This window comes from Cyprinodon tularosa, unplaced genomic scaffold (assembly GCF_016077235.1).
Source record: "Cyprinodon tularosa strain WSP-4 unplaced genomic scaffold, ASM1607723v1 ctg15, whole genome shotgun sequence".
Taxonomy (NCBI): domain Eukaryota; kingdom Metazoa; phylum Chordata; class Actinopteri; order Cyprinodontiformes; family Cyprinodontidae; genus Cyprinodon; species Cyprinodon tularosa.
The window spans coordinates 1,358,668-1,419,554 of NW_024038331.1; the positions used below are offsets into that span (position 1 = coordinate 1,358,668).

Sequence of the window (60,887 nt, forward strand, 5' to 3'; positions counted from 1 at the left end):
TCATTTTGTCTCTCACAGTTGAAGTGTAGCTATGATGAAAATTACAGACCTCTATCGTTGTTTTAAGTAAGAGAACTTCAATCAGTGGCTGACTAAATCGTTTTTTTCCCCAATCATTAATCTGGTTAAGGTGGAACCGACAGGATGATGGGACGGATGGATGGACAAATAATTAACGAGTAATAAGAGAACAGATAAAACTTGTAGATCAGCAGTCAGGAAGTCTTGAAATCCATTTATTTTCCTTCCATCTTATTGATGAGACTGCTAATGAACCCTGGATCTAACGTTCTGCTTGTCTTGCAAAAAAAAACCCAAACTTAATACAATAAACAATAAGCTGGCATGATTAACAGTTTTTTTCAGCACCATAATGATAACCGTTTCATCACAGGTCATGAAAAGCCGGCTAAATTTAGCCGTGTAGTTCTCACCAAATCTGTGGAAACAGAACCGGAGCTAAAAATCACTGTAACACTTTCTACACACACACAAAAAAATAAAACAATTAAACCAAACAGATCCGGTGTCATTTCACTCAGTTTGTCTATTTAATATATAAAATACGGTAAAACATACGCAAAAAGGATAAAGGTTTCAAGGGACTTGGATACTTTGGTACAACAAACACTTTTTTTGTAAAAGCGGTATAGAATTTAATAACATATCAGTGCATACTTTGTATATGAAAATATACACAAACTGTATATCATTCTCAAAAAACAAAACAAAAAAAGAACAAAAACAGAAATATCTTCTTTACAATAAAACCCAAAGCAGACCAGCTCAACACAATATATTAGCTATAAATTTCATCTTTAGTATTTCATATGCTACATTATTCTGAGCTGTTTAAAAACTCATTTGTGATGCATGTCCTTATCCTTACTGTACGTAACATAAGCTTAGCTGTTACCTGTGTCCCATGCATGTTTATTTTTTTTTTATATTCCATGAATGACTAATTTCTGGCGTTCCACATTTTTTTATAAATATATTCTATATCTTGATTAAAACTGCAGCATTTAACTGGTATTTCCTTCATTGCATTTGCTAATACCACAAGAACTGATCGTGCAATTTTCGGCAACATGTTCCGAAATGAAAAGGAAACCAGTACTGTATGTTTATGATAAGGAAGATAAAAGAGTCTGAAAAAAACAAAAAAAAACAGCTGGCTATCCTACACAAAAATATAGCAGTAAAATAAAAGCTCCAGAATATCATCATCATCATAATAAAACAGACGTCTGAACTGTCACCAGCACAAATCAATCCAAAAATAGTGAGTCTCTAAAAAACATTATACACAACAGGATGGGGTGCAGGTTTCCTCATATAGATTGTCTTGTCACTAAACCGCTGGATTGGACAGAGAAATTCTCTTTGCAAAGTAACAATGAGATAGATCGTAGTGGCGTCACATTTCATTCGCCCACCGGGAGAGTCGGTAGAAACTGGTCACGCTTTGTGTTGGTGAATATGAAGCTGAGGCGGGTTATCTTAACACAGAAACAGGAGCACATACTGGCTTTTTTGTGCTACAGAAAATCGATATAAATAAACTTCGGAAGAAGAACTGATTTAAAAAAAAGCTAAATAAAAATCATTTTTTAAGTGCTGGTTGTTAGTGATAATGCACCTCTGCTAAAGATATCAGAAAAAAAAAAATTAAACTGAATTTGCAAAATTGGCAGCAAGGACAGCTTTTCTAAATTTACCTTCAGTTCCAGTTGATCAGAGTGTGTTGAAGTCTTTGATTAATAATCAAAAATGGGGATACACACTTGACAATGCAGGCCCACTTCTCTTATAAACTCTTTAAAATGAGAAACATGACATTTTATTTCAGAAAAATTAATCATTAAGAGAACAAATGCAGGTTAAAACTACTGGAACCTGCAAACAACACAGGAGTTTATTTTACTACCATGAACAGTGAAAATATCTCCCAGCTTCAAATCATTGGGTCTAAAAAAAAAATCCAAATTGACATTACTTGAACTTTTATAGAAGAGATTTGCTTAGTTAACAATATCAATGGGAGAAGGACTGAAATAAAATAAGAATTCAAATAAAACTACTGCAGATTTGGAGCTTCGACAGAGGATCTATGATGCTGTGGGCCTTTTCTCTGCTTCATTCCCAGGGAATCTAGTTCTAGTGCACAGAATAAGTCTTCAAGAAATGAGGTGGACTCTGTAAAGCTAAAAATTAGTCACCACTGGGTGTGTTTATAAGATAATAGTCAACACAAACCTGTTTCACACAAGAAAGAGTCTCTATAAGAGAAGGGCATCTAGAGCAGCAATACATCTCCACAGTAGGAGGTAATTTAGGAGGCTTTTGAATACATCATTACCAGGAGTGCAAATAAGCATGAGGGATGCTGCTTTTTTTCTTATTATTAGTACAAATTATTGAACTGTGATTATTCTGTAATTATTCTGTTCTGGTTGAGCTACATCCTAAGGTTCATATTCACACACAAATACAGAGAAATAAGCTATTTTCTTATTTCAAAAGGAAAGTTTAGCATCACTGATCATCAATTAGGTTTAGAAGTGGATCAATGTGACTCATTACTAGACAGAATTCAGAATTTTCCAAATACCCAGCATCAGATTAATAAGAAACTAAGCATTTCTTGTGCTTTCTAAGAAAGGGGGCCCTTTTCTCATTCAATTTAGAAAATATTGTTTTCGTTTCTGAAAAGAAACCAAAACAAGATAAACGGAGAGTAAATGAAAGAGTAATTTATTAAGTCTTAAGAGTCTTATCTTTTTTATGGGCTATTTTTCAAGAGTAAACTGCATTGATAAAAACATTTGGATGTATCTAAATCACTTAATCAGAATCAACCGTAGGCAACTGCAATTATTTTCTATTGGTATAAACTAGAGATGCACCGACCTGCCAACCAACGCTCCAAATAAGCCCATTTTCATTTTAACTGCAGGCCAGATCCTGAACCCCTCCTCTTAAAATGCAGTAAAACTCGGGACTCATCCTTTTGGGTTTAAAAATACATTAACCAACACATTTAGGCTCAAGATTTGAGATGCCTACTTTGCTGCATAAATGGGGTCATTTCATTTGGATTCAAAGCCAATATTAAGGAACCTGCAGCTTCTCTGCTACTGTCCGAAGACAACAATAATCTGTACAAACGCTGAAAAGCTTGATCTGTGCATCTCTGGTGTTTCTTTTTAAAAAAATTATATTTAGGGGTCAAAAAAGCCACTAAAAAGCCACATCTGTGCGTCTGAAAGAGATATTTACCAGTTTACAGAAATTTCCGTTACCGTTTTCGTTTACCGATTTCTGACCGTCTGAGGTTTGTTCACAGAATCCAGGACTGTTGGTGTGGATAATCAAACTTCTCTACGCCTGGAGCTCCATCAGCAATCAAGAGAAAACTCTTCAATTAACCTGGGTTCACACACTTACAGACTAACTTCAATTGACAGATGAAACTTATCAAGAATATAACAGAAAATTGAAACCAATCTGCAAAGAGGAAAACTGGTATCATCTGTCTAAAACATTTTTACATGGTACACTTAATTTAAAGTGTATTTCATCTCCATTGCTAAGATATAAGTGAATGGCAGTGTCCTAATAATAATAATAATTCTAACAATAATAGTAATAAAGAGTTTACATCACGGTGTACGATTTACCTTCATTTGTGGGGGGTTTAAAGAGGTGTAGCGGGAGAATATGATAACACCACGACCAAGCAGGCCTCTGTGAGTGAGACAAAGTGCGCACGCCATCAACACTAGAATAAAATAGAGGATTACTGAAACTAGTCCGACACCCACCACCCACCCCCCCGCTTGAAACATCTCAAAGTCACACTCATATATGCGAACAGATCCACTGAGAATCAACACATTGCTTGTTTTTAGGGATACCTAGCAAAGTCTATGCAAATATACTCATTATGTACATACACGTGGTTGAAGCCAAAAAGCTATTTCACTTTTTCGCCGACTCAAAGCGGTAGAAATATAGAAAAAGTCTTTTTCCTTTCACTTTTCCAAACACGGCTATGGAGGGATATAGAGAGCTAAAGAGGACATCAAAGCTTTTGTATAAGGAGTGATTTTTTTTTACCTTTCTTTTTTCTTTTTTTTTTCTTTTTTATACAAAGTCGGAATTTCTACCTCTGGACGACTATAACGGACCTGCAAAACATGTTTAAAATACCAACATATAAAGAACACTTGGACTCCGAAGAACCAAATACTAAAGAAACAAAAAGAGGCTCGTTAAAGTTCCTATGCATCGTAAGTGGATGGTGAAAAGAAGAGGGAGTGGCTGGATTTCTGATCAGGAGCTGGAGGAGATGAGGTGAAGAATGGCGGGAGGAGCAACCCTTCGGTGAACACAGAGTCTGCAGTCAGTGTCCCTCCACTGAGTGCGACATTTGGCATTTGTTATCAAGAGGAGCTGATATTGGCACTCTGGCAGGGTGCTCGACTCCGGTCCGTTTGAGGGAGGTTTTTCATCATGGCGGCAATATTCCTACCAACAGGGTTCCTACACATTATTCATGGGAAAATCCCACATTTTTCCACATCAGAGCTGTCAGCCCTTTGTGTTAATTTTGAAACATAAACCTGCAGATGTCCATTAATCATCTAAAAGAGACGTTTCTACAGATGGTATGGTTTAAATATGTAACAGGGAAAAAACAGGAGGAAGGAAAGAAGGAGACATCTGACAGGAAGGAAAGGACAGAAGAGAGGAAGTGGAAAAGAAGAGAGGGAGCAAGGAGTGTAGAATGAACACCTCAAAGTGGGGAAAGACATATGGAAAGAGTGTGCACCAAGAGTGAAGGAACCAGGACACAAAAAAGGACACAAGAAATGCAAGTAAGACAAAAAGAAGGACATAAGGAAATAAAGTAGAGCAATAGGAAACAGAGTTACGGCACTAGAAAGGGAGGCAGCTAGGAAAATAGGACACAAAGAAGGAAGTAGGACACAAGAAAGAAAAGACACTAGGAAAGACAGTTAGGAATTAGGGGAAAGATTTATGGTGGAGAATAACGCCTTGAAATGCACATTAATTATTCAAATCTCTTATCCTGGACCTGGAAAACAAGGAAAGCAAATTTTAGATTTTTCCAGGCTGTGTAGAAACCCTGCACCCAAATGAAAACCCGTCAGAGTCCGAACAGTCGCAAGATTTCTCCAGGGTGAAGTTGCAGGAAAAGATGGACAGCACTCAATGGAAACAATGTGGGATTGTGAGAGCAGGAAGTGGAGCGTCATGCAGCAGGTGTCCCGTAAAGTCGAGGAGCCACCAATCCCCCGCTGGGAGCAAAGTCCTGGCTCCACGTCAATAGAATAGTCACTGAGAAATCACGGGAAAAATGTTCTGTGGTTGCGTCAAATTGCATAACAAAAAGGTCGAACACCTCAGAAATCACAACACAGGAGTCCATTCAAGCAAGAAGGCCTTAAAAATCTACAGTCCCTTAAATCAGGGGCCAAATCCAGCTGAGCTCAGAGCTTGATATCCAAACCAGTTTCTTTTTTTAAATTTTTATTATTTTTTGGCGAAGCCCTCCAAGTTCAGAATGACGGCATATGATGCAGGACAGGTGCAGAGGCGTGATGATAGTGTCACATGGCAGTGGGGCAGGGAGGGGGGCTATAATCAATGAAGGTGGTGCAAGTGTTTAAGAGTCAACCAAACTTCCCTGTATTTTAAAAAGAGGCTGCTCCTATGTGACCCAGGCATCCAATCTCATGCGCTTCACATTCCCTCCATCCTGGTCCGGTTCACTTGACACTCTGAGGAACTCTGTAGCGCCACCTCCTCCACCACCACCTCCACCTCCAGTAGTGCAACCACCACCGCCGCCGCCCGCAGCGCTGGCATCATCCCGATCGCTACCTTCAAAGGAGCTGGCGTTGCTACTTACGCTGTCTGCAGGCGAGCGGCCCGTCGGGGGCTCCAGGCAGAGCAGGGAGCTCGGATACTGAGGTGGAGCAGTCAGGATGCTTCCTCCAGAAACGGAGGATGGGGTGCTTGATGGGGGTGGAGCAGGAGGAGGACAGGGGGTACTCCGATCCCGGCCGGGCGAGACCGGCTCCGACTTGATGCTCACGCTGGAGTTTGTGTTGACAGTCAGCATGGCGCCTTGAGGTATGTGGGTCACCGGCCTGAAACGGGGTCAGAGGGGGAAAGAAAAAAAAAAGATGGAGGATGAGAGGCAGTGCTAAAGAATAATCATGATAAAAATTACTCTCTATCAGCTTTTTCCAGATTACAAACGAAGACTTTAAAGTTTTATTGACATTTTATGAGATGGACCACAACAAAGACGCCAACAATAGTCAATCCAAAGGAAAATATTCCAACAAATGTACTGAAGGTCGACCCCATCTTCCATGCGGAAGGATTTGGCATCTTTGAACATGAATTTTTAGGAGCCTTTGATTCTTAATTGGAATTATGTTTAGACTTTGACATCAACCAACTCCACTGAAGCGCTCTCTGTATGTCTAAGGTTGTTTTCCTTATTAAAGATAAATGTCTACCTTCATTTTCTGCCGTCAGAACTAACCTTCAATATTATACTGCCACTACTGTGTTTTACAACAGGGATGGTGTATTGAAGGTTACTTTTTTACAACAAACATTTTTGCATAAGGTCAAAAACCCTTGCAATGCGTTTTCAGTTTTCTCTAAAAGGTTTGTAGTGAACTGTCAAAGGGATTCTTGTGGCTTTCTTTCAACAAAAATAAATAAAAGAATAAATTTTCTCAATAAATGCCACAGTCAGGTTAATGACTTAAAAGTTGCCTACTAAAATAAAATAAAAAAATCATCATGCATTCTTCCTTCTTTTTCCAGGCATACACTGCATTATGTTGATCCATCACATAACATCCCAATAAAAGGATTCCTACACATTTATTATGCACAAACCCCCTCATTTTCCAGACCCAACTAAACAGATTTACAACATTCAAATGTCCAATGAAGAATTTCCAACACTGCACAAATTGAAATGTGCAACATGGATAAACAAGAAGGTAGTACAGATTAGGATGGAGCAAAGGAAAAGTACAGAGTATACTATCATGTAAAAAAAGAAAGGAGAGGGGTATGAAACAATGCAGTAAGGAAGGTAGGACACTTAGAAAGCAAAGAACGAATGGAAAAACAGGAAATAAAAGAAGGAGACAAGAAAGTATATGAGAAGGAAAGAAAATATGTTATAACAAGGAGGAAAGAGGACAGGAAATTGTATAAGGAGGGAAGGAAGGACATAAAGGACAGCAACAGGTCAAAGTAAGGGAGCACAAATAATTTTTCCCATCTCTCAATTAATTTTTCCATTTTTTCAAGGCCTGGAAAACTTTACCAGAATTTGTAGGAATCATATATTTATATATTTATATATATATATTTATATATATATATATATAAATAAAATAAAGCATTCATGTTTGAGGTTGTACAGTGACAAAATGTGAACAAGTTAAAGGGCTTGACTACTATTGTAAGGCACGGAAACAAGTCATTCAGCACGTTTAAAAAAAAAAGCATATGATCAGAAACCCAGAAGACCACTTGTGTCAGAACAGAACTCAACATTACAGAGCACAGCACCGACAAGGAGAAGCCACACCCAGTTATTAAACAACAGTCGTTTTCTGAGCCCTTTAAAAGCAACGCAACGCTGCTAACAGCTCCCAAAGGGTCAACAGAAGCATGAAATGATTGGTGTGATGTGACAGGGTGGTTTGCAGTGAGTCAGCAATGTGAAAAAACTCCAAATAAGGTGAGGGTAGGGGGTGGGTGGGTTTGATTGGGGGCTATCTGGTTAGAAGACATGGTGGAAACCTGAGCTCCGTCGCTTTCCTGTTTGACAGTAGGCATGCTTAAATGGGGGGGGTGGGGGGGACAGCCAAAAAGCAGTCACGAGACACACAGGAAAAAGGAAGTGTGATACAGTACCGGCCCAACCACTCATCTCTACCCAAGAGCAGGTTGGACGGAGAGCCAACACTGTGGGAAGAAAACAACATGTTGGAGCCCAAACCCAAAGGGAACAGGTGGATTAGAAGGCATGTGAGGAGAAAAGTGTGAAACATTACTGCAGGCAACATTTGAACCACTGCTGATCACGACAGCAGTAATGCTTTTTGTTTGCAACAGATCAAATATCACTATATTTTTAGGGTTGATATACATTTACCACTTATATTTCAGATCAGGGGCTTTTATAAAGATATAGAACAGTCTGTAAACTCCTCTTCTTTAACATAGATAACATTTATCATTTTAAATCCATTACAGCTAAATGTGTTACATCCTTTGCAGACATGAACAACCTTTAGTTTGCTTTTATCTAAAGCCAAATTCAGTTATACGCTTAAACGCTCACTAAAGCCGAGATAAGTACATTTCAAATGTGAAATACGGCACATGTAAGCTTTGTCTTCTTGTTTTTCTAGCTTCCCTTCAATTCCAATCCTGTACCAGCGAGAACATCAGAACATAGGTCCAGAAGATTTAATATCTTCATGAAATCAGCTTTCTCACAGATTTTGGACATTATTTTATACCTTAAATTGCTCTTCAGTAACATTTGTTATCATTTTATTAAGAACCCTCAATATTTGCTTCTGCAAAGGCGGTAATATTTTTAATGCTGATGAAGGTTCTCAGTCATCCAGGTCATAGTCATTCCGTAAAAATTCAAAAAATATCCACTGGACTTGGTTTTCAAGATTTGAAGACGTTTCGCCACCTCTCCAGGAAGCTTTCTCAATTCAAATGTCTGGATCCGCAGTGAGTTTGAGTCTTATATAGACAACGCCTTGTATCGCTTGGAAACATGCAATAGAAACCGATGAATGGGTCGTTAGTTCCATCGTTAGCCTGTAATATCTGAAACTGTCTATGATTCTAGGGGTCGGTCGTTAAAGGGGGGATTGTCATTAAGGGGGGGATTGTCTCCTGTAATACCTGAAACCTGTCTATGATTGTTAAGGGTTGGTCGTTAAGGAGGTATAGTTCACCGGCTGGAGCGGGTGAGTCCCTCGTTCCTCTGTGATGGGGTGGGGGGTTTGGTGATATCTGGAAGGGATCATGTCTATGATTGAATTGTATGTTTTTGGAAGCTGGAATCTCAGTCCACCACCTCTGTTTAAAGTTGGTTTTTCTCTCTTAACATAGATGGCTTCCTTCACGCCCCTCTCAAACCACCTATTTTCTTTATCCAGAATATGGACATTCTGAGAATGTCCATATTCTTAATACACTTAATGACAATCCCCCCTTTAACGACCGACCCCTAGAATCATAGACAATTTCAGATATTACAGGCTAACGATGGAACTAACGACCCATTCATCGGTTTCTATTGCATGTTTCCAAGCGATACAAGGCGTTGTCTATATAAGACTCAAACTCACTGCGGATCCAGACATTTGAATTGAGAAAGCTTCCTGGAGAGGTGGCGAAACGTCTTCAAATCTTGAAAACCAAGTCCAGTGGATATTTTTTGAATTTTTACGGAATAATATTTTTAATAGCATTTATTTGTTTATTATTTATTTGGTTTGTTGGTGAACAAGACTGTAGAAAAACTAATGGATGGATTCCCCTTGAACCATAGGTGTGCCTTAGTCCGACTCAGAACCCACTAAGTTTTGGCGGTGACCCTGATCATGATCGGATTTAGGAAATTTTAAAAGGATTCCTTGACATTGCAAGGAACAAGCACCACATTTTGCTTTAAACTAAAAGAAAGCCTTGGTAAATGTCTGCAAAATATAACAAAGTTTTTAGTGGTTTAACGTGTTTGTACAGTATAGGGCCATTGAGGATTCTCATGTGTAAATCTAATGTCTCAGATGTTTAAAATGAAAATTTGAAACAGTTAAAGGGCGTGCAGCGGAATCTTTTTTTTTTCTTTCCAAAACTCCAAATAAACTCTTAGAAAGCTCTGATGCAAATATGACTAGTGACTCGTTTTCAAATCAAGATCATTTGATACGCTGATAAATTAGCAGAAACCAGTTTCTGTAATCATCGTGTATTAAAGTCCCTTCGCATATTCTCACTTGAATTAAGGTTTGGACTTTAAATTGGACCTTTATAAGACATGAATTGGCTTTGGTCTAAACTATGATTAGATAAGTAATTTTTAAAATAATATGAAATAATTTTTCTCCTTCAAAAAAATGTTAGTCCTTTAAATTCGCTGACTCACGTAGTTCCAATCTCTTACTCTAATGCAATATCTTCTGGACATTAGTGTTGCATTGAGGCAGGAAAAATACAGAGCGAACCCCACCGCATCTCACAGACAAAGTCATGACATTTCACACACACTAGCAGTGGCTGTTCACCTCAGATTTGCAGCCAGACTGGACACTTGGCTAGACAGCTCGCTGCTCTGTTTGTCCACGCCCCACATGCTGTGGACAAGAGGAGAGGACACACTTCAAGGATCTGCTGTTCATGTAACCAAAGCTCAACCCGAACAAATAGTCTAATCCAGATGCTACCTGGTCATAACTCCTGTGGGAAAACAGTATTGTCAAGCGCATAAAAAAACCCCAAAACCCTTAACAATTCGATTTGCTGTTCCAAATTATTCCTGCATAAATCTTTTCCGTATGCCTTCAGTATGAAAAACTAAGTACATTTTTTTAAGCTGCTGAGACAATCATTTAGTCATCAAGTCTCTCTAGTTAAATAAGTAGAATTTTCAAGCTCTTGCAGATGTTTCTTTTATTCAATTATTTTTTCTTTTTGCTTAATTTCGACTCCTGTCCCTCAGTCTTTCTAAGGAGGGTTTTAGAGGCAGCAAAACTGACCTATGGATCATTGAGCTTTAAAGGTATAGTGGAGGATTTTCACAAATTTTTGAAAAGACCCGCCCTCTCCACCTAAAAAAAAGCACATGCACAACCCTGTACCCACTCCTGAGAGGGAACACCTTTTAAACGTGTGTGAGAGCGTGCACAAGCCTATTTCTCCTCGTGCATGCTCTGTTTAAAAGTTGCTGTTTGCATCGCTCATACAAGCTTTCTTTTCAAAAGAAGATTTGCAAATTTTCCACAATGTCAGACTCAACACCGGTAACTGAAAATGGGGACAAGCAAGTAGGACAGCCTTATGTAAAGATATCACCAGAATGATTGACAGTTAGGAGGACCAGTTATTTTGATGATCCACCCAGAAAAAGAACATCCTCTACTATACCTTTAACACTCAGATTAAGAACTTGGCTAAGAACCAATTACAAAACGGAGCATCTAACTCTCTGTTACCTGACAGAAAGACAATTTATTTCCCTTTTTGGAACAAAGTTCCCAAAAATATTTGAGGCCTAGAAAGATCGTCTTGTGGATGTAATCTGATAATTTTCAGCGTGAACTGCCCTAAGCTTGAACATAATGGTCATGTTTCTAATATAATATGATTAAAAGTGTACTTCAGCTTAAAAACAAGACCATTGTAAATAGCAGGTCCCCACACGTCTTGGACAAAACGGTAATGCCACTGTTGAGAAATTACCCCCGGCCAATAATCAAATGTTACGGTCACAAGTAAGACTTCCAGTAGTGGGAACAAAGATGCCATTTAGTTACAAAAACTTTGATCAAGCCCCCGTGTACTGTAGTTGATTTAAAACAAGCCAGGGAGAAGTATTCAGATTGATGTCATGACAATGGTGACATGCAGAACCAGTTCACTAAAGAGGATGCAAATTGCTTGCATTTGAGGTCATGGTATGTATATAATGCAAGCAGCTGGTAGGGTCAGTATGTGAGCTGTAAGGATGTTAACAGAGGGCTTGGAGCTGTTAGATGAGGATGTTTCAACCAACTTCCTAATATTTGAAAAAAAAAAATAATAAAGAAAAAGACAAAAAAAAAAAAAACAGACTTACACCAAGTTGCTGAGAGAAGCAAGGTTAAGCTGTTGTTGCTGTTGTTGTGGCTGTTGCTGGGAAACAGCTTGCTGTTGTTGCCAGGTGGACACACTAGTCGGCAACAAGCCGCCGGGGGACGCAAGAGCGTGTAAAGCAGTGATGTCTGCACTGGTGAGCTGGTACTCTGAGGGAAAATAGAAGTTACATTTAAATTCTTATTCCCACTTCTGTGTAAGCCCAGATAAAACCAACAGCTGAAGCTCATTTAGCAAGAAAACACTTTAATTGTTTCACATTTAAACAAAGGGACTGGTCCAAACAATGAAAAATTATATGCTACATATAATACTATGTATAATATGTATAATACTACAACAGTAAAAATATTTGTGATAAGCCTTTAATTTACGATAAAAAAAGCTCAAAGCAATCTATATATTTATCAATACTTAAATAGAGACAATGGTGCATCAAAAAACACTACAAAAGGTTTTTTAAAAGATACTGCGCATCAAAATTATTTGTTATTGAAATGTATATCAAGGGTTTTTCATTGATTGTTGAGAAACCGAAAAATCCTTTTTTGAAAGTTTTTTTTAATGACAGCTGTTTTTATTTATTTCAAAACTACTGCTTTTTTTAAGGGGATTAAAAACATGTATAAGGGGTTCCACATCTTTCTTTTTTAAATCTAAACGATTACTGGATGACTCTTATCAGCTCACCGCTATCTTTCTATCATTTTTTATCTTTAACAACCACTATCAAAATTAAAATTAAAATAAGTTAGTTCAATGTTTATGTATTTCTTTTTAAGCATACAAAACTCTCTGCTAATGACATGCTGGTTTCTTTGAATGATCTTCAGGATATACTTTAGATATTACTCATTGTGAAAAAACACTTTATCTCTAAGGATTTTAGACCTTTTGAAAATGTAATTGTGTAAAATCATTTACAGCTTCCGCTCTCTTCCATTCCCAACTAATTTTCAGTCTTATGAATTTTCCCCCTTACCTGTGTTGTATGCTGTAGGTATGGCAGAGAAGGGCAAACCCTGTGCCAGGAGGCTCGGTGTGGCTACAGACACCACGGGCGTGGTGAGCGTTTGTGCCACTTGGGCTCCTGCTGCCAGCCGCTGGGCATTCTGACAAGGAATGAAATAACATCAACAAAAACTAAAACAAGGACATCCACTATGTGAGCCAGAGTTAGGATCAATTTCAGTACATTTGATTTGGACATGCTGGGAATGACAGATGCACACATGGCTGGACTCAGAACGATGTTACACACTTAGTAAACCTCTCTGTGCGTTCTTGATGACGTAGATCAAAAAACACACTCCCTTACATTTATAAATTATGGAAGAGAATTACATCAAAGGCAATTTATTCAACCTTTGGTTACAACGGTGGATTAGGATTGAAAAAAGAATGATTCTGATTCAAATAAAGCTTTTGTTAAACTTATAACTGCACCATTAGGAGGAAAATATATGTATTAAACCATTAGTCTGAAGTATATCAGCTTTATACTTCAATAAAAGAAACACATTTGTCAGATTACAATTTACCAAACATTTTAATTGACTATTTCCTGAGGCAATTTTTATTTAGCAATTCAAGAAAATGCTAAAAATTCATTCTGATTGTGATTAAAGCAGCAGATTTAAAACTGTTGCTGTTATTTTTAACAAAACAAGCTCTGTATTATGGTGTCCTACAGGCGTAAAATAAATATCAAATAAAGCGCTGAATGGCTAAAAGAAATGGTGGAAGTTAACCCCAACCACTGCAAAGTTACTCACATTCATTAGGTTCATTTATTTGTTATTAAAGGTTGCCTTTTTGGCTTTGCAGAATCTAATGAAATTTATATATACTGTAAATATAAAGTTTGACATTTCTTAGTTACATTGGGTAAGAAAACAATTACTTAATAAGTAATTATATTCTATCAGTTAAAATGTACTATTATAGTAACTCAACAAAGTTGTGTAAACGTAAGATACTCTTCCAGCCATTTATGGTTGGCCAAGATTGTCCTGTCCAAAGTGGGGTTAGACATGGAAATGTTTTTAGGGTTGAGTATCTTTATCAGAGCAGCAAAGGTGAAAAACCTACAGCATGAAAAGGTAGCATGTTCTCAACAAACGAGTCTACAATCCTGCTGTCCAATCCGATTAAAAACTGGTACCAGCCAGCTGATGAACATTGTACATCACACAGTGACATCTTCTAATGTGCTCACATAGAAATCCATCAGTGTACTTTCAGCTAGCTGCTACTGTATTGCCAAAAGCATGGCTGCAGAATCGTCAACATACGCACGAGACAAAATGAAACACACTTAGAGAATTTTGTAAGTGGACTTAAAGTTGGCAAACCTCAATTTACTACTTACTGTTCCCAAACAAAAGCAAAAACGCTAATCTTCTAAATAAAAATATTTGTTCTGCTGTTATCAGATTACTGGAACTACACCCATCACCACTAACTTGAGCTGCAAAGTGGAGCATGATTTAAATGATAAAATCCTCTCCTCTTTAAAATCTTCATACTTTTTTTAAATTTATTAATTACAAAATGCTGGTAAAAAATAAAGTCAGATCACCAATTTCTTCCGTTTTCATGTATCAAAAGAGTGGTGAACTGAAAACATTTTATTTATATATTTACATTTCTGTTTATCTTAATGTCAATGATGTTTTAAAAAATACAGAATAATCGAAAATGTATCAGTTTTTTAATATCTGACATATCCCTTTAATGTTTAAAGTCTTCCATGCCTCTTTACTACTTTACAATGAATTAACCACAGAAGAGGCAATCTATTTTTAGGTTTATCTCTTGAATTATCAGTGGATATAAAAAGGCTTTGCAGTAAGAAGCCAAAAATGTGGTAATCTTACACTAGAATTACCTTTATATGAGCTAAGAAACGTTCATCAAGTTTGGAATTGCACTAAATCCACAAAGAGAGCCGAGGCAGACCTCAAAGAGTGTAAGATTTCATTATCTGGCTTTGCGAGGAAGAGGAGTGAGGGACCTGGCACTGTGAAGTGATGAAAATTAATTGCCATCTTCTGGAAAATGAGAACCTAGACAGTAGACTTTAAGACAAAATTGTAAAACAGGGAGAAGGACAGCGACCATCTGCTGCAAGCAGCAAAAATTACTCCTAAAAACACATTTAGCTGAATAACTATTATCTTATTATTTTGTTTGCAGCATATAGAAAAGGGATGCATTGTTCCAATTTGAAAACTGATATTTTTATAGTTGTATTGTTTATCTTGCACTGTAAATTTGACCTTCATCTACACTCCTTTTTAAATTTGTATTTCTACCGTTTCTACTCGTTTGCTTTAATTTGCTTGCCACTTTTATGCTAATAAACATAAATATACACCCGCTCAGGAGCAAATAAGGGATAATTCTAGTTTGTTCAATGTTTTTATAGAAGAAAACAAGCATTATTAAATCTGTAATCATGCTAACATTGTCACTGCAGGTGTTGAATTAAATAAGCATGTTTTTGCTTGCTTTGACTACCACAGATGTGTCACAATAGGAGCAATTTAATTTACAGAATTGAAAGAGTGAAAGTAAAACTAGAAGTCGAACACACTTGGACGCTGGTAAAAGTTGGTTGGCCTGTATGCAGAATGCTAAGAAGTTTTTTATTTAAGACAATCACTTAAACAGCTTCCACATAAATACACTTTTTCACCCCATTTATGATGGTGTAACCTCGCACAACATTCATTCCAGATTTTTTTTAAGATATCTTAAATGTTTATCTTTTTTCCAAAGCTTTTCTGAAATATCTTGCTTTATCCCAAACTCTGGAAGCCAGTGGTTATAGGTGAAACAACATTGATGGTTAAATGCCTTTAATGTAATTCAAAGCAGTTATAAAAAAAAATAATCTCAAACATTGTGTTGGAGAGTGAGAATGAGTGTGTGAGACTATCGATGAACAGTGAAACATGCCTTGCGGTGCTTCGCACCACAATGCTAAGTGAGAACAACACCCATGCTTTAGATAGCACCATACAGTAGATGAAGTGAGTCCAATTCAAACCTCCAGGAAATCAGGCGAACATTCCCGCTAAAGTACCATGAACGAGATTATTGTAGAGGGCTGGATTCAAAAATATCTCTAACAACTAAAGACAAATGCTTGAAGAAACATCCACGTATCCTGAACCACATGCAGTCAGTCAAACTACACACCATCTGAGGGAAATGTTGGTGAAACGAGACTGAAACTCCTGCAGAGTCCTGCACTCATGCTAATAATGTGCAGACAACTGACTGGCATCGACCCATGCGAGTGATATATGTGTTTGTGGTGGGAGGTGGGGGTGTGAGGGATCACCTCGTTTACCAATTCCAGTTCATCCTCTGTCTGCAATGAGTTGTAACAGAGAGGGTTATAACTCTGGCGAGGCTGCATAAAACAATAAAATCAAAACCTAAACTGATGCTACTTCATTAAAGTCATCGTCCCCGCTGGTAACACTACAGGTACAACAGCTCACTGGTAAAAATAAAACAGTTGCATTTCTAGAAATGTTTTTCAAAAACTGATGTTTAAGCAAACAATAAACTTCTAGTCTTATTTTGTGAGTCAAAATTGAGAATTTGTCACCAAACCCCTGAGAGATTCACAGACATAATCATTATGACCCTTAACAAACTCGGCACTGTCAGACTTATCCTATGAGAGTTATCCTATGCTCATGTCTGAGTGAAACTGAAGAAAATTTATAAAAACTTGATTATTTTAAACTATAAATGTGTAACCAATGAGTGCATTGATTGATTTTATTCTTCTTTAGTAAGAAGCCAACTTGATCAGCCCTAATGACCTTCCAGTCATCAACAAAAAGATCAGACCCCTGTTTCATATTTAAGCGCCAACAGGTCACGCTAACCACAACATACGTAGATGTGTGGGTTTCTGTAGTTACTGATGGGAAAATACTTTAATTTCTTTATTTTTTTAAATAATAATGCAAAATTGCATAATTTTAATGCAGCAATTTCTGCTGATGCATCTGTTTTAATTTTTTTTTTTGAAAGACAGGAATAAGATTGTAATAGATAACAGGAAGGCTTAAGAAGTAGAAAAAAGTTGCTCTGTTTGATTCGTTTGAGGTTTTACTCTCATAAAACGTACAGGATTAGAAAAGCTGGCAGTGCTTTGACACCAAACACAAAAAATATGGAGCGAGGGATTTACTTGATCTCTTTGTTGGGTGCTGCTGATTGTTCTTAAGACGAACCTCACTAGTATTTGCAAGAGAAATAAAGAATCTATCCAGAGTCCGGTCCAGGATTATTTACACCGACTGTATCATCTCAGTAAAGAGCCTTGAGATGATGTGTTATGAAATGACACAATATAAATAAACTGAATTCAATTCAATATGCAACAAGGTCATGGAACAAACTTGATGCATTGCGGAGCAGAATAACCTATCTCTGCTCGAAAGGCTAGCAAATTCGAGTACATTACGCAATACATTTGTAGCATGACAAAAAAAGACATACTTAGCAATACTTATAGTAAATGGGGCATGAGACTGAAATGCGCGTTGGATGCGCAAATAGAATGAAACAAAATTTTGCTGGAGTCAAATCCAGACTTTTCTGTCAACTTGCATTGCGTTAACTAATCCAGGATCTGGTTGCGATTTAGGATGATGGAGCCCAGCGGAGGTCTATACTGACTCGAACCGACAAGAGACACAGAAAAGTGCAAGGACATGCCTCCTAATAGATGAAGCAGCGAAGCAAGGCCAGGTGGAATTTCACTGCAATGTGCCAATTGTTGGCGAAAGAGACAAATGTCAAGTGACTAACACCTGGCAAAAAACGAAAAACATTTGCACGGTTTATGTTTGGTGTAAAAGCACCTTTAGAGTTAGATTTTAAGATAGATATTTAGTGTGTGCAGTGCCTTCTTTCTAAACCCACTGCACAAGACTTGACTGTTGAAAATAAGCTAATTGAAGCCATTTTAAGCCAATAAAATACTATGACAATAGAGCTTCGTAAAATGACACCAATATTAAATTCTTTGGTTTCATATGAACAAGTTGTCACTGAGATACAAACATCCAAAACAATTGAGAATTGAGATTTGCACAACTAAGAACATGTTGGTGCTACTGAAAATTTAGAACAATACAGACTTAAAAGAGAACGTTAAATCTGAAGAAAGCACTCTGATATTGAGAAAGTAGGGAGAGAAATAAATATTTCGCTACAGAAACATCCTGGGCAAAACTGGGCTAATCTAAGCCCAAAACATGAAACAATCTCACCCCTCGGTTATTTCTTTTACCCAAATAAAGGGGAATGTGGTTTTTAGCTATTTCCTGTGCAGTCAGGTGCATTCTGGAAACTGAAAATAGGATTTGTTTTTTCAGAAAAGAGATGAAAACTAGGAGAGAGAACTCATTATATCTTTGTACCTAATTGATAACACTATTTAAAATCAAATCTGTATGCTTTGTAATAATCAAAAATTGTTATCTGCATAAGCTTCAGACTGAGTGGTTGAAACTAGATGTACCCAGGCGACCATAGTTTAACTTCGCTGATCTCACCATCTGCATGAGACTCTTTCCACCCTGTGAGGTGATGACTTGGAGGTCTGGCTTACGGCTGTTGACCATCTGCGGGCTGGGTGGTGGGGGCGGAGACTTGGCCGGAACTACTTTCCCCAGGCTGTTGCCGTTGGAGACGGTGAGCAGACCTGGGGAGGCCCTGGCGCTGGTGTATCCATTAGCTGCGGGGGAGACAGAGGTTTGAATGCATGGAAATCAATAAAGATCAAACAGGATAGATCAGACAGTATGGGTACGGACAGGGTGCGAGTTGTGATACACGCTTAAATATTCCTCTAAAGGGTTCACATTCAAATACCAGTAAAACTAACAAAATGTTTGACGATGCGCCAATGTCAAAACATCAGAGGGGTTGGGTCAATAGAAGGAGGGATATTGAGCATGATTAGAGATGAGCAGGGAAATATGGTCCTTTTAAGCCCCTCTATGGTGTCTTTATGCTCTCTATCTAATCTTCGATAAATAAGAGTTTAAGAATCTCATTTACTTTTAGAAAAAAATTCATTGAACACCTTTTCATAAAGCAAGAGACAATGTCAAATTGTGGTATGCTGAGGATGTCACGAGGCCTAAAATAGAGAATCCCTTTCGTTACCGTCCAATCACAGATGGTGCAAATGAGAAATAATGACTTGATAACATTCAAAAAAGATGCAAAAGTGAAAAACCATGACTGATAATACTTTTGGTTTTACATAAAAGTAAATAATCTACTCACAGACTGGACTTGGACATCCTCCATTTGAATTATTTAAGTCCCCTCCGAGGAGAGCTCCTGTCAAAAGAATAAATACAAATGTAAGCAAAGGCCATTTAGTTTTGTAACAAACACACTAAATCAAAATTACAGATCAAAAAATTGAATTAAACTTAACAGTCGTGCCAAGTGACAAGTGATATGCAATCTTAATGAGAGTTTTTAAGGTTAAATCCCTTTCAGTTTACACCACAGAGTAATCAGAAAGTTGTATACAGTACTTTAAATGTCAGGTTTTCTTATTATGTGCAGGCAGTGTGTGTTGACAAAAAGAGATAGAGAATATCCTGTTTGTCTTAGGCTCCACTGCTTTTATGGTTTTCAAGAAACAAAAAAAGGGTTTTGGTGTTTTCAGTCAAATATAAACCGAAAAATCAGCTGTTATGAGAAGAAATTTAATGAGAAACTGCATTTTGATGACTTGCAAAAACATGCACTTAATTTAGCCAGAGAGAGAAAAAGATCTTGACAGACTTTGCAAGTCATATCCCTTTTAAGCTTTCAATTTTGTGGAAAAAGCTCGACTAAATGTTGATGGCCTTTTAGAAAATCTCAGTAAACCTTATTATTTACAACTTGGATGATATACAATATATATACTGATATATATACTGCTTATTGACTTTTTCATAATGCTTGCGGCGCTATCCATGCAAATAACCAACATAAGCTGTAAACTCTATAACCATTTCTATCTAGAATATTAGTAAAATCCTGTTAACTGCAACTTTTTTTTTTAAACTTTTGTCCTATTTTATGTAGAACATAATTTACATATAAAAGATGTTTAAAGCTACAGTGTGTAATTTTCAGCGACATCTAACGTTCAGACTGCAGACCGCAGCAACATGAACATCTCCCCCCCACCGCTTCTCCCCCCCAACAGTACGGCGAGCGTTACGGGACAAAATGTCTTCCACGACGTCCGCATCACCTACCTTCTCAAGTGATGAGGTTTGTTTACATAGATAATTTTACAGATAGTATTTCATTAGTCTGTGTAGGGTATAGATTTCATGTAGACTTAAGATAATAAATATACCCATAATGGGCGATCTCGCAATGGCTAGTTTGTTGGCTCTGCGCTGCCGTAGCGCAAAGATGTCTGCCTCCATGGCTGCGAGACCCGCTCCTATGTAATTATAAATAACGAATTCTAAGGCAACGCAAATATTAAGGTTAAGAGGCTGAGCTCGTAGATGATGATAAATAACATAGTTATGTATAACTATGTGTTATATTTCTGACTGTATATCCCTGTAATTATTACACACTGCAGCTTTAAATAAAATCAGGTTGGATATAAGCAAAAAAGGAGGAGCAATTTCATAAAGAACTAACGAACCAAATCAAAATAAACAATCTATTTTTTTTAGATGTAGCAATAAAATACACACTTTAAACTTTAAACACCATTTCACTAAACGTTGTGGAAGATTATAGATGGCAAGACGTTAGTGTATAAAACCCATTTACACTACTTTAGGTCATACTAAATGACAAATCCTGGTTTCTATACTGGTTGCAATTTTTTCTCCATCTAGGAAAAAAATGCTTTGATGTCCTTTGCATTATCAATTGCATTATCCAATTGAGTTTCAAAGTCTACCTCTATATTCTTATCAGCTTTTTCTGAGTATTTGATGAAATATTGTAACAATATTGCTCGGCACATATTAGTGAGTGTAGGATGAATCATTTGCACATTCATGTGTTGTCTTTTTCATAGGACAGTGGTAAAATTTGTAGCACAACATTCAAATATGTACATATAACACTGGTCCTCCTTTGGGGAATGCATTCATATGCAAGGATACTGAGCCAAAAAATGTATGTAGGTCAAAAATCAAGAGGTTCTGTTTTAGTGGATTAAGAGGGAAAAAAGTCACTAAAAAATTAAAAAGTTCGCTGCATCTGAAATAACTTTCCTAAACACTAATTTTGTGCCTGAGAAAAACATAACAGCTTGTTTTGAGGCATATAAATGGGTAGTTTTTGGAAGATGTGACTGTTTCAATAGTTGCATGGGTATTTGTTTTTTTTATTTCACTTGTATCTCCTCTCCTACAGTGATTATTACAACAAAGACTTTGACACAGTGGCAACACAGACTCTCTCACATCGTGCAGAGTCACATTAGCCCATCCCTTCAGGACAAGGATGGTGTTTTAACCTTTACTATGGGTGTAACTGCTTAAAATGCATGACTTTTAGTCTACAAAATGTTTATAATGCATACATGAAAACAGTTCAACAGAGATTAACTTAATAAGCTCTTATTTGACACATGATGCCCTAAAGACATAAAAAACTTAACTGTGACAGAATTAAAGGATATTTTCCCACTTTGAAGGCAGCTTAAGCTGAACAAAAATTTTATTGTTTTCTTATATAATGACCAAAAAAAAATTGTGTTAACTTTTTTTCCAAAGAGGGCTTGACAATCAGTCTTAGGAAAGTAAAAGATAAAAAGTTATTATCCACACAAGACAGTTAAAATATTTGAGAAAAAGAAAGACTATTGAATGTTTAAAGACAGAAGATACCATTTTGTACATTCAATGAACCACTAAAGCTTTCACAGGGTTGAAACCCAAAACTGAAATAAATAATCAAAGAAATTTAAAACCCTAACATGCAACAAACTCCTTCATTTTAAACCAATTTAGAGAAATAAAAAACAAAACATACATGATTACAACATGGTTTTGAATTTCATATAGATCAATCAGAGATTTTTTTTTATTTTTTTTGTATTTTGGACCTAAACTAGAAAAAAATACTTTTGTATGATGCATCCATACAAATGATGCACGGATGTCAACAAAATGACATTAACTGGAGTTTAATTGAGCTAATCCAACAGCAGTGATTTGATGATTAACTTCAACCAGTGGATTCTAACAAAGCATCATAAAATAGAAGAAACTTTTTAGCAAAGCCTGTGCTCTGCAGACCATCGACAGCTGTTTTGTGCTGGTGTTAGGCGGCATGCTCACCTGCACTGGCTGGTCGCTGTGGCAACCCCGGAGACACTGTATTTCTCTGGAGAGTCGGTTGCTGTGGTGACAGGAGGTGGGTATCCGTGAGCGATGTTGAGGTGACATAGGAGGTAGTTACCAGTGCGCTGCCAGGATTACTGAACTGCAGTGTGCTCTGATTGGACGCCTGGACAGTGACTGGCATGGAGAAGGTCTGGGGCAGGGCGGCGGTCTGCTGCAGGATAAGGCTTTGATTTAGTCCACAACTTATAACAAGCTGAGATCTATCATAGTTTGAAGGTAAATGGTATTTATTTTTCTTTGTTCTTAGATATTTAACTTAAGTTAAAATATCAGTTTCACTTTAAACATTTAACTTTAAAAAAGGCTTGCTTAAACAATTATTGGTGTAACGATTTATCTAAATGACTCATACTACTACTTATTGAAAATAAGTATAAAATTAATTACTACAGAGATGTTACCCCAATAACAGGATTTGATGTTTTCTTCTAATACCTTAGAATTATGTTGAATAAAGTTGTGCTTATTTTGTTGGAAATTATGTTTGAAATGTTTGGAATTTCCTGCACTTTTTCATATCTACTGTCTGGGCATTGTGTTTTTGGAAATGCTTCTAAACGGCTGTCTTTCTGCATCTTTCTTGGAAGCCATGGAGAATTAATGGAGTTTTCTTTCAGCTAAGCCAAAAAGCACGGTACTACTCTATGGGCCAACTAGTTACTTTCTCAGACATCTCCATCAAAGCCTTTGAAACACAGTGATAAAAAAAGTTTTAAACTCTCAACTGTTGAATATCTTGGTATATCGCTAACTGCTCATATGTTTTTGCACACTCCACTTACAACATTAATAACCAAGGGACATATAAGAGATGTCACATGTAATCTGACATAACTATTTAATAATAATACAAATTTAGGTATGTAACCTCTACTTAACCAGGTATGCCTCATTGAGATTACGAATCTCTTTTATAAGAGAGACTTGGAAAAATCAAACAAACAAAAATTAAATAAAGGAAATAATAATTAAAAGAATGAAAATGCTAGCCACAATTTCCACAAAATGCTTAGTATTTTTGATGAATAAAAATGTAATGAGATAAACCATACCTCTTACTGATGGCAGCATTTTAAAATAAGTTGCACACCAATCTACACTGTTATTCTGCACATGTTTTTTAATTCTGTTAATTCAATTTAATCCTCTTGCACATTTCCACAGCTCTCCCTTTTCTCCTCCAATATATCACCTTCACATGTGCTAATTTGGTTTCCATATTTGATCATTTCTAAGTCCACATCTATTTTAGTATTACATGTTTATTTTTGAAAATATTTATTAAATACCACTAAAAGGTTATGAAAACATCTTACTTAGAATTGTTATCAGAAAACTGTATTTTTCAGGCTACAACAACACAGATATCTAGGAAGTCAGTTCATAAGATTTGTTCGAATGGGGCAAGATTTGGATTCATATAGTTAAGCTCTTTTTGACTATTCAAGGTTTGTCTTAGAAACTAAAGACAAGTTTGTGAGAGTAGATCGATGGTCATCTCTGGAGAAGTGGCTATTTTGACGTTATTTGTAGCAAAAAGAAAAACATAAGATTTTACTGACAAATCAAAAGGAAGCCATCACAGAGAGGGATAAGAAGTTGGAACTTACTCCGTAGCGTTTGAAGAGGACATCCAGGTCCTCTGTGGTTTTACGAAACTTGTCGTCATTTAGAGGACTCTGGTCAATGGAGTCTTCACCGTCCGGCTCTGGACTGTCGCAGCCATTAAAACCTTTCTTTCTCAAAGTCTAGAAATCAGATGAGGGAGAGAGAACATTCAATGAACTTATGTAATGTACAATTTATCAGTGTTTAGAAAGAAACTTTAGCAAACATGAACATCTCAAATTGGTCAAAGTTGAACCAAATTTCGTAAACAGAGGTACAGATCAAAAATGACACGACCGAACGAGGCTCACTGATTTAAAAAAGTGGACCGGTACAATATCAGCAAAACATAGAGATGTGATTTATGGTTTAATTTTAGATGATATTCTGTTTAACCAGTATTTTCTTCACAAGTCTTCCCTCTCAATCGTCACCATCTCCTCAGCACTAGATTTAGGCTCATTAAGGACAGCTAATTGCCCTCTGGACTCAGCACAGGAGGCGGAAAAAAACCCAACCCTAATTAAAATAACATCTCTGTTGGATATGTCTACCAGCCCATCCATGAAGCTGTTGCTAAATTGTTAAGCTAATTCAGTGACAGACTGTAGCACCCTAAATGCACCAGGAAACGTTATCACAGGTCCTTCCACCCAGCGGCTGTAAGATATACCTATCTATAACCATCACTGTTCCAAACAACCTCAATAAATTGTCAAATTTTTTCAGTTTCTTTTTTAGTCATTTAAATATTATGCTGCTGTCCTTTTTGCACAGCTCTGGTGTTGCTGCTATTATCACATTCATTTATTTTAAAGGGAGACATATGCTAGTCAATGACTAGCATGTTATTATTAGTCTGACACAAGCAGTTTGATGTGAGAAGTGTCGTTCTGTACAACATGGGATGGATGCTGAAACTTCCAACTTTCAAAGATTTTGGGGTTAGTGTGCAAATACTGAATGGAGATTCTGTCAGTTCTCCTCGGCAATATTAGAATTTACTTGTTAACATATCTTGTTTGTAGGATTAAATATGTATCAAAGTGACCTGGGTCCAGTTGAAAAATAAATAGCTCACTGCAGAACAGACTGTAAAAACTAAATGCTTAAAAATCAAGTATTGATCACAGTGTTTTTCATAGCTGCCTGAAATGTGAATACTGAAAGATAATAAGTAATACATACACTCCATTTAGAGGTGGATTAGGCAAGTAATGTCCCATGTTTTATACATGACATATTTTGTTTTACACAATTATTCATCAACCTTTGCACTGTAATCACTTCCCAGAAAATCTAATTATACAGAGTTGTGTTTGAGGACTGATGTACCCTTTCCAACTTATTCTGTTTTCTTTTCTCTCCTAGTACTTTTTTACAAACATCTGAATTTAATAGCCCAAGAAAAAAACACGTTGTTTTGTAAATATGTTAATACCCCTTCAGGTAGAGGCCGATGGGTTGAATTTACCTCAATGATATCTGCGTTGGTTCGGCTCTCGTGGGGCTCATTGTACTCTGTGTATTTGAGAAGGACCTTGTCCATGTCAGTGCTGGCATACTGGAACAGCTTGTTGGCGTGGTTGAAGATGATCAGGGCAATCTCACAGTCACACAACACACTCAGCTCATAGGCTTTCTTCATCAAGCCAAACTTTCGCTTTGTAAATGTGACCTGAAAGACAGAGGCACAAAAATGTTAAATGGGCATTAAATGTGGACCAATCTTCAGACACCTGATTAGACCCATTTTATGCTTTTAAATTGCTTGAATCTCAAAACAGAGTACAAGAAATATTTACATACAGGGATGTACCAATCGATACAGATATCTGAAATCAGTGTGACATCAGCCAAAAGACAAATATCAGAATATATCAGCCTGCATCAAGAATCTCCAACATCAGAATGCTAATAGAAACACTCCACTTCTCTTTTAAGTTTCTGATACCCATCGGTTAATAAATAGTTGAGTTGTTCTCATACCAGTTGTTTTTGAACAATGTTGTCCCGATCCAAAATCGATATGGGAATCAGTCGGATATTAGCCAAAAAATTTATATCAGAATACAAAGGCCTGCCTCTAAAACCTCTGTTATTAGAAAGTTTAGAGAAACACTCTGCTTCATTCTGCTTTTGTTTAAAGTTTATGTAACCCTTTGGTGAAAAAGATATGGGTTGGCTTTTCTCGTACCTGATGTTAAGTACTGTTTTCTGTATATACACAACTATAACAATTTTTTTATTTTTTATTTCTCTTAGTAGGGAAGTTTTCATTATTAATATGGAGTACAAATGGTGGCTTTATCCTCAATAGGGTCAGTCTGTGTTTACAAAATATAATCATGGCCCAGGAAAAAAAATGGAAAAAATAAAACTCCAATGGAATCCTAGTGGTCAGTATAATTTAATGAAGACAATGAACCACATTCTCCTACAGTAGACCAGGAGTGGATTATAAAAACTACTTTAAATCCTTGGTTATTAAATCCGGGACAAAGCTTTCCCAATGTAGATATAAACAGCCTGTGGCAAACCATACTTCTATTTCTGATTCTTTCTTTAATTTTGGTAACTTTTCATATTGACAGAGGGGGAAGTGACTAGTGTGAAAAAAAAAATAAATAAATAAATAAATAAAATAATAATAATAATAAAAATAATTTTAAAAACAACAAAATCACTTTTTTGTTTAAAATAGTTTATTTGATTTAATTTTGAATTTATTCAACTGTTTAGAATTTTTTTAAAAACATTACAAGCTCCTGATTCTTTTGTATTTAGTGTTTATTCATTTAAAATAATAAAAGGTCAACTTAACAGTTCAAGATATTGTATTATGTGAAATGTTATTTGTTTTTGTTCCCTTCCAAGCAGAAAACTTATCAAAGGTTAATTTTTTCCCCAAAATGCCCTAATTTACCCCTGTACATTAATATGTCGATCACACTAAGTATTATTTTCAAAAGGTCTCAATAAGTTGTTTTTTATTCATCAATAAAGTAAAAAGCTCACATTTTCGCCAGTTTTGCTGGGTTTTCTTTTCTTCATAAGGATGAAGCATGGGGAGTTTAATTTAATAATGGTTGTTTTTTGTTTGCAAAAACGAGGTTTACCAAAACAGACGGACTAACACCGAAAACAATAAATGTTCTAGATATTAAATATAAGCAATAAAAAACTATTAATTGACAAAATCAGGCTCACAAATTCAATTTTCCAAAGCAATTCAGTGGATGTTATACTTCACCTTTGTTTAGAAGTTATTACTGGATAGTGTTTGGAGAAAGCTATTGAGGACAAATGAACTAAAATAACAGCGTCCTCCTCAAACTATGTGACAAAACAAACCGTTAGGGAGCTCTTGGCTGCAACTCTAAATCCATTTTAAGAACAACAATCAAATACTGTGTTTAGAAAACTAAGCTTGTCTCCAGAATTTCTGTCAGACAGTCTAAGAAATTAATGAATGTTCTCTAAAAATGCTGAAGGAAAAAGAAACACCACAAGCCAGGGACTGATGACATTTAGAAAGCTAATAAGTGGTTTGATTAAAAGTAAGCTTTTGATCTATGCTGGAAAAGGAAAAAACTAATTGTGGAACCATCCTCGATGTGAAAAAAGGTGGCAGAAACTTGAAAAAAAAAAAAAAAGAAAAACAGATAAATGAACAGCTTGCAAGATTGGGATGAAGAGGCATTTTCTATTTCTCCTACTGTGGAAAATGTGAGTTATACAAACCAAAATCAGAGACACAGCATAGAGCTGTCTATTGTTACTGTATACTACTCTGCATACACTAAGGTTCTACAATACATCTATTGACATTGCTTTTACAGAAATGGTATATTTGAATAAAGCTTTCAGACAAATACTGGTGAGAAGTCTTTAAACGACCCACACAGTCCCAAACTAAAATATATTCTCAGCAGCTGGGATTTACTAAAGATGAACTCATGATATGCACAGAATGTCATAGGTTAAACACACATCTCTTGTTTCTATTTTTGGGATTGAGGAGTTGTGGATTAGTTATTATACTTACTAACTTATCAAATAGGATAATAATAATATTTTGCGTATTTGTTAACTGTCAACAACCCTGTCTCAGTAGAATAATGCTACATGCTCTCCACGGTTTAAATTCTTCTGGGTTACACCAAGTCAGCGAAACCTCATTTCAGTGTGAACGGCATCATGCTACCAAGTTATTATGTCAAAACAAGTCAATTGTTGCTTTCCTGTCATACCATAAAGCACAGATTTCCAGTAGCAAGCTTTCCACCTCAACAAACTTTGGAACTCAATGTATCAGAAATAATACGAGGGGTTCATCCAGAAGGCTGATCTTTGCCGAGAGCGCCATCCAAATAAATAATTTTAACCAAGCCCAGCTTTATGTGTGCACTCCTCAAGGGGTGCATCATTAAGGAATCCTGCACACAAACTAAAATCTGTTCTGTAGAGAAGGACAGTATTAAGCTTTAAATCTTAAAGTTGCATTGAGATTAATATATAATCATTGCCCCCATGAGATACCAGATTGCTTTTACCTCCTTTTTGCCCTTATCGTTATCCTTGTCTAAATGAAGAAGGTATATGATGTAATTTTGAACTACTTTGTGGCAATAATCAAACTTCAGATAATGTAACGATGGCTTGCTCAGGCGAAACAATTGGACAATCTGTAGGGCCTTTATAATGTGGGATGTCAGGTCAACAGGTCACTAAGGACTGTTCTTTTTTTATATCAGTGGGACCATTTCCTGGGTCAGGCTAAGGTTGAAGAGGTTCTGTAGAATCTGACAAAACTGCTTGAGACTTGCCTTCAGGACTCGAGCTGACAGCATCTGGACCTGGTGTCTTATTATTAAAATTTAGTCTCTTGGTTAAGAACTAATTCATAGAAACAGGGGGGTCCATGCCACATTGGACAATAAAATATTTTAGGTGTGACAAAGATGCTTTGGATCAAAGGAGAGCTGTATGTTTGACTGTGAGCAGGAGAGAAGGATGCTGAGCTTGTTCCTGAACTGAATTTATTGAAGAATGTGTTCCGTTTAATGGCTCTATCCAGACTCCCATCTGTCAGATCCTCCTTCTGATTGAAACCTGCAATCTTCTTCATCCCCATCCACACATCTTATATTGATTTTAGGTTATCAAAGGTTTATTCTGTGAGAATAAACTAGCAAAGTTTATTTATTTGACATACATATATGGAATTTGTAGTATTTGAGACTCTACTTGGAGGGTTTCAGTCATTTCCTTGCAACTGTCAGCAGAATTGGGATTGGAGCATTGAAGGATTTGGATTGTTTGGAGACTTATCTGTATCTATGTTCAAGACATTGTAGCATTTTTATTATAATCATGGTTATAGAAACCAACATTCTCAACTCCCTTAAATAATTATTGATAAATTTGAAAATGGCTCAAATTGTGAGATTTTAACTTTCTTGAGCAGACTGATTGGATGAATTTACTAGATTAATAAAAACCTGCTGTTTCACAGTTACAACTCACCTGTTTGTTCCTTTCATCAGTGATCCTTTGGATCTGAATCTTTTTCCTCCCCATTACGCTTTGTAGTTGTGAACACAAATGTTGAAGTCAGTCAAGTGGAAAAAAAAATTCTCTGAAGATGAGTATGGAAGTGAACCGGAAACACACTCAAACACAGTCATGCATTTCGAGGACATGCATGCATGTGCATTTCTGTGTTCAGGTGTGGTGAGGCAACACTGTTAACTCTTGCTCTGAGAGGCCAGCAGGAGTGAAGAGCAGGTGCTGCAGTGATATGGGACGTGGTGCCGTGGAATAGGTCCTCAGTTCATCTTTTATTCAGCGGGGACTGATGTATGCAACTGCTGCGGTATGTAGGATGTCTCTCCTCTCCTGCAAAACAGAGAGAAACAAAAAAAGTCACTAAATATCATATAAAACGTACATTATATGTGATAAAAGGGATTATGCATTTGTTAAACAGTAATTTGTCTGATTACAGAGAGTATATATATATTGAAAAAAGTACAAAGACCAATTGTTCAGATAAAACAGAATGTGAACAAAGAAGAGTGTAATGCACAAATCAAAAGGGCAGGGGGCACCCTATTCTTTGCCCTTGAACAACTGAAGGACCACCCACTCAGCTTATGTCCTCCCTTTACACAAAGCCTGATTTTTTTCATTCCTTTATCAAATTTATTTGTAAACATGGTGTTCACAAAACAAAAGACCCTGCAGTGCTTTATAATTTGCTCATTTTTGCACAGAGTTAACACGACAGCTGTGAGCACAATGCCAGAGCTTCGGGTCTTAAAACCGATATTCTAATGTGACACAGAGGATCTAAATCTTGCACATAAAGGAAAGGAAATGTGATTAACATTAGACATGAAGTATCTTCTATTTTTGTATTCCAGAGAGAAAAAATACAGCAAACATATTCATTGTATAATGGTTTACGTCTACATCTGTGCAAAAAGATGAATTTAGAGTGAAAAACTACAACTCTGATATTAAGGAATGATAATATGAAAGGATTAGGTTTTAATTTTTCGTACACTAATTTTTAGATCTGTTGTATAGATCAAGGGCTGCATGGTGGAGCAGTTTGTGCACTGTTGCCTTGCAGCAAGAAGGTCCTGGGTTTGATTCCTGGCATGGGGTCTTTCTGCATGGTTAAATGCCATCTCTAAATTGTGTGTGTTGCCCTGCAACAGACTGGTGTCTAAGGTGTACCCTCCCTTTGCCATATACTGATGGAGATAAGCTGCAGCCTGACAGCAACCCTGGAGGATAAGCAGGAGAAGGTGGACGGATTTATTACCAAGGATCCTCAATTTCTATAGACGTTGTTTCTAAAGTTGCAAAAACTATATTTTGCTAAATGAGAATGGGTTCTTTATTAAAGACTTAGAGACTTCTAGTACTGTTGTAAATTAACCCAATTTTAATATGAGGTAACCAGATCAACTTATTTTATTCACATCAATTAAATGTTGACAAAGTAATTGTTCTGAGCAGCAGATTTTATGTTAATTGCAGGAATAGAGCCTGTACTTCCACCTTTGTTTATTATTGAGTGGTTGCAAAAGTAGTGGGAAAGACTGGTTGGCAATGCACAAAAAACATTATGACTCAAGACCTTAATATTAAGGCTGCACAATATATTGTAAGTATTTTGTCAGCACAATGTCAGCTTATGCAACATTCAATAATTGATCAACAGTTAGAGTTTATTTTAAAGGCTAATCCAATTTCCTTTATGTGATCATGTACAGATGAACACATGAACATGTTGGCTGATACAAGAAAAAAAAAAGATGATATCAGCAAAAATAATGGCTAGCTGATGAATATCGGTCTACCTCTAAGATACACATCACAAATTGACTTTTGGAGCAAAGTAATTGCAAACTTTCATATTTCAAATATTTATAAGGTTTTCTTTTATATGCTAATATGACTTAAACTACTTTACACAGGGGTTTAGGGATATTAGGCTGTTGTTTGAACACAGTTAATATTTCTAAGAAAATAAATAAATGATATTGGAAAAACCAGGGGTTAAAAAAAAACTGTTATCAAACCAAAACTGCCTATTTGTGAAAAAGTAAGTAACCCCTCTAATTAAAGTACATTTTGACACTGTAATCCTCCATGAAAATATTTTAGTATATGCTTTTGACAAGTAATGTCAAGTGAGAAAACATGTTGAAGAGTTAATTTATTACTGTTTTATTCCGTAAGCAGCTGCACACTTCTACCTGCTGTGATATTTTAATGCCCCTGCAAGAGTAGCTTTGCTTCATAGTTGGATTGCAGAACTGGGCAAGTATTATCACCATTTTAGCATAAACATTTAGTTAAACTCAGTCAGGTGCAGGGTGGATGTGTTGTATCTAAAGGTAATTAGTGTGCTTGATTAACTCCAGTTCTACTAGCCGCCAAGAGGTACAGAGCCACTTTTGTTAATAATGAACCCTCCTCATAGGCCAGAACTTTATGCTGCTGCCGGTATATTAATATGTACAATAATCATTACTAATACAAAACTATAAATATAACCAGTTAAATGGACTTTTCACTGTCCATGCCTGATGGGGAGCTTGGTGAGTGAGAGGCTGAAGAAGCTCAGAAGGAGTGACCCTAAAAACGTATTTTCTTGTTTTCTAAAAATTGTACAGCAGCTATAAACTGCAGCGAATAGGAAAACATGTATCTTATATTTCTACATTTGAGCTTTTATTGAAAATGTTCTACCAATTTAACTGATAGTAAAAACAACTGGTCAGTGGCAGCCTTTAATTAAATCTACAACTCTCTCTTTTAGGCATTAGCTGAAGTCATTGGTCCTCATGCAAAAACATATTTGCACAAACCAAATATGTTGTTTAATCATTCGAATTAGTGATTTAGGAGAAAACGTTGCATTCACCATTTTTCTCCTATTTCTAATCTTCTCTCAGGTACAGACACATTTTAAGAGTGTTCCAGGCTTTCGCAATCAGTCGGCTGTTATCCAAAACCTGTTTTTCACTTAATTACTACATTTGTTAATTCAGAATTGTCCATTTTTAGACTACATTATTATCTATTATGCAACTCCACAATTATAAATTACATTTCTATTCACTGATGACTGAAGTGTCAGTCACTACAACTGCAGCTGGAATGTCAGTATCTAGAGGACACGTGTTAAATTTGTTATGTTGGCAGCTGGAGATCAGGCTACAATTGAAAAAACATCTAAAACAGAAAATGGATTGGTGAGACCAGCATTCATTTCACTCCATGGCAGCTCCTTGGTTTTGCACTCACTTATGCACAGGTGGACTACATCAAGTTTACAAGGAAAATTTACGATCATTTACTGAAATCAAGAATGTTTGATGAACCTGACATGTTGTTTTCATACAAGCCCATGGTAGGAGAAAAAGTAAAAGAAATTCATGATAAGAATACAAAAATATTTCTGCATGAGACCCATTGCTCCCAAATGGATGTCTAAAATTTGATGATGACTGCAAAAGAATATCAAAGTAAACTGTCCAGAACTCATTCATAAATATTAAATTATTAATTCATTTCTGTGTTTATTTCTTAATGAATGGATTCATTTTCTTTGCAAAGCCAGGAACAAATGATTAGAGGAGAAAGCAAATACAATAACAACACATCTATTGCTGTCAGACCACCAAAACCATCAAATTCAATGAATGGGCTGAAAAAAAAAAAAAAAAAAAGTTAAACTAAAGCAATAGCTGCAACCAAACACACAAAACACACACACTGACAGGGAAACTACGGCAACCACAGAAACTAGCGAGACTAAATTCACACAGTTTCAACAGACAACAACCCAACGGCTCTGGTAGCCAAACTTATGACAAGGCTTGCATGCAGGTTTTAGCTCCAGTACATCTAGCTTGGACAAAGCCTTAGAATCATAGATCTAAGGGTCATTACACTTGAAATTCTGGGCAGCATCTCCACTCCATTTTAAAGCTGCATTTACCAAAACAAAAGTACTGCGTCTTGTGTGTGCAGTGCATGCAACACTGTGCAGGATTTGGCAGCTCTTTGTTCTCCTCAAACAGAACCGTACTTTTCCAGAATCTACTTTTATTACCTATAGCTTTTGAAGACTGTCAAATTAGAAACTCCTCATATACAAGGCAACAAATATTTTTATTTAAGTTATTTTAAGAAATAATTACAGATTCTGTCATGCCGTTTCTCATCTAGGTTTTTTCACAGCTATACACATGTATTGCGTATGTTTACATGTAAAGAAATGAAGCGCCTTCTGTGAAAGTTCTGTCACATCAATGAAAAACATGCAGCAGTTGTGATGCACTGTAATGCAATAACTAAGGTGTTTAGGCTTCATGAAGGCAGGAGGGATGCAAAAAGAACCATCAGAAAGGCTCTTTACTCAATATTTTCATCTTCTACAAGCGGAACCATTGTAGTCTGCTACTATTGCAACCCCTACTTATTTCCATACTGCACATGCAACTACTCATAATTTCAATGCAAATGGCTAGTGACATAGAAGAAGAGAGCCTAGCTGTAAGCTGTATTTTATTTATTTTTTTTTGTCAAGTATGACAATGACAAAATTATGTTGTTGACGCTCCGTTTATTTCATGACAATAATGAGAACTGTCGAACTAAACGTGGACCTTTGATGATGTGAGTTTTCGTCGACGGGACTTGACTGGATGAAAACATTAGCTGGTGCTCTGTCTGACATATAAAATGCATCAGTGTGGTATAATCTGTTAGTCAAAAGCTAAGAAGTATCAGCGGTTCTGCTGTGTCCTGTTTGGTCATGCCCACCACCTGCAGTGATGTGACCACAGATGGACCCTGGCAGCAGCGGCAGGCGTAAAAGTAAGCTGGAATGGTCTGGTACTGCGTGCTAAACTCTTGACAAATTGTTCGGCTGGCTGTGCTTGTGCAGAAATGAGTGTTTGAGTGCGCCTAGCTGCACTTTGTTGCGTTTCTCTAACTATCTCAGTTTTATTTCTTCCAGCTCCCACGAGGGGATTCAAAACTTCCTTTGAATCCTTAAATTAAATCTATATAAATCTATATAATATATATAATCTATATAAAGATGAAAAGGCACATAGATCTTTGAAAATTTCCCTCCCATAATTCTTGTTTCTATCTATTCAAATAAGATGTCAATCTTTTCTTATATTTTCATCAAAACATTTTTTCTACTTAAATATTTTAGTGTACATATTCTTGAAATTGTCGCAGTCTTAGCCCTTTATGTCCCCGTTTTCCTCGTGGTGCTGTTCTCAAGCCAGATGGGAAATATTAAAAACTCAAAAAGAGTGTACATGTGGTGTCAGAAAGCAAACATTTTAACACATTCCCAGCTTAATAATTAATAATAAGAAGAAAAAACAGGTTACCAAGCTCTGTTCCAATGGTGGCCTGATTGTCATGTTTATAAAATAAAACAAGATATAAAAACATTCTGAAACGCCTATTCTGCTTCCCCTTTTATTATAGAGACCATAAAGTATTGCATTACTGCTAACAATCTTTCCAAGCAAATCATTATTCCATTATTATAATAATGGATTTTGAGTACTTCAAGCAAACAAAGTATTTTCCAGTGTCAGATATTTGTAATAAGCAGCCCAGTTCTCAGCTCCAAGCCCTAGCTTGACTCAAGATGACTCAGAAACAGCCTGTTTACCCTCAGTGCCTGAGGATCAAATATATCAACTTTTTCACCCAGTAATAACCCTGCATATTATTAGCACTGGAAAATATGGGATGAGACAATGCTAAAACCCCTGGTAGACCTCCATTTCGGACAAAAATGACTTATTAAAAAAATATTTCTTATTTAAGGAACAACTGAAATGGGTTGACCTTCAGTCTTTCTGCAGATTGGTAACAGGGATCTTTTATACCCGTTTCCATCATCTGCTCCGGGTTCCTGCCCGTCAAAGAGTGGAGGTGCTACACATTTCCAAAGGTTACGTTTTTCTTGTGTTTATTTCAGAGGTGTGCAAGCTCTTCTAGCCCTGCACTATATTTAGAGTTATGATGTGGCAACTGGATCAAGTTGCTAAGCAAGTGATAGGGCTGCTGTCTCTAGCATCTTATGACATTGAAAGCTTTAACAGAAATGTAAGAAATTGTTGCGTCTCGTTGTCAAAAATGGTGGGCTAGATTTATTTATAATATCTAATGTTTCTAATGGACAAATGATTGCCTTTTTGTTCTGCTGTTGTGTTTATTTTATAGATTCCTGAATAAATAGATGGTTGATTCTGCAGTTTCTTTTAAAAACGAATTAACATAATTTACATCGGAAAAAATTTAAACAAGTATTGGGCACTTCCTGGATTTGGAAATAAAGTTGTTTCATACAAATAACAACAAGCAATAACCTTCTGAATATATTGGTAAAAAGTTGAGAACTGCCAAAAAAGGGATTTTGTTATGAAACAACTCAACCTGAGATCAGTCATTTCAGAAAATGAAAGATGAAGTCCCTCTTCAGCTTTCAGGAAAAGGATCCATCTTGACTTAAGGTCTGTACATAGTCCCCAAGAACAGACACATTTGTCCTGAGGCTGCAAAAGCAACAACAAACTTTTAAACTTAACGAAAAACGCAAGACTGACAAACACTTTCTACCAGTTGCTAGGAAGTCTTCATGGGTCTTTCACTACAGCACACCTAGGTCATGTTACTAGGAAACAACATGAGAAAAAAAATAAGTTGTGGCCAAAATTGGGTCAGGAACCAGCTAAAGGAACATAAGAATGTAACTCTGCTGTTGCAGCTTAGATTTCTCTTCTGAAATATCTGTAAGACTTTGGGACAAATTTCTTTAGAGTAAAAACAATCCCACAGCATGAAACTGCCACCTCAATTCTTTACTGTAGGAATGATCTTCCTTTGTGATGTTCACCATTATCGTTTGAGTCAAACCAATTTTTTTGAGCTATGGAAACCTTCAACCTGGATTTTATCAAACCACATCACATTTTATCTCATGCTTTTGGGTGACTTTACACCATTTTCTGCAAATCCTTTCTAATCCTGGATCATCTTTAAAAAAATAAAAGATCTTCAGGTTTGTCACTCTACCCGATGGCTGACATAAGAACTAAGGCTGAAACAATTAATCGGATTTAACGTGATTAATTGTTTACTGAAATAATTGTTAACTAATTTAGTAATTGATTAATCATTATCGAGAGTGGAGAGACTCTAAAAAATGCTTTTAGCTAACAGAGCAACCCACTTTGAGCAGCAATTATAATTGTAAAAAAAAAAAGAAATTTTTTAACATTTTGCATTTAAGACAAAAAAAAACTTTGCCTGTCAATATTCTCTATCACCTGGTCTAATTTCTTTAAAAAAAAATCTTTAAAGAACCTTTTGCCATCTGATTATTAATCGATTAATCAAAAAGATCATCAACAGATTAATCAATTTGCAAACTAATTGTTAGTCTCAGGCCTAATAAGAATACATGAAATATACCAATTTCAGGCAATATCTCTGTTTAGAGACTAAAATGGGGGCTACACTAGAAGGCTTCTGCCTTGTCCTTCTCGCCCTGACGACCCTCTGCATGCCTGCCCTCTCATTACTGTAATTGACAAGTTCATCCCAACTCTTCCCCTGAAGGCACCAATGGCTCAATTAAGACCTGGCCGAAGGACCAATTGCATACAAACATAATGAGGTCGCCACTTCACTAATACGAAGCCCTGGATGCAGCCAAACTTATACAGCCGCCTGCATATATCCACAAAAAAAAAACAAAAAAAACAAGAGGCCATTGTGCCAGAAGTAATTAATCTTCAGGAAAGCTCTTGGAGAAATATTAACAATACTGTGCTAATATTCATTGGTGAGACCAACTTTGTTTCAATCTCTAATGAATGGGAGCTAAAAAAAAAAAAAAAAAAAAGCCACAAATATGTTTTTCTTTTTTCTGATTAAAACAACACAATGAAGCTTAGGGTTTGTCATGTTGAAATAGAATAATTAGTGGCAGTGACCTTTAGTGGATTATGCACTGGCCTATGAAAAGTACAACAGGCTGGAGAGAAATGTTTGGTGCTTAGAACATAGCTCAGAGGGACCAGGATTTTTTGACAACCATTGTGAATTAATGCTCACAAGCCAGATAAGGACGGTGACAAAGTCTGGGATTCCCATCCATCCGATGATATTCATATATTAATTTTAACTTGTTTTAATAATACAAACTTAGTTCACTTAGTTATATTAACATTTTATTAACTTATAGTCTGGTTTCAAGTATTCTTGGTGGGGAAAAAAAATCTAAAAATGAAGGAGGACTGATCAGTCCTTTCCCTTATTATCTATATACTTTTATTGGTTTCTTCTTTGAAAACTTTATAAAATTAGAAAGAATTTGGCCATATGTTCTTTGACTAGTATTTTTAAGTTAAATATAAATAAAAATAGCGGACCTTTTTATAGTCGAGTCATATATTTCCTTACAAACTGGTTAAAATGTTCATAATCACTACTGCTTTTAAAAACAAAACAAAAAATGCCTATTTTGACTGTTGTTATAATATACAATTAAGCTACATATTAAATTCAAATAACTTGTATGAAAAGGCCAAAAAGATTTTTAAAGATTCAGATGAAAGTCTTAAAGAAACTGCTAGACGTCTTTGTTTATGCATTAGAGTTATTTAAAGTGACCAAAAAGCAAAATGAGAAATCACAACTAACTTGAAGAAACCTGATCAGTATCATACAATCTAAACCTTTTTTTATTTTAATTATAAATAAGGCAAATATAGCAGCTGTTTTAAAATGTTTGAAGATAAAGTTTTATTTTTAATAAAACATCGTAGATAATTGTTTAAATATTATGTCATTTTTCTTCTTCCTAAGCATACTTAATAAATCCATCGTTTTCATGCCATTTCTTGTATGTGTATGGTTTGATACACCACAAATACATCCCCTAATGTAAAAGTCAAGAAACTCTGACTTTTACTTCTAGCAATTTATTTATGTAACCTTTAATAATAAGGTGACATTTAAAATTCATAAAAATGATCCCCCCCCCCCCTCCCCCCGTCAAACAACTATATATAATAGACACATTAATAAACTGATTTCTGAGGCAACTGAATCAGTTGCTAAGCAATTGATGTCACTCCTGTAAGTAATGTGACTTTTAAAGCTGTAACAGTAATGTAAAAAATTGCTGCTCCTATTTTCATGCAGATTAGTATCGTTATCCTAATTTGCCCTTTTTAAAAATTTATTTATATTCTAAAATTCGAAAAACTAATAGGATAGATTTTTCCATGAGATAAAGTTAACATGATGTGGTTTCTACAAGCTAAAGAATAAACTGATCACTGAGGGTTTTCATACCTGAAGATGCTAATGTGAATTATTCAGTAGGGATTACCTCTCATTAATTAATCAGACAACTAGTAGAAGCAGGTAACAGAAAAGCTAGTTCAAATCTCGCCTCTGAATTCGTCAAAACGCCCTTTGTGAAACCACACAGAGTGCCCCAGATGGCATCTGTTGTCAGGTGCAGGTACAGCTGGCTTACTGTAAATAAGGCTATGCAAATAACAGTGACATAGCTTGACCCCTGCTCAACAAATTTATTTGATATAATCTAATCTACTTTTGCATCAATTTAAATAGTGAAGAAGCAGAACAAGACAGGAAAATTGTTAAGGCTTTTTCCAACAATAAGACTTCAATAATGATATGGGGTAGGGGGAAATATAGCTTAATTAGCAGCCTTGAAAAGATATCCGCCAGTCTCTTGCCCTATTTACTCGACAACAACCCATTGAAAATGTAATTGTTATTCAGTTACTTGTAATACAAACCATGAGGCAGTGTTTTAAATACAAACTCCATACAAACGACACTAGCAGTGCTAAAAACAGCATAAATTCATTGCAACGCCACTAGTAGTTGTAATGTTGTTTGAAACTCATAAACATGCGTATGAGTACAAAGATTTTCCTGCCACAATTAGGGCCAGGTCACACCAGTTACTTTTTAATCTTGGATTAAATTTTTTCTCATATCGTACTGACTCCGTAGAGAGAAGCCCCGACTGTGCAGGGTGAGCAGATCTGTGAAGATTTTTTCTTTTCCACTTCTATCTCTGTCACATTCAACTGAAATTGAAACAAATGAAAAAAAGATGATAATAAAAAAAATTCACAAAAAAAACCCTACAAAAAATAAAGTAAAAATGCCGCAACGAAAAAGCAAAGTCACACTTAATGAGTCTGTGCAGCAACTCTTAAACCGGAACAGATAGAAAGATTTTAAAGGCCTATTGAAAGAATATAATGTGAACTATGTTTAAAGAAAACCATAAATTATTTTGTTTGATGTTTGTTTTTTTTTTGTTTTTTATTGAAATGGTGGACCATCTATTGTCTTTGCCTAAAAGGACAGAAGAGAAAGTCACCAAGAAAAGAAGACGAAGTAATACACCTAAAAACTAAATCGGCTTGGCTTCTTTCAGGTGGAGACAAAGAGGTTGTAGGCTTTCTGCTACACATTTAAATAAAATAAAAAAAAAACATTGAAGTTTATTTTGCCCTAATAAATTGTAAACAGTGCAGCAGCTACTTTGTCCTCCCAACAGAGACATTTGTTTGTTAGCCTACACAGGATACGCTCCACTGCAACAATGATCAATTGTTGTTATTCTTCACAGAAGTCATACCAGCAGGAACATTTTAGCTTTTTTTTTTTCTGAGAAATATTCTAACATTACAATATTTATATTATTTTCTAGAAACTAGGAACCCTTCACAGCAAAAACAGTGTTCTCTCAATAATCAACATATCCCTGCTGTTTTAGGGATGGATTTAACCGCTGTGATAACTGCACAATAAAATCCTTCAGGCAAAAAAAAAAATGTCTGGGATGTCCTCTCACATTTTAAGCAGAGTATATTAGTAAACTAATAAACCTGTGTAAGCAAGTCGTTTTACTACTGTGCCATTTTATGGGTTTAAATCTCTGTGTACTGATGCTGATCTCTATTAAGTCTCCCATTATTTATTCTCCATTTCCTGTTTTACCATCTATTAAGTAACAAGGGTAAGCATATAAAGAGATTGTAGCTTTAATAAATCAATAAAAATCTCTTTGTTATGTCGACGTCATCTGAATCGGTCAGCATGCATGGTAATGCCATGTTTGAACAGGACCTCAGTGATTTCCAGCTGGATGTGCACGGACTGCAGAATGGTTTGGTTAGAATAGTTGGCTTTTTAGTATATTCTTGAACTACAATCCCAGTATCTGGGATCATGTACTTGGAGGAGAGTATTGTGAAAACATCAACACTGCAGATGATCCGAAACATACATTCCTGTAAATCTTAAAAAAGGAGCCTTAAGGATACACATCCTGGGTTCTGAACAACAACAAACATATCTTATGCACTAAAAACATGAACCCTGAATGCTGGCTGCATCAAATTTAAACTACAGACCAAGTTGTCAATGAAATTGTAAGCTTTCAAATATGCCAATATAAAGAATGCATACTGGAGATCACCAGCCTATACATGCATGCAAGGGCCAATACATTAATGCGTTCAGCAGCCATGTCTTAAGATCACGTGAGGCACCTGCATTGCTGGCCCCTCTATTATTAAAAAACATTTTTAAATTGAGACTTGTGTAACATTTGCTATAATTTTTTCATTACTTATTATGTAAATGGAGGAAAGAATAATGATATCAGCTCTCAGAATCTGCCCAAGAATATCAGCAAGACATATAAAGGATCTGTTAGACCAGGGGTCTTCAACATTTTCCAGGCCAAGGACCCTCAAACTGATATGAGATTAAGCGGGCCCCCTCTAATGATATATATTGTATAAAATTGTGCTATATCAAACTGCCCCTATAGTCACTCTATTACAGATGGAGTAGTGTAACGAAAGTAATTTCTCCCTGGGATTATTAAAGTATTTCTGATTCTGATTCTTCATTGATGGGGCAGGTGTTGTGAATAAAACGGCGCCCAGCTTGAAAGAGCTTGCGTGTGTGTGTGTGTGTGTCGCTGAATGTGTGCATTGATGACTGAAAGACATCTTCTGCCTCCATTTATCTGTTTACTACAGTGTGTTAAATTCATTTTAATGTGTAGATTATTTAAAGACATTGCAGATAGTGGAAAAAAATTGCAGGACGGAATATATATATAAAAAAATAAGAGTCTAATCAACCAAAACTTTTGAGACCCCCATGCAGTAGATCCGTGGACCCCCTGTTTAAGACCTCCATGCTAGACTGATTGGGATTAGTCTAAAAAAAATACCTATATCAGTCAGTCTCTTATGTAGAGATTAGTAATAAGGTAAAAATAATGTTGATAATTACATCTATGCTGTGGCTCACTCTTAGGGGAAGTGGCGGCCTAGTGGTTAGTGCATAGAGCTTGGAATCCTGAGGTTCTGAGATCTAGCCCCACTCCCACAGACTGCCACTCTGCCACAAGACTGTACCCTGGGCGTCCAATGATGGCAGCCAACTGCTCCCCAAGAAGATGGGTTAAATGCAGAGGTAAATTTCTCAAATGTGAGATCAATAAAGATAATTTATTATTAGGGCTATAACATCACTTTTTTTTTTTTAAAGAAATCATTCACATATGTTAACCAAACCTTCTAATGTCAGTAGCAATAATGAATTGACACACTCAGTAAGAGTCATGCAAATCCAACATCTAAATTCTTTACACTGCTGTCACAACGAGTGGCCCAGTTGGCGTCTGCCATTTCTTCCAGGTACAATTAGCCCTACTGTTAAAAATAAGGCCATGCAAATATCTACAACCTAGCTTTACCCTTACTACTAAATTCTGCTTGCGATTTTGGTGTTGGAAATCTAACCTACCTTAATACTATTCAAATTCTCCGATCTAGAAAGAGAACTAGAAAGGAAGGCATTAGCATTCTTCCTCAGGGCCTTTGTAAATGTGAGCTTTCATTGCAATTCTGAACAAACCAAATAACCGCCTTATTTGTAAGGATAGTCTGATATGTGGGGGAAACAAAAAGATACTTGTTTTTCTAGAATGAAAATAAAGTGTGATTAGGGAGATGACAGACGGAGTGTGGAGGATGAACAGGCCAACTGACGGCAGACAGGTAACCCTTCAAGATTTATTCTGACAAGCTCTGAGCTTGCTGCCAGATTGTGTGTCGCTTTTAACGGAATAAAACACCCATAACCGAGTCCCCTTTTAATTGTGTCTGCTTAACACACTGTGGGACATATAGGACGTTTCTGTACACAGGCCATTTCTCTTCTTTTTTTTTCTAGTTACAAGTCCGACCGACAGCCATTACCTTCCTCACTCCCTTCGTGTAACTCGGCAAGACGAACCGGACTACGCACTACTTTTGAAGAAAATATTAATATTTCCTTCCATGCTCTAAACTGTACCGTCTACGAATAATTAACGGCTCGTAACGACGTTGTCACTGTGTTATAAATATATAATACCATGAGTTTTCAACCGTGAAAGGAAAAGAAAGACGCAGGAAGGAAATGTATCACTCCACTTACCCTGAAATATTGCTGATAAACCCCGAACCGAGCGCTGCCGTCGCCTGCTTCGGAGCTGACCCGTCTCAACTAAAAGGACGAATATAAACACGTTGAAGCGGCGTCTCTATTTACACACATCCGCGGCATTTTATTCCACTTTATGTTGATGTAACTACACTGTCCACCTAAGCGACTCGAGCGTACCCAGTGTACGATTGACGTCATTGACGTGAGTTCTTGATTGAACGGGGATCGAACCAATCAGAGGCTTCCCTGCATAGCTGGTGTCCAATCACATTTTGGGAACGCCTTACTGTGAGAGGACATGACGGAGGCAGCCATGTTCTGGTATGGTGTTTGTATCCCTCCGCCGGAGTATTTACCTTTTGCATGATTTTGCATGTGGGGAAAATGTCACTGTAGCCCGCTGTTCGCTGCCTGCTTTCCATAAGACAACCCGCTAGGACATTTATTGTTTTTCTCCTTGGTTATTACCATGCCACTTAAAACCACATATATAAAACTATATATGCATTTACACATAAAATAGCGTTTTTATGTTTCCAACGAGCGAGAATACTGTTTATTGAGGGTTTTTAGGTCTGATATGAACAATTATATCACTAAGCCACGCTATAAAGTAATCACAGATTTATATTGTAAAACCATTATTGATGAACATTTCCATGCAATGAATAGATAATCAAACCCTAAGCTTAAACGCAGACAGATCAGGCAATATTAAAAATGTTGGATAGAAGTCCATATGTGCAGCAGAAATATAACTTATTTAGATCACTATACAAAGGTCAGCAATAATTATATTCATTTTGTTTTTGATTCAGATGTTTAACATTTTAACAACAAATATAATCATAAAACATCCAGGTTCTCTTCAGATCAATTTATAGAGATATTTATTATTAGCTAATTACTTTACATTTATTTAGACAGCTCCAATTACATACATCCTAAATCAATTACTATTTTACTTTAAAAAATTTATCTATTTCTTTCTGCCATAATGAAAACATGCAATATCAGGTCAAAATAAATCATGACATCTTCAATTTTATTCCTTTTTTAAATTACAGGATAAAAGTATGACTTGAGGTGCACATTATTTGTGAATGTCATTTCTTATTCTTTCAAATAAAATAAATACAGTGCCTGCTTAAACTGCAGACATTAAGTTTGGTGTCCTCTGACTATTGGAGTCAAAGTAAATACCATAGGCTTCCTATAGACCTTAAGGAAAAATATTGTATTGCAGCTTATGTCTAAAGAAAAGTTTAAAAGGTTCCAATAGAATTTTAATTCTGTTTACAAGTAGAGGCTCTTCAAAGTAACTGACAAAATCCCACAGTCTGGCCATCCCACCTAGTTAACCAAGGACCAATTTGCTGCAAGGCAACAGTGCAACAAACTATGATAATAGCTATGCTGATAATTTTATTCCATCAATGTTATTTGTCAAACAACTTTGTGGGAAAATTATAACTTTCAATGCTTGTCACACACTTCAGTCATATGCTCACTGTACAGCCACTCGTTTGTTTCTTCTTTGTAGTCAATTTCGTATAATTCTGTGTTTATCTTCTTGATCATTTAGTACATAAAGGGCAAATTTTAATTTATGATTGTCCGTTTTTATCTCAGCCTGATTTCATCCACGTTATTTTTGCAGGATCTGTTTTGTTTTCTTTGCTGAAGCAATAATCTTTCAAATAAACAGAATGAAATTAAATAATTTATGAGATGAGTTTTACTTCTGAAACTATACCACCAAAAACAATAAATAAATAAACTGTTCTTATTTTCCTAAATACCATGGATAGTTTCAGTCTGGCAGCCAAAACTATAATCTATCTTGATTAGAAACTAACATATTATATAGAGTATTATATTATTATAACAGATGATGTTTAAACAAATGTGGGTCTGAGAAGTATGGTGTGTCTATATCCATTCAGGCTCCTTTATTCAATACTTCAAAGCATATAGCATATTATATCCAATGGGGGTGGCAGTGGCGTAGGATGCAAAAGTTCGTCCTGCAACTTGAGGGTCTCCGCTTCAAACCCCAGCTCCGTCTGTCTCATTTGTTGCGTCCTTGGGCAAGACACTTGACCCACATTGCCTACTGTTGGTGGTCAGAGGGCCCAGTGGTCCCTGTGTACAGTAGCTTCACTTCTGTCAGTTTGCCCTAGAGCAGCAGCAGCTAAATTTGTGCATGAATAATGATTGAATATTATGCAAAACGGTTTAGAGTCTCAGGACTTAAAAAACAGCCTATATCGGAGATAAATAACCCATAAAAAATTAAGACAGCAAGTTATTATAAGGATGGCGTAAATCACCACTGCATCAATATCCAGACATGTGGGTCCAGCTGAACTGACAGGCCAAGCAAGGAAAGAAACAACAGAGAAGCGGCCTAGAGACTGATGGTAACTGTGAAAGAGCTGCAGAGATCTGTAGCTTTGGTGGGACAATCTGTTGGTAAGGCAACATGGAGTCTTACATTGAAGAAGCTACATTGATCAGATAACATACGGCATATTGCTGCAGCATTGATGGTTATATGAAGGCTTTTTTGTAGCAGACTGGCATAAAGCACAAGACATCTTGGAGAGTAAAAGGCCTCTTGGATTAGAAGCACAGTATAAAGGCTTGGCTTGATTTCTTTGGAATTAAACGCACCAATAATAACCACCAAAATAATTTAGATTATTCAAAGAGATATTTTATACTCCAGACGGAGACATCAGTATAGCTACTCTGATGCAGAGGTGTTACATAGGGAAGTACAAGAAGCACATTTAGAGGCAAGGAGCCACAGGAGAGAATGAAATCAGAGAAAGGTGGAACTGAAACAATAATACATTTTTACAATTAATATGATTAAATGTGAAAACAAGTAGGACAGCAAAGTATTGATACTAAAAAGACCTACTAGATTAAAAACAGGCTGGGCATAGAATTGATTACATTTGTTGTTACAGTGGGAGATAAAACTGATAAAAACCTGGATTAGTTTGATACCAAAGAATAATAATGCTAATTTGATAGCAAACATTCAAACATAGAGAGGTTTATTTTTTTTTCAGCAATCAAATCTCCATGTACAGCTCTGTTGAGTAAAAACTAGCAGCTTAGTACACCTGTATGGTCAAATACTAGTGTCTCCATCCATATGTGAACCAGAGAGAGAGGTCATCAGATGCATGGAAAAGTGCTTTATGTTCCTCACAGCAGTAACATCAACAAGCCAAAGTGCACTTGGTGCAGGTCTGTCCCACTCTGCTGCCCACACACATTCCATGGTCCCACCCACTCACACTCCACTGAGCCATCATGCTACACTTTCATGATCTCGTCTTTATCAGAGAACTCAGCCACTTGGCACCCTCTGAGCTCCATGGGCTAAGAGCGGTTCTGGGACAGTTCAGTGCTGTGAAAAAGCGTTTACCGCATACAGATGCCTTATGCCTTTGCTTTTTGAATCTAGAATAATTATAGTATAAAAAAATAACCTGAGTAAATCCCAAAAATCATTTTAAAATAAGGGAAAAGAATCAAACCAACCTAGCCCGGTGTGAAAATTACTCCCTGTACCCAACAACTGACTGTTTTACTATTAACAGAAACATCTGCTATTAGCCTGTAGTTTTATACATAAACCGCTTCTTTGAGGATGCATCACAACATTTTAGTGTCTATTACAGATGGTGGTTAGGCCATTCAAATCGTTGGGGTGGGTTTTTGAGCCATTCTGAAACAGACTTATATATTTTCCATTATTCTGGAGTGATGACTCAGAATTGTCGATAAGGTTTTGTGCTAGAGACCAAACTTCTGCTTTCACTAATTGTGAAAATATGTGTAAAAAAATAGCCCAAACCCCCAACTATGTCTCTCTTTATGATGCAAATATTCTGAAATGCTTTGCTTGTTTTATCCCAGACCTATCAGGACAGACACATTCCAAAAACACCCACGTTTGTCCACAAGTCTCTAGCCTGATAAACCAGACTGAATGTGAGATTAAATGCGTAATTTAACTCACAGGCAAAGATGATTTTGGCCACTGGCGGCTGGGGCTAGTTTACTAGGCTAACAAGTCTCAGAAATCATAAAGTCTGTTTTTTTTTAGGTCAGCAATTGTTTTTGTTGTTTAGTTTTAACATGAGAGAAACCACATGGTGGCCTTGGAGAGTTCACTGCTGTTCTATTTTTTTCTCCATCTAAGGTAGCCTACATGTGGCTCAATAAAGTTCCCAAAGAGACTTTGCAACTCATTTCAGACAGTTCCGTTTTGACTTTCTTTTGATTTGGGCACAAAGTTTTGGGTTTTATTTTTTATTTTTTTAGATCTTTTAACCTAAATATTATTGTCCGATTGGTTTTATGTGGGTGATTTATTAATTTACTGCTGAAAAGGTTCTACTGTGAATAAAACAACTGAATCAGAAAATGTCTTAAAAGTCATCCAATCCATAATAAGAGTGGAGTGATATTTCCATAGGAACAGTTTTTTTTTTTATTTACATTATATACACAAATGATCCTAGATGGTTTCTTTACACTTTAGCAGCTATTTCCCAAATTTTTTTTTGTCATTCTTTTTTTTTTATTTCAGCTGTATAAAAAAAATGTTTGAGACTTAAAATGGCCTCTAAGCTCAATAAATCAGCTATTGCTGTAAGATGTTACTTTTCCATAAGTAGTCTGTCAACATTACTAAAGATAAAACAGACTTTGACAGGCAGAAAATATAATTTTATAATAAAAAAAGACGATTCCCATAGAGTTTTTTGCTGAAAATCTTATAGAAGGTGATAGACTGGGGTGTAAAGATTATTTAAACTAAGTTAAAATCCTATGCAAAGTGCTGAAGATTGAAGTACAGTGGTGGTCCTGGCATAAGGATCTCCTAGGTGGATCTGCTGCTGCTTACCCTTACAAAAAGAAAAAAGTTAGACTTCAAACTTTAGAACACGACAGGGTTTTAATCCAGGGAAAGGTTCTTGTCCTTGCAAAGATTCACGGGGTACCTAATTTTAATGTAAAAATAAATTTCTAAAGATTTTATGGTCATTTCCAAAGGCTATACAACCAAGACAATATTTCTTCAACACATTTGCGCAAGGTTACATTTCCATATTTCTTGCTTTCAAAATACCAAGAATTTGTTTTTGTAAGAAAACGTTTCACACTCTTCATGTCAGCATTTAATCCTCCTCTCCTTTTCCAACAACTACAACTCTTTCAGTTCATCTTTGGAGTCATTTCAGACATTTGCCCTGCATGCAACTCCCTGTTCTGAGAATTTTCCACCATCTTGTGTGCTCTGCTCTTTTGGGGCCTGTTTTCACCAATCTGTGGGTGGATGGATTGAGAGTCATGAAAAAAATTCACTTTGTACCCATCTGGGAGGACAAATATTTCCTGTATTAAACCATCTTGATAATTTTCCTAAACTAGCCTTTGTAAAGTATGCAAACCTGATCATTCTTTAATATTCTTCACAAAATAAAAGATGTATATGTGATCAAAATTATAATTTTAAAGGAAGTAGAAAACACTACAATCATTACAGGAGTCTTCCTGAATTGGTTTGTCTTTTCGCATTTTTTTTGTTTTTTTTGGTTACTTAACAATCCAATTTGTGTCTCTATTCTAATTTAAACAAGATTTAGAGCTGAAAACATCTATGACTGTTTGACATCTGTGTCATGCTATAGTTTCTAGTAATGATTTATTAAAAACACAAAAGAGCAACAATCTGCTTATTTTAGATACAATTTTATGTGACTTGTTTGATTTACGCAAGACATTTTTCTTTTCTTTCATTCATTTAATATTTCACAGATAAAAGGCAGAGGAGTTGACATATATTAATGTCAGTATATGAGATTTTTCACATTAAAACTGTAACCCTTAATAGATTTTTACTGGATTTTCAGTGTAAGACTAGCACAAAGTAGTGTATTATTGTTTAGGTGTTTTAAAAATCTCATTTAGATTTAGTTCTGAGATTTGACTGGGTCATTCTAACACAACCATGCTTTTGATTTGACTCATACAGATTTGTTTCCAGTATTTGCCTGGTTGCTTCCCTATCCCTACAAAAAGAAAGCACCCCCACAACATGATATTGTGATATGATATTGAGTTGTGCGTTAATAGTGGGTTTAATGCCCAGCATTAGTTTTCCATTGTTAAAAATGTTTTTAATTCAGGGCAAAGAGTAAATCTAGTTCCTTACCAGAAAAAACTTTATTCTGTATGTTTGCCTTGTCCCATAAGTGGCTTCGGCAAACTGTAAATCAGATTTCTTTGGCTGTATGGAGGCAGCTGGGTGAATAATATGTAGGGCTTGGTGTGAATTAAGAAATTAAAATGGATAGGACATTTACTGTTATTTGTGGAATAATTTAAAGCCTTGCAATTACTCCGCTTTACAAGTTTGTGCTACTTCATGTTATATCCCAGCAAAATACTTTGAATTTGGCTGAAATGTGTCAAAATGTGAACATTTCTAGATACTTTTGCCAAGCAGCTGCACCACAATCTTACCCCGTTATTCACATCAATTTGTGTATTTTGAGTAAGAAGAAAGGTTTATCTTTGCTTTAAAGTTTCTTTAGACTTTTTCTTTGGACTGGTTGATTTTATATATTTTTTTTTACTTTTCCTGACTTTGCTTTTTGATGTAAGGCATTTTTTACATTGCTATATATACACAGTTGTGCTTGAAAGTTTACATACTCTTCCTTTCAAGATAGAAAAAAAAAATCAGCTGTCAGTCAAATAAATAAAAAAATAATAAATCATGGAAATCATGACATTGATTTTTTTTGTTTTAAATATATATGTGTTAAATTCAAGTAAATTCAATTTAGTTTATTTATATTGCACCAAAAACATATGTCATCTTATGGGACTTTACAGAGTAAATTTAACCAGATCAAACAGTCAGATTGGTTCAAAGATTTCTATCTAAGGAAAACCAGCTGATTTCATAGACTTTTTGACTCAACGACGGTCCCTCACACCAAGCATGCAACATTGGAGAGAAAAATTCCCTTTTAACAGGAAGAAACGTCAGCAGAACCAGGCTCAGTATTAGTGGCCTTCTGCTTAGACCGGTTAAAGGAGACAGAAATACAGAAAGAAGTGGAAATACAAAAGGTAACTTTTAACTAGCTGCACAGGTGGCCCTGTCCAAAAAAGACACTGCCAGGCAGACGAGCTCTGAGCCAGGTCCCATCTGTGAAGATGAAAGAGAGCTCTTACAGTTAGTGATAGTAAGAGAAACATAACTACACTGAAAAAAGGCCAAGCTCCAACACCTATAAACAAAGTTGTTGATGGCAGCAGCGCAGCATTTAACATTGCATTTAACAGGAAACCGATGATGAAAAGTTACCGTAAGATAGGAAAAATATAATCTCTCTTTTTAATTTAGAAATCTGAACCAGGTTTAGACTGTTTTGATCCAGTTAAACTTTCAGAGTTAGTAAACTATAATCTTCCTCTAAGCCTTAAACTTGTATGTTAGATTCAATCCCCACCACATTATTTAAAGCTACAGTGTGTAATAATTACAGGGATATACAGTCAAAAATGTAATATATTATACATAACTATGTTATTTATCATCATCTACGAGCTCAGCCTCTTAACCTTAATATTTGCGTTGCCTTAGAATTCGTTATTTATAATTACATAGGAGCGGGTCTCGCAGCCATGGAGGCAGACATCTTTGCGCTACGGCAGCGTAGAGCCAACAAACTAGCGATTGCGAAATCGCCCATTACGGTCGAAAGTAACTACGGCAAGTTGAGAGAGATGAACTGAGAAGGTACTGAACAATAGATGGCAGTATTATGCCTGAGTATACTATCTGTAAAATTATCTATGTAAACAAACCTCATCACTTGAGAAGGTAGGTGATGCGGACGTCGTGGAAGACATTTTGTCCCGTAACGCTCGCCGTACTGTTGGGGGGGAGAAGCGGTGGGGGGGAGATGTTCATGTTGCTGCGGTCTGCAGTCTGGACGTTAGATGTCGCTAAAAATTACACACTGTAGCTTTAACTCATAATGATCTGCTAAATTGAAACCTTCTTTTGGGGGAGCAGAACTCTTTTTAAGTAAGTTTGAAGGTGATCTAATGTTGGTCAGATTGGACAGAGCTGTGAGGAAATACTGGTATTCCTTCACATTCAATGCCATATGTCAGCTCGAGGTCCAAATTATGAAGATGAGAATGTGTGGGACTATTCAAATTTTGAAAAAAAACAATCTAGTGTAGAGCCTCTTGAACTAGAATGTTGTTGAGCAACATTTTGGGGCAATCACTGAAATCTGGTGTTTACTGTAATGTTCTGGATATCTTCAGTCAGCCTCCTGCATCTGTTGACAGGTATGTGGGTTCTCTGTTCATGAACAAGGTAGTTTAATTTGTGTGGTTTGTTTTTTTTAGAATTACTCCTCCAAACAAAAATTAATATCTATATTTTATTCTACTAAATTATAATTTTATATATTTAGTAAATTCTTATTTATCATTAGTTTTTTCAAATTTTGTATTATTTGAATTACTAATATGAATTTATTATATTCTTCAATGGGATGGTATGTAAACCATAAAGCACAACTGTAAATCACTTGCATGCTTAAAAAGGCTCATAATATCAAGGACTGAACAAATGGTGTCAAAATACCAAGGGTTACCATAGTGTTTACCCTGGAAGCCTTTTCACTGTCAGGAAAATGGGGAGTGTAAAATAGTCGGAGGGCCCACGGGGTTTGTGACTCACTGAAGAAATGACCCTGTGCTCTCATGCCTTTTGGAAAAAGTAAAACCAGATCAAACACCCACTCCATCAACTACGTGTTACTGTCAAACTGGAGAGTATAGTAGGGATGACTCAGGGAATGTTTGAATCCCTGGCCAAGAAAGCTGTTCTGGAACACAAAGCTTTCACACCCATTCAGCAAGGTAGAAAACCAAACAAATAATTTATTTTAATTGTGATCTTGTGGCCCTTAAGCCATTAAGAAGACATTGTTTGTTTATATTACTTCAGTTACTTCCTAGAAAATACTAACAATAACTCAATTAGATACAGCTTTAATGTTATAATAAAAAGTTTAAAATGTAAGGGGTGTATGTGCCTCAACCTAGCGTTGTACGAGCAGAATGTCTTAAAACCTTTAAGCTGTGTTTTTTTTTTTTTTTGAATTTGGGAAAACTAAGTACGGTAGACTTTACTCCATCAGGATTCAGGAGACAAAACTTTTTCACAGCAATACCTTCTTAAAGTTCTCACAATGCACAGCATATATTTCCACTTGTCACAGAACTTAACCGCCAAGAACTCACATCCCTCTTTACTAAGCATATATGCACTACTTTTTAAATGTGTTGATCCGGCAGTTGTAAGGTCCTCGAAATGATCCAGGCTTTTTTCTAATATATCAAATTGGGGTTTATTGGTAGTTTTTTTATCTAATGCTCAATGAAAATTTGAAAATTTGTGTATATGAAATATTTGAAACAGTACCTGAGAGAAGCACTGTCATTAGGAGGGTTATGCTGTGATGACAAGCTGCATATTTGAGGACTTGAACCATTTCCTTTGACGGTTTGATTTAACATCATTCACAGACAAGAGTCTACCTGTATCCCTCGTCAACAACCCTACAACACCCTCCCCTCCCCTCTGAATGAGCTAAAGATGAAATAGGAAGATGTTAAAAGGGTCTTTCAGTGTCTGAAGGGAAAGAAAGTGTAAGGGCCTGATGGTGTTTGTCTTTTCTGCTTGAAAATCAGCTCTGACCAACAGACATCCATCTTCAACCAAATCTTTAGCAGATCTTTGTACCAGTAAGGGGTCCCCTCCTTCTTTAAAAGCCCTAACAGAGCATGATAAAGCCCTGGTGCTCCGATTTCTCACAGTAAAGCTCAACAGAATTGAAAAAGACTCCTGGGTAGGTGTTGAAACATCCTTAAAAAAAACTGAAAGAAGGTCAAGTTGCCTTCCAATATAAGCCTGTTTTGTCATACTTGAAAGGGTGGCAATTATTTTATGTTTAATAGAACCAATCTCATTTATAAAGAAAAAAAAGAAAATCTAAAAAATAAAAAATAAATCGAGGATTATTATATAAAGAGAGGTATTCAATGAAGAGAAATCTACTTTTGTTTTACCAAGCGCCATTTTGCACAGCAGTAGACTGTTTTCCCTCATTAAATAGGATTCTGGATGTGTCAGTTTCTCTTCAGTTTCCTATCATAATGCTTTATGCAGCTCTAAATTAAACCATGGAGCCAGCATCCTATAAATAATAGTGCAATTTAAAAATGTTCTGTTTTTGTACAAAAACTTGTCGAATAAAGATGACTATGTTAATCAAACTTCCAGTTAGACCCTTTAAAAAACCTTAAATTTAAACCTAAACTGCTTTTTTTTAATTAGTTCAATTGTTATATTCAGATCAAACTGCCATATGATTTATTTGTGTCTTTGTTTTAAGCTGCTAGAAACAAGGTACCTAAAAATGCCTTATGAACTAAGCTGTCTGTTATGCTTTTAAAACACACTGTTTTATAACTCTGTTTAGGAGCCTTCAAATACTTAAGTGAAAATGTATCATGTTTGTTTCATAAATGTAGATCTAAACTAATTCAGATGTTCTACATAGAATCCTGTGATTTTTGGGAAAAATAATCGTCATGAATATCATTTTTTAAGAACGCGTACAGCCCAAAGTCTCGTAGCTGTACACGTTGTAAAAAGTGATTCAACAAAGTTTTGATGAAATTAGTTTTGTACTTTATTTATTTATTTTTTTAGAAACCCATTTAGGAGCATTTGCCTTTCCCATTTAACGTCCTATTCCTGCAGTGCTGTCTTTTATTGAATAAAGATTAAATAGAAACATCTATTTTATTATTAGCATTCATTTTTACTTTTAGACATCTTTGTTAAATTTCAGGCATAAATCTTTATTTTATTATATTCTATTATAACTTTTTCAAGCCTTTTAAATCTTAACTTTTCCTCTTTAGTCTAGAATAGATAGTTGCTCTCTTTTCGCCACAGACAGACACAACTTTACAGCATTGGCTACTCAGCAGTGAAATTAGCTTTCACTGGTTTTTATGTCCAGTACTTCCCTTCTTAAAAAAAGCAACAGAAAACAGCCATAGTCTCTTAATTATTCAGAGAGGATTTCAAATCAAAATGGTCTTAAAAAAAACTCTTATATATTTTTTCTACAGTCTCAGCTTTCTTTTTTTGCTGTTGTTGTTGGTAGTTATCCTCTGATGTGTTTCATTCTGAAGCACTACTTCCCTTTTATTTAAAGAAAAACATCTAATCAATATCTAAAGACAGATAAAGAGGAATCATGACCCAGACAGCTGAATCTTTATTTCAGTCTATTATTAATATTTTCAAAAGGAAAAAATCGGAATACTTGAATGTTTTGCAGTTTTGCTTCATGTCAGCGGTCTAATCTCTCCTACAAGTTTTCATGATATATTGTCATTTTTTGTTGTGTCAATGAGCGCTGAAATGGAGACACAAAATGTGGCAAAGGAATAGAATCAATAGAATATACAAAGAGGATTACTTACAGTAAGAATATCAAAATAGGGAGTATGAAAGAAACAGTAATTAATAAAATCAGAAAGTTATATAATGAGAGAGCAATTGGGAAAAACATTAAATCCAGATGAGGTTAACAGAAGGAGATAAGGAGCTATGAAGGAGCTAATAATAGCAAAGAAATGACATCTAAAGGAAATTAACAATATGCCTGACCTTTGAGACATAATGAACACGAAGAAAGACTTATAAAAATATAGCAAAACTTAAAAACATGAAAAAATAACTTATAAATGATCAGAATATGAATAAAAATGGAAACATGACAACAGTTAAAGGTTGCTATAAACAGCTTCAAAATCAAAATGCATGCAGTCCTAGGAGCAAAGTATTCTGTCAAAAAAAATATGGATCAAACAGATATCCAATGGAGTATTCTCTTTGTCAAATAATAAAGAAAAGCTATAATAGGAGAAAACAGGATTTCTTCTCATTTCTCATTAGGACTTCCATTGGGGAATTTTTAATATTTATTATGGCTTTCTACTTTTTCATTTGGCTTTTTTGCAATTACAATAGCCAGATTGTAATTAAACCCTTATAGGGCACTCAGTGAAAAAAAACAAACAAAAAAAAAAACGTTGCAATCCAATAGTGTTATTAGAGTCCAGGACAAGACCTTATTATCTTTGTAACATTCAAAAAAATATGGATATTTTGATGGCAAAAATTTATTTCAATGTAATAACAAGAAACACCAACTTGCCAGAATATATTGATATATTCTTTTATAAGAAATTCATGAAAAACAGTCTGAGAGTGAAAGAAACACGTTCTTTTTTTGTACAATACAGTGGGGCAAAAAAGTATTTAGTCAGCCACCAATAGTGTAAGTTCTCCCACTTAAAAAGATGAGAGAGGCCGGTAATTTTCATCATAGATATACCTCAAGTATGAGAGACAAAATGAGAAAAAAAATCCAGAAAATCACATTGTCTGATTTTTAAAGAATTTATTTGCAAAATATGGTGGAAAATAAGTATTTGGTCAGTTACAAACAAGCAAGATTTCTGTCTCTCACAGACCTGTAACTTCTTCTGTAAGAGGCTCCTCTGTCCTCCACTCGTTACCTTCATTAATGGCACCTGTTTGAACCCGTTATCAGTATAAAAGACACCTGTCCACAACCTCAAACAGTCACACTCTAAACTCCACCATGGCCAAAACTAGAGAGCTGTCAAAGGACACCCGAAACAAAATTATAGACCTGCACCAGGCTGGGAAGTCTGAATCTGCAATAGGTAAACAGCTTGGTGTGAAGAAATCAACTGTGGGATCAATTATTAGAAAATGGAAAACATACAAGACCACTGATAATCTTCCTCGATCTGGGGATCCACGCAAGATCTCACCCCGTGGGATCAAAATGATCACAAGAACGGTGAGTAAAAATCCCAGAACCACACGGGGGGACCTAGTGAATGACCTGCAGAGAGCTGGGACCAAAGTAACAAAGGCTACCATCAGTAACACACTACGCCGCCAGGGACTCAAATCCTGCAGTGCCAGACGTGTCCCCCTGCTTAAGCCAGTACATGTCAAGGCCCGTCTCAAGTTTGCTAGAGAGCATTTGGATGATCCAGACGATGACTGGGAGAATATCATATGGTCAGATGAAACCAAAATAGAACTTTTTGGTAAAAACTCTACTCGTCGTGTTTGGAGGAGAGAGAATGCTGAGTTGCATCATAAGAACACCATACCTACAGTGAAGCATGGGGGTGGAAACATCATGCTTTGGGGCTGTTTTTCTGCTAAGGGACCAGGATGACTGATCCGTGTGAAGAAAAGAATGAATGGGGCCATGTATCGTCAAATTTTGAGTGAAAACCTTCTTCCATCAGCAAGGGCATTGAAGATGAAACGTGGCTGGGTCTTTCAGCATGACAATGATCCCAAACACAACGCCTGGGTAACGAAGGAGTGGCTTCATAAGAAGCATTTCAAGGTCCTGGAATGGCCTAGCCAGTCTCCAGATCTCAACCCCATAGAAAATCTTTGGAGGGAATTGAAGGTCCGTGTTGCCCAGCGACAACCCCAGAACATCACTGCTCTAGAGGAGATCTGCTTGGAGGAATGGGCCAAAATACCAGCAACAGTGTGTGAAAACCTTGTGAAGACTTACAGAAAACGTTTGATCTCTGTCATTGCCAACAAAGGGTATATAACAAAGTATTGAGATGAACTTTTGTTATTGACCAAATACTTATTTTCCACCATATTTTGCAAATAAATTCTTTAAAAATCAGACAATGTGATTTTCTGGATTTTTTTTTCTCATTTTGTCTCTCATTGTTGAGGTATATCTGTGAAGAAAATTACCGGCCTCTCTCATCTTTTTAAGTGGGAGAACTTGCACTATTGGTGGCTGACTAAATACTTTTTTGCCCCACTGTATAACCTTGGAGGCATTAATGCTGATAGCAGCACTTACTATTTTTTAGTTTATAAACCTAAATATAATTGTTATCTAGGCTTATTTTTTTTACTTTTCAATTAACTTTTTACCTTTTTTTTCTTGACTTTTTTTTTTTTGTACTTAATTTACAGAAGGTAATATATAATTCAATGGCTCATCTAATTAGTCAAATGCCAAAATAAGATGTAATTGGTAAATGATAAATGGCATGTACTTATATAGCGCCTTTTTTCAAGTCAGGAGACTTGACCTACATTCATTCACCCATTCACTCACACTCTCACACAAGATACTGCTCTATGGCTGTACACACATGTACAGCCATGTAGCAGTATCTTGAATGGCTGGATATAGATCTTGTGCTTCTAGACCTCACTGACTCCATTTGTAAGGTGTGTATGCAAGTGATCAAAAACAGTAACCTGCCCTATAAAAGGTTAACAATGTAAATTACACAAGTGAATCATTGGGATTCTTTGATGTATGCCCTTTAAAAAAAGTACATTATCAAGATTTTTTTTTTCTTAAAATGTATGTCATAAAGGGTCATGTAATTGTCTATCATTAAGAGCTTCAATAGAGGACGTGGCTTTTCCAACTTTGACCAGCAGGGGCAGCATAACGCCATAAATCATGAGTCAAATGGCGTCTGCGTGTAATACACACAATGTCCACAGGGTGGCAGCAAATAAAAAGGAAAGCCAGCAAAAAGTGACGATCGTTTTCTGTTTAATTAATAGGCTGCTGCATTTGGAGGAAAAAAACAGAAGCAAAAGACAGTTTAAAGAGAGCAAAGATATACATTTTGTTTGCTCACTAAATTAAATAAAAGAAAGGAGTTCAGCAATAAAATAGGCCAACATCATTAGGCCAAATGTTTGCTCCATCATTATGGATTTATGGTTTTATTTCAGAAACGTCGGGTTTGCCTACAGCCACATTCCAACCACAAATGTATTTACTTTGCAGCCTAATATTTAAAATTGTACTTATTGTCATTAGTATATTTCACTCGGTTCATTTAAAGTCACGATAGTAAAACAAGGTACTGAATTTCCCAGCAGTGACGGTTTTAATAAACAAATAGAGTTTAAGCTTTTGACTTTATGCAAATAGGAGGATTAACAAATGTTGTCATATCTTGTGTGGAGGATACAATCCAATGCAGTTGTTTTCTATCATTATTGACAAATGTACCTATTAAATTTTATAACATGGGCTATTTGATAATAAAATAAAAAATCACAAATACCCAATTCCAATCAATTTATATAAAGCAACACTTTAATAAAGTTTATCCGCATGCAAATCTTTTAACACAGACATGAAATAAATTATTTGAGTGTTAAATTATACAAAACTATCCGTTTTCTTGCAGGTCTACAGCATTTATTTTAAATAACCGACATTTTTCTTTTTTACTTTCCAACTTGACATTAACAGCCTGCTGAAAAAATCGCGTTGTTTCTATTTTTTTAAAACAGAAAATTAAAGATAAACCATTTCTTTCAGTCTAAAAAATAAAGAAGGCGATTAAAAGCGTGTTTAAATGTTAAAGTTACTGATAAAATGATTTATAATGATTTTGTTGTTAATGCATGGTATCTGAAAGTCATTGATAAAATGCACACTGACCTGCTTTGTACAGTAAAGGTTCAGGTGAAGCAGCATGTAATTAAATTACTTTTCTGAGTAGAGCAAGGTTATTGCATCAGCTTTAAATGAAAAATGAGGACAAAGTAAGGGGAAATAAACAAAAAACACTTTTTGTTTGTCTTGTTTTTCAGTCTAAAGTACTGAATAAACGTTATTCACAGGTGTTACATAAAAAAAGATGAAATTGTTAAAAATATTTCACTATAAAAAATTTTCAAAAATCTAATTCATTGGAGCCACTTTGGCTATATTGACCTTAAATACTTAAAATATCATAGAAGGTCCAAAAACGCAATGCAATTTAAAACGCAAATCTGTGATATTTGTTAGCAGAATTATTTTTATGTATTTATTACTTTTTAGATTTGTTGATAATTTAACCCAGAACCTATCTGTTAATCTCATTTGGGGAATCGTGTTTTTCATATTTCTAGGATTAACTTCACCATGTTTCCAATTGTAATCATGTTATAATGTAGGTAAAATGACTGATTGCTAGGCCTAATAATAGCCTACTATAGAAACAAAATTAAGAAATAAAAAGGTAATACTGAACACACAATACTTATTCTCAGAGAATGAATCAAGTTAACATCTCGTTACTAAATGCAAAAATAATAGAAAGATCTAGAGTCATCATCACAATAGCATATTTGATATTGTTAATAATTGGGAAACTCTTTTTATCTAAAAGAATAAAATGTTTAGTTTCAAAGCTGTTGACATATTTTAGAAATCAGCGGTTTAAAAAAAATGGTTTTAAGTTTGATCGAAATATCTCAGCTCAATAATCATTTAGGAACAAACCCCTTTAAAAACTGCTTCAGACACAGTTTTGCGCGTTTTTTGGGGGGGTGAGATTTCATCCAACGAGAGAAAGGTATTCTATTTTTTTATATACGTAAAATCATGTAAAATAAAAATAAAAAAATCTTTAAAAGGGTTTAAATCCTTGCGCTTCATCCCTTCAGTCCCACGCGCCTCCTTGCTTTGCCCATTATGCACCAGCGCGTCTCATTAGGCTCCCATTCAAACCCGCAGATTTGAATATTGGCGCGCCGTGGGGTGAAAGGGTGCCAGATCTTCATGCGTGGCACAAACCCACTTCCGAGTCTCACTGACCGAGGTGACACTATGTGATTCATCTATACCTCATATTTACAGTGAGAGGTCAGTGGTTTTCACCTCCTGTCACCTTCAACGGGCGTTAAACATGCGGGATTTGTCCACGCACGCAGGCATGCGGGCAGGCAGGCGGTCTCTCTGTGCTCAGTGAGGCGCTCTTTGCAGCGTCTGGACTGGCAGCGGTAAAACAATGGAGGGATGGCGATGGTGGAAGCTCTGAGACAGACTTTGACCCAATGGCAGCCAAAGGACTGTCTGCTTCTCACGCCTTAAAGAAGAGGAGATGCATGAAAAGCAGCAGTCAATCATTCTAGGAGAGACCGGGTTCCAGTCCAGACCCAGTATTCTCTAATTTTTAAATCTTCCAGCCAGACTAACCACTTATATGAATTTGATTTCTCTTTGATCAAACACTATCACCAGACATTCAATCCTGTTGCTTCAAAACTTCTTCTGAAAAAATTAGAAACAATCCACTGGACAGGAAGCATTTTCTATTCAAAATGTCAGCTTCCTGAATGGGAAGCGGAATGTCTTCAAACTTGGAAACCAAGTCCAGTGGATTGTTTTAAATTTTTTCGGAATGACTCTGACCCGGATGACTGAGAACCTTCACCATAATCTTGACATGGATTTTAGCAGTGATGTCAAAAGTGCACACATTTGTTACTTAAGTAAAAGTATAGATACTGCAGTTTGAAAACACTCTTGTAAATGTTGAAGTATCAACATGACCTCTTTACTTAAGTAAAAGTGAAAAAGTATGTGCTCCAAAAACTACTTAAAGTATAAAAGTATAAAGTAACCTTAAAAAAAAAAAGCCAGATGCCACTATATGAATTGAAAGCTAAATTTTTCGACTATTTAAAAAAATTCTTAGAGATAGGGCCAAGGATGA

The 60,887-nt window shown here is 36.0% G+C and overlaps 1 protein-coding gene across 7 annotated transcripts; it reads right to left on the bottom strand.

Annotated features, from left to right (window-relative positions):
- Positions 1 to 4,111: 4,111 nt before the first annotated feature.
- LOC119779633 (myocyte-specific enhancer factor 2D homolog) lies at positions 4,112 to 43,329 on the bottom strand. Of its 7 annotated transcripts, none has more exons than XM_038279342.1 (13): positions 43,122 to 43,329; positions 29,526 to 29,897; positions 25,471 to 25,674; positions 23,999 to 24,136; positions 22,323 to 22,536; positions 19,285 to 19,341; positions 18,546 to 18,727; positions 16,307 to 16,336; positions 12,938 to 13,067; positions 11,939 to 12,104; positions 10,389 to 10,457; positions 7,987 to 8,037; positions 4,112 to 6,182 (listed from the first exon to the last, which is right to left on the bottom strand). In XM_038279342.1, the coding sequence occupies exons 2-13, from the start codon at positions 29,577 to 29,579 to the stop codon at positions 5,741 to 5,743; spliced, it is 1,737 nt and encodes a 578-aa protein (XP_038135270.1). In that variant the 5' UTR covers positions 29,580 to 29,897; positions 43,122 to 43,329; the 3' UTR covers positions 4,112 to 5,740. The 7 variants fall into 7 exon arrangements, with proteins under 7 accessions (XP_038135270.1, XP_038135269.1, XP_038135272.1 ...); XM_038279341.1 differs by having other exon boundaries at positions 22,323 to 22,539; XM_038279344.1 differs by lacking the exon at positions 16,307 to 16,336 and having other exon boundaries at positions 22,323 to 22,539.
- Between the last annotated feature and the right edge of the window lie 17,558 nt (positions 43,330 to 60,887).

Coding starts and splice junctions, on each gene's coding strand:
- LOC119779633 (XM_038279341.1), bottom strand. CDS start 29,579: ATGGGGAGGAAAAAGATTCAGATCCAAAGGATCACTGATGAAAGGAAC. Junction 18,728..19,284: donor AGGATGTCCAAGTCCAGTCT/GTGAGTAGATTA, acceptor TCTCCCCCGCAG/CTAATGGATACACCAGCGCC. Junction 13,068..16,306: donor AACTGGAATTGGTAAACGAG/GTGATCCCTCAC, acceptor ATTCCTTGTCAG/AATGCCCAGCGGCTGGCAGC.